We start from the raw sequence: 54,303 nt of genomic DNA on the forward strand, positions 1-54,303 counted from the left end.
ATGTAACATCAGAGAACATCTGATGTGAACCTGTGAAGAACAATAACAATATAGGTTACACAATCAACACCCCTCCCCTACCACTTAAAGTTTAGAATTACCTGAAGAAGTAGGTATTGTAAATAAATCAGCATTTGTCACAATGCTGGTAATGGATACAACCCCATCAAAAAGAGGTGTCCACTGTCCATAGCCCAACACAAAAGTGATTTGATCATGGAGAGGACATGGACAGGACAGGATATGCATAAACAGCTAGCCAACTGTCTTCAATCTGCAAACCCGAGCCAAAAAGAGCATGATAGACCTGTAATAACTGTAACACAGTGAAGGTGGGGAGAGTACTGTTAGCGAAAGGATGGTGGTCATTCTTTCCAAGCCAGGCTGAGTGTAAACCAAGTAGGCTATAAAACGAAGTTTTAGTTGTTGTTTTTTAAAAATTAAACCTTTATTTAACCAGGTGAAACCCGTTGAGATTACAAGATCTCTTTTTCAAGTGAGCCCTGGCCAAGATAGCAGCAATGCAGTGTTTCAAACAACATACAAAAAGACAATTAAAACACACAAAACAAAACATACAGTAGCAACTCATAGAATCATAGGCCTAAAAAGACTGACAGGAGGAAACGGATCTAGATAAGGAAGCAAATACAAATTCCAATTGAATTTGCCTTTTAACCCTTCACTACATTTTTAAATGCCCTAATCAGGATCAGCTCATCTGGCTGTAACTCTGTCTGCAAGTGGTTCCAGGCTGCAGGTGCTTGTTAACTGTACTTAGGCCAATACTAAGAAGCACTAAATTGGTAACGTAATGTCAATTCGTATTGCCTAAGGGACTGCAGATGAAAATTAGCTATAAGCTAACTCTGGTACAGTACATCAAATGGTAACATTTACTTTTAACACTGTACATGGTCCCAATAAATACAATACAACAACATGCTTTCAAAACATCATATATATATATATATATATATATAAAAGATTGTTGATATGCTTGTATGTAAGATACACAGATATATATTATATATTATAAAAAGACAATGAAAAACAAACATCATTAAATGTGGAACCTGTAAATGCAACTAAGAATAATGTGTGCTATCATAATATTTACAGGGTAGCACATAGTATGTTATACAAATGTGTTACACAAGCAACACAAAATGCACACACACACAAACAATGGCAGGTGAGCCTGCCACTGGAAGTGCCGCTGCTAAATGCCGATGCCACTATTTGAGCTTGCTGTCTCCCGTCTCCTGCTCATGCTGGTGTTTAGCACGACTTCTATCCCAGTCTGTTTCCACAGCCTCATCGTCCCAGATAGTTGACGTCTCTGTGTCACTGAAGTAGCCGGGCTCGCCGGTGTAGTGTGTGGGGAAGAGCAGCAGAGGCTCCACTGAAAATGCTCTCAGGTTCCTCTGCTCGAAATACTGCATGTAGTCGTCTCTGAAGGGACAGGCAGGTTATCAGAAAATAATGAACAGCAACAAGAGTTTAGACAATTGAGACTTAGTACAAAGGGCATAACATGTATATGCAGTAAGTGAGCCAAACTAAGCATTTAAAACTGTTTTAGTAGCACCCAGTCCATCTGACAACACAAGTAAGTTTGCTGCTGGGACTCACTTGGGGTGCTTGTCGAACATGATGGGTAGGAACTCATCAACAGGCAGCATTTTGTTGAGGGGTTTCGCATGCAGGAGCTTCTTGGCCCCCTGCAGGGACAGCACATAACCCAAAGTCCAGTAGGAGTAGCCTGGGTGCACGAGGTCACTGACTCCCTTCACCCAGTGCTCTGGCTCCTTCACCTGCAGCCGCTTACGGCCAACATAACTTCAGGGACACAGATATATGAGTAACAAATCTGAGATACTTAGAGTAAAAACCAAACTTTCGGTCCAAAATCCAAAATGAGCAAAATTTTCAAATTCACTTACATAAGGTCCCAGTCAAGTCCCACTCTCTGCACATTTTCCATGATGGCCACTAGCCGGCTGCAAAATCTGGGCTCAAATCTCACATCATCCTCCAGCACAAGCACCTGCTGCAGTTCCTGCTGCACCACCTAGAGGGCGATACATAACAGCCATGACCTCTCCGTACTGCCACACATGCATCATTGCACTGTTGCACAGATAAAGGCTGTACCTGTTTCCAGATGTTGTAGTGGCTGAGAAAGCAGCCAATCTCCCCTCTAGTCAGCACACGGTCTGAATAGGGGTCTTTGTAACCAGGCAGCATGTCGATACCCATGGCCTGCAGCTGAGAGGAGTTCAAGGCTCTGCAAGCAAAATATATTTGCTCATAATTACAGTCAGCTGCAAGACATTCAAACTGACTGTAAAGGCCTTGTTTCTCATTTCCTAAGCAGTAATGCAAAACACCCCATTAAAAATGTTTCTCAATACAGGCTATTAATAAATCCTTGCATCCAGATTGGTAATAACAGGTATTTTATCACATAGGTGGGGCATAATGAGAGTGATGGAAAGAAACTAAGAAAATATAGTCATGTATAATTTTGATGTCCTTGTACTCTACCTGGGTATTTCCACTTTATGCTACTTTAAATGTTTACTCACTCCATCTAAATCATATCTAATGCACATGTCTATAGTTATTAGTTTATAGTTTATAGTATTATAGTAACAGCTATAACACTGATTATATATTAATCAATTATACATATGTATCAGTAATGATATAATCTAATAACATAATACAGATAAGACAGTCTTATATGGATCATTCTGAATAATATGACTACTTTTGATACTTTTTGCTGGTAACTCTTTAATACTTTTACTTTTCACAGGAGTTTTACTTGTAATGAACTATTGAAACACAGTGGTATTAGTGCTTTCACTTCTGAATGCTTGAGAACTGTTACTGTTATGTCATACTTGCCATCCACCGCCTCTGTCAGTGTGATGTTGATGCCGAGGATGGCCAGAGAGCTCAGCATCCTCTCTCTTCGGTCTGCTCTTCGCTTCAGATTGATCAGAAAGATCTAGAAGTGGAGGAAATGTCTGTTGAATCAAATCTAATTCTCATAAACAGCACTAACAAGCTGGAAAATATTTTCTCAGTTATTAAAAAGGCATCAGTACCTCATCAAATCCTATCTTTCCTGGTTCTTTAGGTGTAATGTGCACATACTGTGAAGGCTCCATGGTGTAGAAAACTGCAAAGAAAGTTCACATGAAGTACAGTAAATCTACCTTTTCGAGCACACTCTTTTAATTTCAACAGAATTTCTTAGATCAGTTCAGCATCTACAGTAACCTGTGTGTAAATTTTGAAATAAGAAGGGGAGCAAGTGAAATGAGAGGCAGTGGGCTTTAACAGAGGAGTGAGACATCTGTCAGGACTGTGAGAGCGAAAGAAACCAAATATGCTCACACAGACAAGCGGAGGAAATCATGAGCAAAGATTGAAGATAGAGAGCCGGAAAATCACCCTGTTGTGTAGTGCTTACTCAGTGCCTCAGTCAGTGTGTGGGCAAAACTCTCCTCTTCTTCCTCCAGGGTCTGATGCTGTTTGAGCGGCACTGGTAAATATCCATAATGGTCCCTGTTGCACACGTACATCTGAACCCCTGCAGATGAATCAGATCTCAGTGCTCATTCTTTTATACCATATGGAATCACATGAAAATGACACACACAGCATAGTCTACTTGTTATACAGTGAATTTACTATGACATTAATAAGGGGATCAGTGATAATAAAATAATAAAAAGTTCATCTTTATATGTGCATTCACTCTGAGGATTAAGTGGATATATTGCCCACTATGTTCTATAGTGATGTTTTTAAAAGAAAACTTAACCACACCACATTTGATATAGTTTAGAAACCATTACTTATCTTGAAGATGTGTGACGTATTTGTATACTTGTTACAAATTGAAATGCTTTATGAGTGTGTTTGAGTTTAATCCTAACATTAATAACTTACCTGCACATGAGGATAAGAAAAGGATTGTGTGGGTTGCCACTTAAAAAAACACATAGCTGTAGTGTGTCTGACCTGCTTGCTGTGCAGAGAAAGCAAAGGCCATGATGTCATCGATATCGTAGGGGTATTGGGTGTGGGGAGGATGACAGGCCAAATCCTGGCTCGTTGTGCGCCTCAGGTCCAGCAGGTAGGTAGAGTGCACCATGGGAACTGCAAAGCAACCCTTCAACTTCCATTTGCGAATGGGAATATATTCTGGTGTTCGTCTGTAGTAGCCCTGTGTGGGTGTTGGAAGAGCAAGAACAATCAGTTTCCCACAGTTTCCACTGAATACTCTGCTCATGCACTCCACTGTGTTCTGTTTCAAGTGGTACCTGAGGAGTTACGCCACACCAGAAGTTGGAATAGAGGCTTCTTGATTCCAACATGGGCGCCACAATCGTCAGATTCTCTGCTATCATGTCAGTCAGCACCTGACGGTTTGTCAGCAAGTTGTCACTGTCTACAAACTGAAGGACAAAGACGAGACATAAACATCAAATTCATCATGTTTCCTATAGAAGCATGTCATATAATGCACTAGGATTGTGGATGCTTATAGATATCTCACCAATATATAGTCAGCCCAAAGTCGTCTGGCAGCTCTGAGTGCTGCCTGCTTTAACTTCATCACATGAATGACCCGAGACTCAGGCCAGTGCTTCGGACCCTCCTCATCTGCATAGGAACTGAAAGAAAGAGGGACAAACAGAATCAGTTTTTACTTTTTTATCAGATTAACTACCACTCAATTAAGTCTAGTCTTAAACAGTGTCAGGATGGTGGATGTTAAATGAAGCTGTTGTGGATATTTTGAGCGATGGTCAGCACCTCAGTGGAGAAAAGTGGACACGAGCCTTTGATGTCTTAAAGCTGAAAAAGTTTATTGAAGTACTTGATCAAGGAGAACTGAAATAGTGAACATCGAAGTCATCTGCAACTCAGATGCTGTCTCTTTCTGTTCTGCCCCTGAAGGTCTGAGTCTTAGTCTTAAACTCAGCAGATCGGCCTACAATATGAAAAATTAGTCTAATTAGTTCACTAGTTTCTAAACAAGGAACTGCATTTTACCCGTGTTCAGGTCACTGTCAGCACATTTTGGTTTGAATGTCTGACTGTGTCAATAGAATCTAAAAATCCACCTATCTGTGTTGTCTAGGAAAGCCTCCTCCGACCTTGGTGACCATGGCAATGCTGATTTACCCTTTATCAGAGAGGCCTCTGCTTCCCCAAAACATCACAGACAGCTGGAGTCTCAAGGAGAAGAGAGAACGCCTCCTTCCTGCTTAAGAATTACAGTGTGACCTCAAGGCCCAGGCTTGACCCAATGTAACCCAATTTGTAACCCCTAAAGATGGAAAATTCCTGTATCAATTTATTTTAAAGCAGTGGTTCACCTTGGTTGCTCCATGGGTCTCCACTCCACCGAGTGGTACAAGTGCTGAACTCCTCTGAGCCACTCCTGAAGCATGGCTGTGCTGTTGTCCTCACTGTGGTCAGAGGCTGCCCTGAGATCACAAGGAGCATTACTTAACACATAAGACCCAATTCTTTCTTTCTTTCTGTCTTTCTTTCTTTCTTTCTTTCTTTCTTTCTTTCTTTCTTTCTTCTGGTGTAGCCTAGTTTTCTCACTTGTCTGAGAATGGCTTGTTTGCTAATGAATAGTGTGCAGAATGTAAAGAATGACATTTGACCCAGTGCTGTTAAAAACATTTGTTCATATTTTAATCCTATTAATCAATACTTTTCTTAGTTTAGTGTTGGATCTATAAATGAAATCAGCAGCATATACTCACAGAAAATTAGTTTCTATAGTTTATAACTTGAGTATATATATTCCCAGAAATATTAACACATCTAAATAAATTATCAATTTATTGAATAAATTAGATGTTACCAGATGGAAATTCGGTCTTTTGGATAGTCCAGTCTGTCAATGCATCCCAAGAAGTATGGCAGGCTGTGTTGCACGTTGCGTGCAAGGATGGTGATGAGCACGGTGGGCTTGAGCAGAGAAGACTTGTGCTTGGCTGGATGGTGCAGATGATCAGCTGGTGGCTCCTCTGTGCTGGTGTGCAGGAAGAGCTCTCCTGCTAAAATCACAACTGTTAATCTGAATCCCACAAATCCAAGAGACATATTTCCAGCAGGGAACCTTGATGTCTCTGTAACCTCACACCAGTGCAACTGAGAGAGGAGAGAGAGAGAGAGAGAGAGAGACAGAGAGAGGTAGACTCACACACACACGCTAACACACACACACACACACACACAGTCACACACAGACTGACTGACTCAGTACCTTGTACAGATATTTGAAAAGTTCACACATTAATGCCTATTGTTGACTTACCTATCTGACCTCAAGGTGACCTCATTTAGTTGCTATTCTGGATCTTTCACTCAGATCACATGGTCGTCGTCAGCAGATGAAATTTGCCCAGTTGTCATGAAAATGTAGATGTTCATATTAGGATTTTTTAAGTGCTTTAAGGACTTCCTGCCCATGTTGACTTGATAAAAGTTGAACTTCAAAGTATAATATTGTATAAAATTTTTCATGTATTTATAAATAACCATGACTAATTACGCTTAATTAATATATATTTTCCAGTTTGCTTTTGACGTGTTTATACAGTCATTAGATGTAGGTATCACTAATTATAGGAATGGAATAAAATAAGTATGAATGACTAAAACGAATTATTTTCATTAATTGTGTGGATTTTGGGCTTTACCCCCTGAGTGCAGTCTTTAAGGCGTCTCATGGGCCTGCCTGACAGGCTTCACGGAACACAAGAACCACTACCAATTTTCCACCCGGACAATTTACATTGTAGCACGCCGGCAAACCTGAAAACACAGCCCTCGCATGCCGTGACAGCAGCAGGATGTCCAGAGTCGAGACTGTGCTGAATGAGTCTGTATTTATCCTGCTGACACGTTGAATAATTGAAATGTATGAAGCGTCGGACAGAGCGGATCTGTCAGAGAAACCTGCACCTCCAAACTGGATCCTGCAGCATCCGGCGGTCAGTGATAGAGGAGCTCGGTTATGCAGTCTTGAGGTCTGCTGATGCATCAAACTGTAACTAGTGTTTTTCTTTTGTTTTAGTATCAGCAAATGAAGAATCTGGAGGTTGGGGACAGTGCTCAAGTCCATGCAGCTTTCCTTGTGTACATGGATCTGACTGAGGGTGAGTTTGACAAGATCATGTTATTCACATTTATTTTCATTCATTCGTTCAACTCAAAAGTTGTATTTTCTATAAAATGATATATCCCAGCATAATGATTCAAATGCTACTTTGAAGCCTTCACCGCTCTTAATAAATTCTGCAGAGAAATGCTGCTTTAGTAAATTCATTTATTTTATATGATCATGTGGATAAAAAGTGATACAAACCAGCCTTTAAAGCCCAACATGTGTAAATTGTGTGTAATTAAATTCCTCCTTTGGTCATTAAAACTCCTTAATGCCCAGAAAATTCAAAAAGTGATGAAATCTGCTGTTTGAGACATAAAAGTGACATCTCATCTACTCCTTCAAATTCACACGATGAGTCAGTACAAGTGACAAAATGTATAAAAAAAACTGAAGCTCTTTAGTCACACTATGAAAATCCAAATTCTAATTAAGAGATAACAACATTGATACCTTTTTATAAATACACAAATGTAAAATTTGATTTTTTGACAGATTATCACAGATGGTATTTAACCCTTTAAAATTCAACTAATAAGTATTTAAGATTATGACTTATCAATAACATAAATTACATACTATACTTACCAGTAATCCCTTGATTTGTGTCAAGCACTGGGGAGAATTGTGCAATAATAAGCCAATCAGAAAAAAGTCAACAAAGCATCACATTCCTGCTATAATCTTTGGAGGATCCACTACAGCTTTAAAGTAGATCTACGCTGCTGTAGACTGACTGCCACTGACACACTTACACTGTGTTTCTTGTTCTCCGCAGTGCGACGGTGGAAAGATGTCTCTTGTGTCAAGAGTTCTGAACTTGAGGTTGTTTTGCTGGAGGGGAGGGAGAAGGAAGGATCGCCCATCCACACAGTTCTCCCACTGCCTGCTCACCAATCTCTGAGCCACAGAAGGTGATAAGACACAGGACCGACTCACACACTTACCTCTTTTTTTCACCATCACAAGTAATTTTCCTGCATATCTCCATCTTACCGCTGTTGCCCTCCTCTCTGCTGTGCAGTATACGACATGTGCTAGACAGAGGATGTCCTATGCTGTTGTGCGCGGTGGCGTCAGACTCCACTCTGGTCTACCAGAGGATGACTGATGGGTTGGTGACACCGGACCCACCTGCAGGCCCCTTCCAAGATGTGGGACGCCGGCAGCACAGGAAGAGACGACAGCAGCACTGAGCGTCTGGCAGAAGAAGGAACCTCGGTGCAGTTGGTGAACTATCGAGGGGAAGAAAAGGATGAGCTGTAGCCGGTCTGTCTGTCTTTCACTCTGTGCAAGCTGCTGCTAAAATAAGAGGTGTGCTGATGACATGGCAGCAGGTGCAAATGGACCTATCCACGGTGCCCTTCTGGGATCCTGTATGTGGTTGTGAGGCCCAGCCTGCCTGTGATTCCCTCTCAGTCAGAAACAACGGGCTACATCCAACCAGTGAGGTGTCGCTGACTGGTTTCAAACCTTTCTGGCTTGTGACTACTTAAAATGAAGCATTGTCTACCTGTGACCCATCATCACTGGTTGTATTTGTCTATGGTTAGCAGACCAAACAAGGAGTTATTTATATAAGACTATTTTTACATTAGGTGAAGAGGTCAAATGATCCAATAATTCACAAGAAAAAGTCTAGATTATAGAGAGTTATGGAAATCAACATCATTTTGTGTTGTGTTGTTATTTTTTTGCAGCCCCTTTAGAAGGTTTGACCACAGGCAGGGAAACATTAATTTAGTTCATTTTCAGAGAAACCACTTGGTAACTTTGACAGAACATGTGCTGCCAAAACCCTTGTGTTTGGGAGATTTGTTGTATTGTATCCACACTACAATGTTGACTAGCTGCTCCTTCAATATAATTAGGGATGTGTTCACTCCATCCTTCACCATATGTGGTCACATGACTCCCCAGTAACCTTCAAATAGGACCTGATTACTTCCACAAAACATTAACATTACATGTAGAGCCTGTCCAATACTGGATGTTTTAGGCTGATACAGATATTGATTGTTAATGATTAAAAAATATATATTAATTGTAAGCGGATATTTGTTTTTATCATAAACACATAACACAAACATTTTGATGTAAATTACTGCCATACACATAAATTACTCTGAGTTATTTTGCCAAATAAAGGTAAATTTTGTGTTCTTAATCATATTTTGTGAATTGCCTTTTATTTCTTTATTTCTTAACAGTTTCAAAAGGAAAAGGCAGCACAGGACTCCTGAAAAGTAAACAGTGCGGTAACTCACAGAGATTAGCAATAGCTTTACAAGGTTGAACAGGGAGAGAATAGTTTGAGTTTATCTTCGGTCAAAAGTGGCAACAAGGTACATTTAATGAATTTGTGTGTTCATATGTATGTGTTAAGTTAGCTAACTTTGTGTTGCTATTGACTAAGCTAGTAGTAGCTACTAGCTGGGTTTTGAGTTTGTTTAATTTTTGGTTTAGCTTGTACACAAAACTTCATTAGGCCATCAATACTTATTTATTTTAATAAAGTCCTTGTTCAGCTGGGATGCTATGTGACCAGTTAGCTACGTATTGAGCGGGACATTTAACGTAACAATTGGAAAGTAAACTCACCAGTGATGTCTGGTGGACAAACTATGTAATGGTGACACTCTAAATGACCTCAAATCTTTGTGTCTTTGGCATTTCTGTTCTGCAACTTCTTCATATTTATCACTAACCTATAAGTCAGTACTAATATCTCTGATGAGCTTAAACTGCTTGATATAAGAATGTATCATTGGTCTCTAGGTCTCAATTAGGGCTGCAACTACAGATTATTTTCATTAGCGATTAATCTGTTGAATATTTCCTCGATTAATTGATTAGTTCTTTGGTCCATAAAATGTTGAAAAATGTCAATCACTGTTTCCCAAAGCCCAAGGTGACAATTTCAAATGTTTAGTTTTGTCCTGACCAACAGTCCAAAACTCAGTTTACTGTCACAGAAGATTAAAGAAACCAAAAAATATTCACATTTGAAAATTTGGAAATGTTCTTTTTAAGAAATGACTCAAAACGATGAATCGATTATCAAAATAGCTGGCGATTCATTTAATAGTTGGCAACTAATCGATTAATCGACTAATTGTTGCAGCTCTAATCCTGACTGCATTTAAAGCTCACCACTAATCATCTTATCACCCACATGTGCAACACTTCAGTGTTTTGTCCAGTGCATTGTGGGGATGTATGTTTGTATTATATGTTGCACCATGTTTAGACTATGACCATTTCTTAACACAGTGATGTGGTATTTATCTACAACAAGTACATTGTTGACAAAATGATTCATCTGGCAGGTTGTTTTGTTGACTGCCAGCTTTATTTAAACCAACACACTACTGCCAGCTGTGGGGATAAATTACCGAAAACACTTTTTATTTTTCTAGAAAAACAAAAATTCAACATAGAAACTGAACACGACAAAACATAACACTGGTGAGCGAAATACTGAATCAGACTAATAATGTGACTTTGCAGTGTCTCCCCCGTGGGGTTAACAAGGAACAGATACTGCAGGGGGCTTCAGTGACCCTGCTGTGTGAGTGTGTGTATGTGACTTTATAATGGTGCAATAGTGTCTTAATGAGAGGAAGGACTTGACTACATGAGACAAAGATTACAACACTTCAACCCTGAGCCTTATTTAACATAAATACTCTACATCATAACAGAAACAGACATGGACAGACGAACACACCGTACTGGCCAACATATTGTAGAAAAGAGGTTCATACTGTGTCTTGGAATGCAGGAAGTTTCCAACCTGTTGACTTTTCAGGGAGGCATTCAAGGACGAAATATTCAAAATGATGCAGATAGAGAGATTATTTTCACTATGAGTCAGTGTCCACAAGAGCACTGGTTGCTTCCGCTGCTGGAAATGTACATTTGCAACAGCCTGAGTGTTTCAAATGTCTACAGGAAGTCTCAGTGACAGCTGTGTATATATTGACCTTTCAGGAGTTATCCAAGCAGGGAAAGAAAAGTTCCTCAAAATCTCTGTCATCGTGTAATGGCTTCATCAGGTATGTAAACCTAAATATTGTTCTCTCCCCCTGGAGAACCATGAAAACTGAACCATCATTGATTTTGGTTGTCATCGTTCCTCAGGGGTTGATCAGACAAGCAGGAATTGAGTTGTGGGCAGGAGGGCAAAAAGGTGCTTGATTCAAGTTGGTAATCCATTCTTGTCGGGTGTGTTTCATACACGGGACGGTCAAAAACAAGACAGGGTCCCCTTTAGATATGGTATAACATGGTACGGTCCATCCATAACACTGCAGTGACAGTTCCTCTCATACTGGGACTGATGGATACACGACCACAGTGCTATGTCAGATCTTCCTCCTCTGAGCAGTAGTCTCGGCCCTGTGTACAAAACAGTGACATGTTAATGTGCGTTACATTTATGTTTACTATTAGTTGACGGTGCATTTTTTCCTAGTTACCCTGGATTAACTCACTGGATAATAGGGATAGACGATATTTTTGAAACCAATAAAATTATGTATGTATTTTTCTGACACTGTTGTGTGTGTGTATATATATATATATATATATATATATACACATATCACAATATGAAATTACAAGTAAAATGATCATATTAATGTGCAGCCCAATTATCTGTGTTCCTTGTTATGCTTTACATAAGAAATACATTTTAAATGTGTAAAACAAAACCTTCAGTAACTAATTTTGTTTGTTTTTGCCTCATTAACATATATGAGGGGGGCAAAATATTAGAAACACTTCAATATAATGCACTCCAGGTCACCACCCACTATGACGTCAATAATAAACATAAAGTAGAATTATCACCTTTCTGGCAACAAAAACTGAAAATGTATAAGCTTCGTAAAAGTAGAATTTATGGCAGAGCTGTTGTATTGGATTGCATTAGATTGTATAGGTGTATAATAATAATGATAATAATAACAATAAAGTGCTCAGGGAATGTATAGTGAAAATGTCACAATTTCCCAGAGACTAAAGTGAACTCTTTAGCTTAAGTTTTCAAATCGCAACAACAGGCCAAAACCCAAAAGTTATTCAATTTACAAAGACATAAAACAGAGAAAAGCAGCCAATTATCAAATTTAAAGGGGTTGTCAATTAAGGCTAAACAAGGATAAACAACAATCACTTGCACACAAGAATGAAACGCTGCACTGTGAACTGTTGTAAGGGAGAGCAGCACTGTCGCACAAGCAGGCTGAGGAGGACAAAACACAGTAGATGAAAGAACTGGCATTTGATCTGCTCTATTTTTGCCAATACTGATCCTGTAAATATGCTCTGATCCGCCTGGATACCGATCCTTACCGATCTTTGTTTTTCACCTTCAGTAGCCTCAAAAGACTAGATTGCGATGCAGCTACAAGATATGTTGAAACTGTTCAGTTAATTTTAAATTTGATTTAATTTTTAAAAATGTTTTCTTTGACTAGATCTAGTCACACTGCACCACTACTGAAACATGTTTTCATCAAATAACCACACTGGTGAAATGCACTGGACGTGACAGATTGAGGCTGTTTTTATGGTATTTTGATGTCATCTGCTGTGTCCCCACTTGCTGCAGATTTGCTGCAGTGATAGGATTAACTTCCATTATGTCATTTAGTGTGGGCTTTTTACAAAAAAAACACAAAATGTGATGTCCCCGTTGAAGGGCTGTCACTCTCTACCTTTTCAATCTTCTCATCCAACATCCTGAAGAATTCTTGCTGACTCTCTGATGAGTGGATGCTCCTGAAAACAGAACAGTACATCAGGTTAGAGATCTACAGTACAAAAGAAAATGAATCATTTATGATGTTGCGAGGGTCTAGCTGGGGACATGAAATAGAGTTTCAATGAAGACCGAAAAGAACAGACTACTGATACATGACAAATAAAACAAACATGTTCGTAATAGCAAAAAGAGACACTTACAGTATCTTTCCGTTTCCATTTGATCCTGTTTCATCCATGTGTTGACCTTTACCAAGTAGAGCACTTTTCTCCTGTGGGACATCCAACAAAACATACAAATATATACACAATCAACCATCTGATCAAATAGTTTGCTTATGTTCCATTATACAGCAGAATGGAAAACACAGCATGAGATACACAAGTAAATAAGAGGTGCTGGTGGTGTCTTATCATTTTAAACCCATGATATATTGAGCATAGCTTTCTATATTAATTTATTACACTTGTCATGACTTCTTTTGTTTAAAAAATTGCTATTAACAGACAAATACATAGACATAACATTCAGTAAACTGCTCCATTAGAGACAAAAAAAGTAGAATATAGTGAATAAGATCACGCACGGTGCTGTCCTGGCCATCCACTCCTCCCTCATCTCCGCTGATGTACTTGACTTTCTCCACTCCTTTCATCTTGTACTCATCTGTGACAGAGTGGGGAGACAGAGAGGCAGAAAGGAGCACATCTCCCCTTATTAATACTCAACAGCAGAGCCCCGGTGGCAAGCACACAGAGGATGACCCACTCACAGCCGCTCTGATCGGCACAATCCTCCGGGTTAATAGTTCTCACAGTTCAGTACTTGGCAAAGTAATTATGTGCTTGAATTCTCACGCTCCAGACTAGATCCTCTCTTAACAATGGTTGGCAAGCGGCAAAACACATGAGCTGTCAGCTTGATTCTCCTCTCCTCTCTGCCTCTCCATCTTTTCTCTTACACATGCACAGACCCCCTCCTCTAACTCACTCCAACGCATTTATAAAGGATGAAATTAAAAATACAGATATGACGCATAGCAATGATGGTCTATTGGTCACAATTGTAACAAATCAGATTAATACTGTGTGGTGTATACCTATAATATCTCATATAATAGATATAAGATTAGTGTTGTAATAAACAATATTGGTCTTATAGATGGTGACATCCTCTAAAGATATAATAGTTTGACCTTTCATACACAGCTGCCTTTAATAAAACACTAATTAAAGTTCTATCAGCATCTGAGAGCTTTATGAAAAACTTTAAAACAAAACACATTATTTTTATATTTCAAAATTGCTTGAAAATATGTGTCAATGTCTCAGCAGTGACTCATGCTCGCTCGTAGAAGAGTTGTGCTTTTTTGTTTATATACTATATTTAAATATGAAAGTATTTGCATGAACAGCTGAACTGATTTTGGTCGATAAATCGACTGATTGATTAGACAAACACACAATAACAGACAGAAAATTAATTAGCAACAATTTTGAGTCACATTTCAAGCAATGAAAAAAAATCAAACATTTACTGGTTTCATCTTCTCAAGGGTGAGAATTTGTTGCTTTTCTCTGTTTTATATTAATGTATTATAATATTATTTTATGTTCAATCACTTTAGGTTTTGGACTGTTGGTTAGACAAAACAAGAAATGTGAAGATGTCACCCTGGGCTCATTTAATAAACCAAATCATTAATCAATTCATAACAAAAATTATCTGCAAAATAATAATGACATTGAATATAATGGTAAAACTTTACTTTAAGCCCCCCTATTTAGCATAGGAATGTTTAATAAATGCTTTATGACATACTATAATGTAGTTATAAGCAGATTAATAACTTCTCCTCTTAATATATTTTATATATGTAACATATATTACAACTATGTTTTATTGTCATTCATTATCTGTTTTTACAGCAGCCTTCACTTAAGGGTGCCTGCAGGAGGAGTTACAGTTGTTGACAAATACATTAACTTATATCTGCAGTGTGTTATAAACCATTTATTAAATGTTTGCATATTACTTATAAATGCTAAATAGAGGCATTTAAAATAAACTGTTACCAAAGTAATTGTTAGTTGCAGCCCGAGACAAATGGTGATAGCTCACAGCTGTAACTGTTTGACCTTTCATGCACACCTGCTGTTAATAAAGCACTAATTAAGAGCTCCATCAGGATCAGAGAGCTTCAAGGCTCAAGTCTTCAAAGGTTCATCCCAGCACTTTTCATTACTGATGACAAATTTCAAACCTCTTTAACAAATTAAGGCTATATGTATATAGCTATATATGGCTGATTGTCAGTATCTAATACATTAAAAGGCCAGTTTAACCCTACATTTGAAGCAAAGATAATAGAAAAGTAGCTACATTTCCACTTGAGCAAAGAGATGCACGAGAAAAAGAGTTAATACTAATCAGTGTATGTGAACAGACTGACCAGAGAGGAGGTCCCCGTTGCTGTAGGCTTTGCTCTGGCCCTCCTCACTGTTGGGCACAGCAGACACCTGCTTGGCAGAGGTGCAGCCCATCTCCTCCTCCTCAGCTGCTCTCCTCCTCACCCCTGAGCATTACAGGCGCACCTGATGATGGGAGCAGAGGGCAGGTGTATGAGACTCAGTGACAAAAGCCTCAGTACACAGACAAGCCTCGTGATTAAGGTTTTATCAGGGAAACCATCTGAAGAGCATGACTGTTCCTCTAATAATCATTTCCAGAGGGGCTCAGCCTCTTGAAGGAAAGGATATTTGGAAAGGGACTCCCTGGACACAGTGGAGGAAATCCCCTGGACTCCAGCTTGAGAACCACTAATTCTTCATTATCAATTAGTCGTGAAGCACCCCGCCCTCGATTTAAAACACACAATCTACTCTTGGAAAGACAATAAAAACGTCTGCGAAAATCAGAAACGTGAGCGCGGCAGTGCCAGCTGCACCGCAACAATGAGGCCTTTCAGTCTGTCAGGATGCCACTGTGCCAAGCCGCCGGGTCGTTTTATTAGTGAATGGGGGTTTTCTGTGGCGCTCAGAGGATTAAACTGTGTTGCTCCCATCCCCGCCGTTACATCGGCCTGTAAGACCCGCAGCAACACTGATAACACAACAGTATGTTAGACCAAAATGACTCGAGTGTTTCGCATTAGGCTGATTGATCTCCATATGTTTGATCCTAAAGGCACTGATCGCTCAGCTGAGTCCAGCTGCAGAGTCAGCTGCTCCTCCTCCTCATCACTAGCTTTTCATTTGTACGTTTCTGCAGCCCATAAACGCAGCATCACTAAGATATTCCGTGCAATTATGTGCAAGCATATAAGAAACAGGAGAGAAGAAAATGCATTCCCGCTAAAGCTGCAAAATTTCACCCATCGTCTCATTTCATCGGAGGGAGGGAGTAATGATCAAGGTGCCTTATACAAATAATAACAAAAGATGCGAAAAGAGCAGCCATTCCGCGGCCAGCGGGCAACGCCGAGACGATATCACCAAAAAAATACTAGACTGCAGAATAAATGCTACAGCCATGGGGCAACATTACCTTTCTGGTTTATCCATGGTTCAGGACTCCTTCCTCCGGTTCAGAGAGGTTTTACTCCAGACACAGCACCCAGACAGACCGCATCTGCACCTCTCAGCTCATACAGGCATCAGCAGTGATGCAGTCAGTCCGTCTGCCAGCTGGATCTCATGGCCTCATAGACTCTGTTAAAGTGATCAAATTGCGCCGATTAATTAGAAAATAAAGAAGCGAGTCAAGCAGTAGGAATACGTTTTTCGAAAATTGAAAAAAGTCCAGAAATTACGTTTATTTTCAGTTCAAAACAAACACACAGAAAAAAATCCCCACTTCTTTTTCCATACGATTTTTCAGAGGCATCCTCTCCTTTTATGTGACGGAAAATTCACTGCGAACGAAGTTGCATTTTTACCAGTTGCCACTCGGAACTAATTCACCGACGCACCGAGAACTTCCGTCCAGCTCATTTACTTCTGCATCATCAAAGTTGACAGGAAAACATCCAGTGTTTGAAGCTCAGTTTCTCCGCAGCTGAATATTGACCTGATCAGTATGATTTTACTGACGATGATCGCTCGTGTAGCGGACGGACTTCCGCTCGCGGCCTCCATACAGGAGGATGACCAGGTAAATGAATGAAAGCTGGGTTACCTTCATATCATTAACGACGTCACGCCAAACTCCATTCAATTATTGTGACGTTTAATTACAGCTAGTTTATCCGCAAACATATAGGACTCATAAAACATTAGGTTGATTATTTGTGTTACACTAGTGAACTCGGCATATGACTTCATGATCCATGAAGCATTTCATTTATTATTATTATTATTATACACGAAAAGATTAAAAGCAGTGGTGGAAAGTAACTAAGTACATTCACATAAGTTCTGTACTTAAGTAGAATTCTGAGGTTCTTGTACTTTACTTGAGTATTTCCATTTGATGCTACTTTATACTTCCCCTCCACTACATTTCAGATGGAAATATTGTACTTCCTACTCCACTACATTTATTTGACAGCTTTAGTTACTTTTCAGATGAAGATTTGACACAATGGACAATAGAACAAGCTTTTAAAATACAACACATTGTTTAAGATGAAACCAGTGGTTTCCAACGTTTTTGGCTTTTGACGTCTTACTAAAAGCAGTGTGTAGTTGGGTCACATTTCAGATGTTTATGCGTTGTTAACAGCTCCACCAAATAATGATTTTTCCCTCTAAACTTCTCACATGGTTTCATTTCAATAAATGTTCAAATGATCCAATATTTCACCAAAATCAAAGATTAGAGAAAAACTCCAAAAACTGAAAACAGATTTGTGTATCAGAACTTTGTTTTTTCTTCTTTTCTCTCCCATTAATCATCTCACAACCCCTCAGATTTATCTGGTGACCCTTTGGAGGGGCGCGACCCCTAGGTTTGGAACCACTGGACTAAACTAGCTAACTGTACATAAAGTAGTTTTAACTAGCTCCACCTCCAGGAGCTACAACAGTAACATGCTGCTCTAACACTGATGCTTCAGTATTAATAATCTAATGATGTCATACATAATAACATATCAGTTATTGCAGAACCAGTACTTTTACTTTAACACTTTAAGCACATTTTACTGCTAATACTTATGTACTTTTACTTAAGTAGAATCTTTCATGCAGGACTTTTACTTGTAATGGAGTATTTTTACATTACTGTATGGGTACTTTTACTTCAGTAAAGGCTCTGAATACTTCTTCCACCTCTGATTAAAAGTAACATTACAGATGTTAAAATGTGTTACATTTAAACTGGTCTGACTCAGTTAAAACTGGTTTACAGCAGGTTCCTGTTCTGCAGCAAATAGAAGACAGAAACACATCACACAATAGAGACAGAAACAAAACAACAAAAAAACATAAACAGCTACACAGACACTACAGAGGAGAGGACTTAAGTGGAGGGAATAAAGATGGTGTATGTGAGTTGGATCAGTGGTTGCAAGTAGAGATGAATGATGAACAAAAACAATCATACTGTGATTATTTTGACAGATATTGTGATATGAGTCACGATTTTCGTGGGAACGATCATTTTTGCATTTCATTTTCACTGAAAAAAATATGAAAATGAGAATGATGTGATTTTTTTTTTTTTTTTTGCTGGGGTCTATACTAAACAAGCATGTACCCTTACATCTGGAGAATATGATTTGTAGGCTGGGACATCTTTGTAGCACCACAGTGCTTCATTTATAATGGTATGTTGTGACACATTTTTACATTTGTAAAAAAAATTGCAGCTCCTGCAATTTAGATATTGCACTTGGCCATATTGCAATTTTGATAATATTTCGATTAATTGTTCGGCCCTGGTTGCAAGTGTGTCCTTCCATCAGATAGTGTTTATATGCCTGTTTGAAGTGTGTAATAGAGGTTATTGCTCTAATGTAATATGGGATCTCATTCTAGTGTGTGTGTGTGAAAAAATGATCTCTGCCCATAGTTGTTTTTGTAATATGATACTGGAATAAGTCCCTGTGAAATTGATCTGGTGATGCGTTCCTGTCTTGTGTTGTGTCTTTGAAGTAGGACGGGAGTTATTATTCTGGATCTGAAAGTAAAATTTAATGGCTATACTATTCTGTTCTGAAAAGTCAGGGCATTAGATTGTGAAAGTGCAGTGCAGTGGTGAGTCCAAGGGGGAAGGTTGCCATGGACTCTATAAGCTCTATTGTATAATCTTGCTATTGGTTCAATGGTTTGCCTTGTGGTGAGAGACCAAACTGGGAGACAGTAGGATATTGTTGAAAGACTGATTGTGTGTAGACATGTGTCTGAGACAGTATGGGTGAGTTACGGCCTGATCTTGTTATAAACATACAATTTGTGATTGAGCTTCGTCATTAAATTATGAATGTGGTTTCAGTAAGTGAAATGTCAATGGAGGAATACTCCCAGATATCTGTAGGTTTCTGTGATGGTTTGTGTTTGACTTGCAAAATGAATGTGGTCAGAAGCAACTGTTTGTTTAAATAAAGCCAGTTTTTCTAACATCGCTGCTGTGTATCACAGTTTGTATTTTGTACTGAAAAAGAGATGTTGGAATAAAAAAATGTTGGAATAAAAAAAGGAGTTAGCTACTCAAAGTTATAGCTCGATACAAATAAATAGTTGGGTAATGTGTGGTTTGTACAGTATGTCAACTATTTGTAAAGTTTTTAGGCTTTGCAATGCTTCTGTAAGAGCCAAAGTCATCATAACATACTTTATTATTGTTGATATATGATAATTGTTGACTAATTGTACATGTTTTGCTGTTATTTGCTGATGTTTAGTAAACTGTGGGTCTATTACCAGGTCTTAAGTGGTAAAGTGCACCTCCTAGTGTCTTGGAAACATTATTAATAGCCTATAAATATCGCCTGTCACTTCTATGCTGATGATTCACAGCTGTACCTCCCACTAAAATCTAGTCTCTCCTGGTCTGTTTCGAGGACCTTAAAGGCTGGATAGCAAATAATTTACTTTCAGGTAAACAGTAACAAAACAGAAGTGATTATCTTTGGTCCCTCTAAGTCCTGAAGCCATCTCACCAGTAAACTAGGCCACCTCGCCCATATGAGATACCACATGCAAAAAAAACCTAAGCGTTATCTTTTATTCTGAGCTCTGTCTTGACAAACAAATCAATTCTGTTGTTAAGAAAGTTACTATCAGTTAAGAACCATTTCCAAACTCAAGCCAAGTCTGTCTTTCCATGATATGGAAAAAGTAATTCATTACTTCATTACATCATGACTGGACTATTGCAATTCTTTATATTTAGGCCTTCCCCAGTTTTCATTTACTCACCTATCAATGGTCCAAAATGCAGCTGCAAGGATGCTGACTGGTATTAAAAAGTGTGAGCACATCACCTCAGTCCCAGCCTCTCGTCACTGGCTCCATGTTCATGTTAGAATTCAATTTAAGACTTGCTGATTGCTTTCAAGGCTCTTAATGGTCAGGCCCCATTTTTCACTGGCACTCAGCTCGTAGGTCTCTTAGATCTGATGGCAAATCTCTCTTTTATGTCCCACAGTCAAAATCTAAAGGATGACAGAGCATTTGCAGTTGCTGATCCATGACAGTGGATCCAGTTGCTGTTAAATATCAGATGTGCTCCCTTCATCTCTGTTTTTAAATCCAGGCTAAAGACACTTTTTATTCACTGGCCTTTTGGCCCACTAATCTTTCAATCTGTTGTCATGTTTATAAATCTGTATTTGTCCCTTGTTGTTTATTGTTGTCGTTGGTATGTTTCCCTCTTTACTTTTCCCTTTGTTTTTTGACATGACATTTTGACGTCCTTTTGTACAGCACTTTGGTCAGCTTTAGCTGTGTTTTAAATGTACGCTAGAAATAAACTTTACGTACTTTACTGTAATCTAGAAGTCAGCTGATTAATCAGCAGTTAGTGGAAGGATGTTTTCTTACTGTTAGTTTGGCTCGATACAGCTTTTTGGCTGTTAATTTGGATTATTTTGGATTACCTTCCTGTGGATTACATAATTTTGTTCTACAAAAGGATTTTACTAAGTGAAACACATTCTTGTAAAAGGAGGATTATTCAGAGACAAGTTATATCAAATATTCTCCTGACTGTGTGGATCTGTGAGTAACCCTTAAATTTGAGATGGATGCACAGTGGGAATGTGGGAAGAAATAGAAAAGTGTCAAAACAACAGAGAAACTAAATACAAATCTCTACTACAGCTTCATAAGCATGAATTTTACATTAAAGTGTCAACAAGAATTGTGCAGATTGACTATTTGTCATTTTGATATTAATCTTGATAACGTCATTTTATTAACTGTCATTGCTTATCTTTGTCAGTCAGGAAGAGACCTCCAGCAGTACCAGAGCCAAGCCAAACAGCTGTGCCGGAAACTGAATGCTCAGAGTCCTGACCGCTGCACCCTGGAGGCCGGGGTAATGAACTTTCAGTAAGTTAACGCCAGTACACAAAGTGTTTACTGAAATATTTACAGTATGTGGATCCAAAGTGTTGTTTTGGGTTTATGGGTTGCAGTCTCCTGGAAACTCAAATATGGCAATATGGGGAGAGACATCTGTAGTTATCCAAAGTATATTTGAGATAGTATCAAAGTAGTTCTGCCAAAAGCAAGATAATAATAGAACATGTGGGTTAGGTTGTAGGATGAAGTATGTGGGTGATATTAGGATAAATTTGTGACAATTCTTGTACCTTGAAGTGTTTGAGTGTGAGATGAGCACAAGTTGAGTCTGTGTTAATTTGTGAAGAGCAACGTCCCACCAGTTCAAAGTGTTTTCTTAAAGGGAAAATATCACAACGTTTGATACACGCTGCACATTACCAAGCACCTCAGCGATTTTACTGATTTTAATTTCAGTTTCTTGTTTTTAGCTATTTAATAGCGCAGGGTGTTTGCTACCTGTCCCTCTGTGAGGCTTCATTTCCCAAAAAGATGGCGTTTGCGTACCTTGAAGACCTCCACAACGAGTTCTATGAGCAATATGGAAGGAGAGTCCCTACAGTGACAAGGCCATACTCTTTCATCGAGTTTGGTAAGACAGAGCTTTTTGTAGTACATTCAAGAAACATTATGAACCCCCTACACAAAGAATGAAAACCTTGATCAAGTCTATATATACATACATTGTTTTAGACACATACATCCAGAAGACAAAGAAGTCGTACATCGATAGCAGGGCCAGGAGGAACTTGGGGAGTATTAACACGGAGCTGCAGGACGTCCAGAGAATCATGGTGGCCAATATTGAGGAAGTTCTGCAACGAGGAGAAGCCCTTTCTGGTGAGTACAGCCGTGTTTTGAAAAATACCAGCACAAAATTGGTTCATTATGTTTTTGTTCTTCTTATGGTTATGAGGTAGTTTGTGGTGATGTTATGCATTGCATTGTATTGTAAGGTGTCCCTGTTACTTTTATCTCCCTTGTAAATCTCTTGCTTCCACTTTTTAGTCAGTGTTGTTAGCACAAATTTTCAAAAACTAAATGTACTTTTTCCCTTCAGCTTTAGACACCAAAGCCAGCAATCTGTCCTCTCTGTCGAAGAAATACCGCAGCGATGCCAAGTACCTCAACACCCGCTCTACATATGCCAAGGTGGCTGCCGTGGCAGTCTTCTTCATCACACTCATCATCTATGTGCGCTTCTGGTGGCTCTGATGGAGTCTGACACAAGGACTTTGGGGGGGAAGGTGTTTCTCTTTGAAAACTAAGCATTTACTTTTTTCATCATATACCACGGTGCCTTAAAGGGGTCGTATACAATCTGTCCATGTTGAAGTTAACAGATACAGCTTAGAGTCATGCTACGTATATTCAGTATAAACTGAGCCATAGGTCTGTAATGGGATGTCTGTTATGGAAGCAAATGCTTCATGATGAGTTCAAATAATTCTGTTTACTGGAACATTAAGAGCAGGGTTTACAGATGAATATGTTTACACAGTGGAACAGGGGTTTCTTTCAGAGTTTCAGCATTAAGGAGAAACTTTATATACATATGCAGAAGTTCTGATGAAAGTCTTAATACTGTGAGTAAAAAAAATGTTTATTGTTCACAAAGTTTACAGAATTGTAAGAAAGTCTTATTGAAAAGATTAAATATTTATCAAATTGTCATCTATTTTACAAAAGTATGCATGCAAAACATAACATGTTAATGTCACTGATGACAGTCTCTCTCTTTACATATACCAACACTTCTCTGGTCTTACACACACACATAATAATCCAAGGAAGCCAGTTATGTTCATTCAACAAACATGTTATCCAGAGTGAACAACATGGAGCTACTTGAGAAAGAACAGTCACACCTACACAACACTGTTCAGCTCAGCCATGTGTGTAATGATGATGGTGATGATACCACTGTTTGAGTTATTCTGTCAGCCATTGTTGCCCAGTATTGTTCACTTGCTGCAGTATCATTAGATTTTGTTTTATTATATTGAATTAACAGTAGTCAGTAGATCCCAGTTGCACATTCTGTTTGCATCAGAGAGGCGCTTTGATTTTAACTTGAACTTAGCCAGCGAAGGATTATCTATTGAGTTATTTGTTAAAACTTAACAAATAAAAATCTTAACTGCTGACTTGCTGCAATTTAAACTGATTGATGGAGAATCTGGACGTAGAGTCTTTCCCTCCTTACTCCACTGAAACTTCAGTTTTTGATGGTGGTGAGAACATTTATTTTCTTGCAACTATTTCCAAGTTCGTAGGAGATTCAAACTGGTGACTCTTGGGTTGTAGAATCCTTCCTTTTCTTTATATTGATGTTATAGTGAAAAGATCAGAGTCTTTGTTCCTGTCCTGTCCTCCAGAGTGATGGATGGACATCAGGACACAGATTTATGCCACCAGATCAAAGTCGTCTCTCTGCAAAAGAGACACAAAAGAGTGAAAAAAGACGCTCAACTCAATGACACCAAGGTTTTATGGGGTTGATTCAAATACCAGATGGTCATTTGCAATTACTGCATTTTTACAACAGTATGATAATACATGTAAGCAGAACTTAAAATATTACTCACCTCATCATTATAATTCATGACATGCTGTTTGATCTTCGAGGAATCCACCCAAGTAACAAAATCTTCCATATTTCTGAAAAAAGGACAGATTAAATATGCATTTCCATTATTAATTAATCTGTTGATTATTTTCTCTATCAGTCGTTTCATATATAAAATGATGATCACGGTTTCCAACCAAGGTCACGCCCTCAAATGTCTTGTTTTGTCCACAACACAAAGATACTCAGTTTATTATTATAGAAGACTAAAGAAACCAGAAAATATTCACATCTGAGAAGCTGGAACCAGAGAATTGACAAATTCTTAAAAAATGACTAAAAAGAGTAATCAATTATCAAAATAGTTTGATTAATTTTCAGTCAATCGACGAATCAGTTAATCGACTAATGGTTGTAGCTCTAATATTTACTGTAAATTTATTGTCCTGTATTATAGAACCTACAGTGTGTGTGTGACTGGGCCTGATCCACATGAAGTGGTTTAAATGAAAGACATAAAATGTTTGATACAAACCTTGTGACTAGAAATGCTGGATCTGTGACAATCTCAGGGCCCACACGCACATCTGAGACTAAGTCAAGGACACTACTGCAAAACAAACTGTGTCCTTAGACACAAACACATTACAAGAAGGTCTGTGGTCATAATCAAACATAGACATGAATGCATTAATGAAGGATACGTCCTTGTTCGATGAAGGTGATGGCTGTCTTCAGGTTCTGAGCCATACGAAGGTTCAGCATGATGCTGGGCAGCCTCCTCCTGCAGGAGTCACACAGGTGATGTATGTGAGCATCCACTGACTTAATGAAGAGTTCATGTGTATGACGTTCACACATGTTGTATGACATGTTTGTGGGATAAATTACCTGCAGAACGAAGACGCTGTGACTTTCTCTGTGAGGGACAGATTCTGTTTGGTTGGGACGAGTCCAATGCTGTAACTAATGTGAAGAAACAATAAAAATATCAGTGTGATATAAATGGAGGTTTAGCAGTGTTTCCATTATATACATAAAATTTTTGCAGCCGCTGTTTCAGAACTTTATGAAATGTCATGAAGTCGCTATTACACGACTCTGCAGAGCTGTCCGCTCCACTGAACTCAAACAAACGGTCGCCTGCTCTCTCTACACTTTAAGGATGAGCAACTGCAACAGTGACAGGATGTCAATCACCGGTAAAGTCATGACAACCAAATAAACAACAGCGTGAGTAAAGCATCTTCTGCGGATTTAATGAGGACAGCTCTATCCTTACCTGCGCCAGCTGGCGGCCATTGCCTTCACAGTGCCCATCTCCAGTGTGAACTGTGAGACAGACTTCTCAACTGTGAACAGTGTACGACATTTAATAAGTAATATCTGAAATCAGAGATTGTTTGGTTTCTCTCAGTTTCCCACACTACACTCATTCTTGTTATTTGTAGGTGTAGACAGACCTGAGAAACAGGCTGAAGGGGGACCATCTGGCCTCGTGCATGCTACTGAGCATGAACAGGCCACCTCATGACAGAGTCTTAGAGCTCCTCTTTCAAAAAACAAGAAAAATTAAGTGCTCTCAGCCAGGCTGCAAACTTTACCACTGAAGTTAATTTACAATGCCATCTGTAAGGAGTGGGTCAAAGAGGCATTATGTATGAATAAATAGATGTCAATAAATATGTTCTAAAGTTTGTTTTGTAGTCAAGTGTCATTTTATTTCATATTTTTAAATGACCTGAAACACTGTTTAGAATGAGTTGTGATTTTAAAACAAGATCAACCAGGGCCCCCAGTTAAAAACTACAATACCACAGAAGTAAACAAATACAACATGAATGTTGCCAAACAGGATCACACCGTCACACTCACAGTTTTTCCAGTAGTTGGTGTGAACTTTGAGCTCTGAAGCCGTCTTTCTCGTCCAGGTCTCTGATTTTCTGGGCCAGATCTCTGATGTTACGACTCAGCTTGTTGTATCTGGGAAATTGGAGAAAGAAAACACTATTGGCACAAACACTATCCAAATATCTGTCTCTATACTATCCACTGGTCTACTATACCTTCTTTAAAATAAGTAGAACTTGACAAAAGCAAATATCACACCATGATCAGTCAATATTTTGGGTATGACTCATAGCTCGTACTATACAACGGCATTTTAGGCTCCAATATCCAGCTTATAAATAACTAGCTAAGAATCAGCAGAGAGGTTTTTTTTTTAACTGTAATGTCTACATTTAATTTATCTAACACAGTATGTATATATATACACACACACACAATTCTTCTGTTTGTAATTTTAAGCTAATTTTACCTACTCTTATTGATACATTAGACTATAATGTGGCAATGTGACACATTCTGTATTCTAGTACAGTGGTTCTCAAAGTGAAGTCTGGAGACCCCCAGGGGTCCTTGAGAGGGTCCCAGGGGGTCCCCAGCGAAAAGGGGAATAATCTATTTCACTATAATTCCTTCCATAAGTAATACAATGACATAATGTTTGACTGTTTTGGTGAGTTTCATACACTTTCTGTAATAAAACATCTAAAAGTAGAAATTTATCAGATGGGGGACCCTGGGACAAAATTATGGAGGCACCTGTCTGATATCAGTCCCGATACCTTGGCTTTGAGTATCAGCTGATACTGAGTACTGATACTAGTGTTTAATCAATGAGCTTTATGTCTCACTGTGTTGAAAAGACTGGCATCATTCTTTTATGTGTACGGAAACATCAGGCTTGACTTAAACATTGCTTTCCTAACTTTCTAAAACAAAATATATAGATATAAATTTATTGAATTGTTATTTATTAAAATAATGGTATCTGATACCAGCTATCTGACTCAGTATTGGGCTAATATCCAATATCAATATCAGTATCAGTATCAACATCGGTGCATCTCTACACAAAATCCTTTCAAATGGGGATCTAACTGGTCTAATTTGTGTCAGTTTAGGGGTCCAGCACCACTGGTCTAGTAGATCTTTTACTTATAGTATGAATATTTTTTGTCATTTCACACTTACTTTGGCAATGTAAACATATGTTTCCTGCCTTTAAAGCTCTCTTGAATTGTGTTGAAATTGAACATTTTCCCTGTTTCAACGTCATTTTTTAAACTCACCGACACTTTCAACGTGTTTTTCAATCTGACTCTATGTGTCTAAAACACAGCTAAAGCACAAACTGACAGTAACAGCCAACATTAGCAGCATAGATGCTCACTTGGTGTAGTCCTCCCTCTTCTCGATGTGAAACCTCCGCAGCACTTTGACCTCGTGTAGGTTGTTGTCCACCTCCCAGTTGATGAAGTCCACCTTCTTCAACAACTTCTGCTCATGGTGCTTTAATTTACGAACCATTTTTATACCCTTCGCTGGTTAAGTTCAATTTATTTACAAAACTGACTCCACTTTGATATCACACATGCAGGTTGAGGGAAACACCGGAAACACGTGTTCTTCTTGCTGAATATCAGATCAGAGTTCACCACAGCGCCTCCTATCGCACTCCAACACTACATATGACCCACTGTTTCTAAAGAGAGCAAGTTTGAGTAAATAAATGGAAACTGGAAAACTGGAAAAATGCTGTAATTAATCATTAATTAGCCAAATAAAAATATATTATCAAAATAGTTAAAGAATACAGGTATAGTACAATTTCTCAGACGAGTACAATTGATATTTGCAGGCATATCATCACGATATTGTGCCAGACAGGAAGTATTTTACGGCATTCATGTTGTTATTCAGTGCAGGAATAATAATTATTAAAATGCCCATAGAATTAAAAGAAATAGTTTATTTTCTAAGACACTATATCACAATTTTACATCAATATTCTACACTATGAAAAACACTTTTCTGTATCTGCAACAGTATGTTTGTTGATGTACGTCAAGGTCCTCCTGTACCAGCATATTTCACATGGTTTTTCGCCCTTTTTTCACCACCTTAATATGTTTTGGATGCATCATGGTTCTGAATTATGATGAGAAATATCAATAGACGTACAGTAAGAAATAACATAAGAAATAGCAAAAACAAATACTGTAATGTCAGACTATACATATACACACACACACACACACACACACACACACACACACACACATACATACATATATGTATATATCTACAGGAAAAGCAAAACTGAAAAATAATTCTTGAACAAAACCAGCTGGACAAGGTTTGCACAGTTGTAAGGACTAAACTGGAGAAAGTATTAACTTTCTCCCTCCTCATTCACCCACGACCTCAACTCATTGTATTCTATTGCAACACTAAAGTATATCTCCCTGCTTTGCTTTCCTAATTCTAATTTTATGCAGCCTATTCACACTCCCTGAGGTTCAGTTTCACCATCACTGATGCCCTCAAATGGTTGAAGTGTGTCATACAACCAGTCTGGCTCAGTGATGCAGCATCCTGTATGTTGCTTCATGTTTCAGGGACACATTCTGCTGTTTGACTTGTATCCTTTCAGATAATGCAGGACTCCATCTGCTGGTGGAATGCTGTAACATTCAGTAAAGTCATCAATGTTTGTTCATAATAATTTACAAATTGTTAGAAACACATTCATATTAAACATTTATTTGAATATCTGCCTTGAAAATGACCACTGTTCATGTGTTAAATGTAATAGAGCTGTACGATCAGTGAGAGATTTCTGTGTGTGTGTATGTGTGTGTGTGCAGTGAGTGATGCAATAATGAAAAAAAGTTAAAGAAACAGCTAATTTCATTTAAAAAATGGACAAAATCCTCAACAGATTTTGATGTGATTCTTTCTTCTACAAAGAGTAAAAATAAAGACTGGTGGATCTGAAGACTGAAAAATGAATGATCCTTTTTATTTTTTTATGTTTCAGAGAAACCAGCTTATCCACAAGGAACCTAACTGACATCTTGTTTCTCTCCACCTGCACTGTGACTTCCTGTGAAGATATGTGAAGGTATCTGTGAAGGTATCAAGCACTCATCCTCCTCCGTTGACCTCTGTTGACTGTGTCTGTGACACCGACTCAGGGTCTTGTTGGCAAAAACAAAAGACGCCCTCCTTAACTACTCTAGTTCCTCACACTTTGACCATGAGGCAGTCATAGCTCTCACTGCAAAGGTCAGGCATTCTCAAGACCAGCTTGACGTATGTAACGTATGACCAGGCTGGAAAGGGTTACAAAACCATTTCTAAACAGTTTGGACTCAGTCGACTGTCAGGCAGATCATGTACAAATGGAAGACATCCAACACTATTGTTACCCTCCCAAGGAGCGGTTGACCAAAAAAATCACACCAAGAGCAGGCATGTAATAGTCTGGGAGGCCACAAGGGACCCTAAGGTAACGTCTAGGAAACTAGAGGCCTCTCATGCAGTAAGACAATGACCCTAAACACACAACTCGATCTACCAAAGAATGGTCAGAGCAGAGGAAAGATAATGTTTTGGAATGGCCGAGTCAAAGTCCTGACCTTAAACCTACAGAAATACTGTGGGAGGACCTGAAGCAGGCAGTTCATCCAACATTCCTGAGTTGAAACTATTCTGTAATCAGGAATGGGCTAAACTTCCTCCAAGCTGATGTTCAGGGCTGATAAACAGTTACAGGAAATGTTTGGTTGAATTTATTGCTGCTAAAGGGGGTCACAACACTTACTGAAAGCAAGGGCTCACATACTTTTGCCTCACACAAATATGTAAGATTGGATAATTTTCCTAAATAAATAAATGAATAAGTTTAATGTTTTTGTCTCATTTGTTTAATTGGGTTCCCTTTATCTAGTTTGAGGACTTGTGTAAAAATCTGAAAACAGAGAAAATTCTGAAGGATAAATAATGTACAAACTCATTTGTGGAGGAGCAATAATACACTCGGTATGGTAACAACCTTTCAGATGACTGTATAATTGTAGCATGGCTAGGCTGATAAATTAAAGCTGCCTGTAAGTTACATGTACACCATCTTCTGCCTCTAACAGGTACTTCTATGTGTTGTGTGGAGGAAAAGAACACAGCCATCAACGTGAACCTACATTATCCAGAAAACAGGACTAAACTTCATAACCAGAAACAGCTCTTCTTCCTCCCACAAGGCTTTGCACAGGTAGGAGTCAACGTGATACACAACAGGATGAGATATTCGGTTGTTTCTCAGTGTCTATCCGAGGGTTCTGAATCCATTTTCCTAATTATGATGAGTGTTGGGTAAAATTTGACTTTATTTTAATTGTTTATTTTAATCACTTCTTTACTTGTTTAATCAGTCGTAGGCTTGAGGGCACATTAATGTTTCTATTAACTCTTTCCGCCTGCAGGAAACTATATTCAGAGCTCAAGAAGAATTAAGTATGTGGCTGTTTAAAGTGTCTTCACTCTGAACAGCAGCAGTGACTCCTCATGACCTCATTCCTCCATGTTCAACACCAACTGCTGCTCCTCCATACTGGAGGCTTCTCCGTTCTCTGTCGTCACCTGAGAAGTAGCACGTCAGCGAGCCGAGCCTTTAATTGTACCTTGTCTTCCACACCTGGAGGAAGCCTCTCTTTTTTTTTTAATGGAAATTGAGTTTCTTCTCAAGAAGATTAGTGGCGGTCTGAAGGATGCACAGATGCTGGGACTACATTGCTTTACCTCCATCCTCGCTCCCCTAAAAGATACCAAAGATGTTTAAACTTATAAGGACTAATATTCTTTGACATAAATACAGTTTTTTGTCATAAGAAATATAAATTCTCAGTATTTAAAGTAAACCTTTCAGTAGTCACAATAAGTCAAGCCAGTCCTCAGGCCTAAGTCTTCACAACATAAAACTTCAGCTGTGATTCAGTGTTAACGTATTTCTTAGCTGTGGAACAATTTCAGAACTTAAACTGAATATTAAACTCATTAAATCAAGTTGATTTAGGAAACTCTAACCCTCTTGAAGAACAACATCCCTCCTCCAGTTGTTTAGCATCTTATAGTTTTAAAACCTGGTTTCTCCTGTTTGTTTTCTTGGTTGTTTTTTTTTTGGCAGCAATTCTTAAAACCACTTTTATAACACAGATTTCAGTGAAATTTGTTTGTTTGTTTGTTTGTTTGTTTTAACTTTTTATGTGTAAAAACCGTCTAAATTCTAATTTCTAATTTAGCCTGTCCATTGACATTACTGCAACGTGTCGGAAATAGTGCAAAATTAATTTCTCCAGCAGGTGTCACCAAACATCTGGAGTGTGTGTTCAGAACAGGGCGACTCATTCATTCAGGACAGAGGAGGAGAGACTCCGTCCCGAGTGAGGACTCAAATCATACCGCAACATACAGATTACAACCTACAGCTGTGAAAGACTTCTCTGTGTCTCAGCCACAGTTTACCTTTTATTTTTTACACTCGGATTAACTTTATGAGTGTCTGAAGTAGCGAGAAGAGCTAAAGGGAGAAGACTCTTTAGCGAATGAGTGAAACTATCTTCCACATCTGCAGATACAGGTAAGTTACTGTATGATGGAGAGAAAGTGACTCATTGAGGCACAGAGGGGAGAAGTTAGACTATCAGTGAGTTTATAAGAAGTAGATCAGATGCTAAAAAATCATGAATTATGCTGTCTGCTGTATGTCAAATCAGTAACTTCTGCTACTTTTTTCAATCTGTAATCTTCTCTTCAGTTATCATCTGTTGACAGCATCTAACAAGCCTCAGAGGAGCCTTAATGTGGGCTGAGACCAACTTAATTTACTTTCATTCACTCACTCATCTCCCTGTTGTCGGATCCACATCCTGATGAAGTTGTAAAGTTCAATATTTGCTCGAGTCAACTCCCATTAAAACAAATTAATAAAGCCTTTCCATGTGATGGCAGGACAATAAGTTCTGCTTTTACTTCACAGATCCACGTCACCAGCAAAAGGTGTAGGACTCAGGTTTTGATGCCTTCTTAGAAACTACACTGCAGTTTCAGTGTAGATCTGGGGCACCTTTGCTGTCTGACCTGTTTATCTCACTAGTGTTGTGTTACCTTGTGCACTACGCTGAGCTCTCAGAGTTAGTGGAGCAGTTTTGGAGACCCCACCCTCAGCAGGGCCACAGAAACCCCTCTCTTTGACCTGAGCCGGCCACATCTCTGTATTCTTCGTAATCTAATACTACATCTGCTTTGTCAATGGTAAAGATCTTTCTAGCTCTTTGTCCTGCTGTGTTTGCACCGTCCTTACAGGGAACATCTTGATCTGGTTTTTTGTCACCAAGCCTGAGAGAATAGATAGTCTAACAGGGAAGCTGGTTGGTGAGATGCAAAGAAACCAGTTTTAATATTTAGATCAGAAATGGAAACCTCCGCTCTCTATACCAGGAATAATATGTAGTCTTTTAGTGCATCCTCTATCACAGAGGTTGGACATGGTGGTGATGGAGTAGGGATGCAGCTACTTTACATCACAAGGAAATGAAATGTGATTCTTGTGATTAAGAGGGTTAATTACTTCAATTAATTACATACCTTAGTTTCAGACAAGAATATTGCCTGGCCTTCGTGGTTACGGAAGCATGAAGTTAAAAAACAACAAAGGCCTAGAAATATTGGTATATTTTAATGATTTTGTCGACTGGTCTGGTGCATCAAACAACTGATTAAAACTCAAATGGTTTCAAACTCAAACATTTTTAAAAGAAACACACTTTCCCTCTCTTTCTTTTAAAGTCCTTCATTCATAACTTCAAAATGTTCAGCATCATTTTGTCAGTTTTCTTTTCTGAGGCACTCGATGAAGACATTTGCTGCTAGGCAGGTACTCCAGTGGTGGTGGTGGAGGAGCCAGGTGAGTTTGACACAAGCAGAAAGAAAACTCTGTATGGAAATGTCACACATATCATCTGTGACAGGTTGAAGGGTGTTGAGCTTGACTGGGTTTTCTGAACATATTCCTCCCCGAGAAGCTGCTGGTAGATTGGACAGATTCTAGTGTTGCGGACTTGTGTCGCTGTTGCACACAAGAGAAAGGATTTGCTTTGGACTCAAATACATCGCAAGGAAGGGATCGCTCCATGTGTTTAGAAAATTGCTGTCTGGACTGTCTAAGACCTCAATATAGCAGACAGGTGTGTTAAGTGTCAGGGGTCAGCTGTTGGTACCTCATGTGTGAAGTACTCAGTGGTAGAGGTGGAAGAAGTATTCAGATCCTTTACTTAAGTTAGAGTAGCAATACCACAATGTAAAACCTCTTTGTAACAGGTCATGTATTCAAAGTTTTTTCTAAAGTAAAAGTACAGAAGTATTGGTGAAATGTAATTTAAGTATCAAAAGTCAAAGTATTCACAATGCAGAGTAGCCCTTGTTAGTATATTATTATTACACCTCCAAACAGTGTAAATGTACTTAGTTGCTCACTGGAGTCTTTTTGAGCAGCTTTTGTTAATTTGAGCTCTATTCAACCACACTTCTTGATTCTGACAGCTTCCTGTTTTAAGTTTCTAACTTCTTTTTACTTCATTTAATGAGTCTCTTGCTTTAACACTTTTATGTGCTGTCCAGAAATCAAGAAAAACAAACAAACAAACAAAAAAAAAAAACATTGGTGCAGCATTAATTTCAATTGCAGGTCTCAGAAAAAGCCACATAATCCTATCTGAAGGATCCATCAACCAATAAGTAAATGTTGTACACAGTAGTTTTTAAAATGAAAAACTACATTAACACTTTAATACTCCCACTAAGTGAATTTCACTACTCTTTGGTTATATTTGAGTGACAGAGGAAATAGTTTCTCTTTACTATTCCTTTGATGTGTCACATTTGAGAGGTTGTGTTGGATTTGCTGTCCTTTAAAACGTTCATTATTCAATAATTAATTAACTTTTCCCACTTTTTATTCCCCTTTAACCATCAAGTGGAAATATTGTAGTTGTCTTGTGCATCACTTCCTGTTTAGCTAGACAGCATGAATGTGTAAAGACTGAGGCTGCTGCTGGATTCTACATTTTCACTTCTGTCTCAAGTAAATTTTAGCAAAAGTTTTTATACACAAGTGTAAAGATCCTTGCAAAGCTGGGAACTGAAAATCAAAGCCAATAGTGTTCCTAATATGTGCTAAAAGAGAGAGAGAGAGAGAGAGGGGAGAGTTTGTTGTGTGTGTGTGAGAGGACACGCAGGCATTTACACACACAAACAGAGGAGGATTGTGCAGCAGTCCCCCTCTGCTAAGCAGAGCAGCTGCATAAGGAGGCCAGTGTGTTGAACACACCACACCCCTCGTTCTGTCAACACTTCTTTGGCCGTTATAGCTTGTTGTACATCCTCTTTTTACCCAGGCAGGATGCTTACCTTATAGGAAATTATACAACCATTTTATGATAAGGCTCAGTGGACTTTGTCTCTAAGTGTGTCAGTAATAGCGAAAACACATTTACAGACTCTCCAACACGTTATTTTCACTAAGTAACTAGACAATTATGCTTTAACAGCAAGGAAATTCACACTGAAAAAGGCTGTATTATAGTCAGTCAGATCCAGCAGGGGTCATTTAATAACCGTACATTGCATACAATCCTCCTGAGCCAATCCCACTCTGGAGTTCTACTTCGTAAAAACCAGGAAACGTCTCTCTCGTCCCATCACATGAAAGGGGGCAATAGCAGACTCTGTTTCACAAGCTGGAAGTGACATTACTGCAGGAGTTTAATATGGTTTGCCCCTTAGACTATCTTGCCTTCTGAGCAGAAGGATTTTAAACATTTTGGAGCATGTGTCATTGAGGTTGAAGTGACGAAGAGAAGTGAAAGTAACGGCTCAGAGATAAGATGCTTCAGTCAGGAAATGTGACACCAGAAAGGGAAGAATGTCTGTTACCAAATCCTCAGGACAGCGGAGATATGAGACCGGTAATAACGCAACACATGACAATGCGCTTTCTTCTTGGTGTTTTGCTAAGGGGCTAGAAGATTAGATTTACAAGTTTTGTGAAAATTGCCACAAACTTGTTGACTACTGATGGTTAAATATGTCCAAGGTGAGCCTTGACATCTTATGGCACGTGTGTGTTTGTGTGTGTGCTTCAGGACATGCATTTTTTCATTAGTGATAGTCATAATCAAATGTTACAAATACAGAAAATACACGTTTAAATCTAATCTACAGTTTTGTCATTCAGATTTTACACATTTTCATTTTGCTATTCTTGTCTTTTCTGCACACACATCTACTGCAGTTTTGTATGTTTTACAGATTTTAAAGCGCCTTGAAGTGAATTTATGATATTTTTAGTGCATCTGAAGCTCATATGAGGCATCAGTCATCCAAGTTAGACAAATCAAGTGGATATCTTCCAAAGTTACTGTGTCACCATCCTTCCACTGCAGCTCAACAGGGAAACGCAAAAAGTGAATTTTACACTAAAAAGACAGAAACTAACTCAGACTGCTGAAGCTTCATATCAGCTTCAGGTAAACATAACAAGGAATTTTCTTATCATAAATTCAAAATCGACTTTTGTTTAAATCTAAAGTGAAGGTGTGGCTGATAAACTATTAGCTGCTGTTTGTGCTTCACTAATGATTCACCAGTGCCTGCCCCTGAATTGCTTCTGTTGGTGCAGGACATATTTTCATACTAAGCAAGTATAGAATAACATTAACTTTGAGTTGTACTGTAAAATACATGCTCTGTTCCCAATCTTTACACCTAATTCTTACTGCTAATCCGATGCTCATGCTTTATGCTCCAAGACTGCAGTAAAGATGACAGGAATGCCCTACATTGCCTCAGGCTGGACTCTCAGCTCTAACTTTAACTACCCTTTAACTACTGACCGGCATTCCTGATCATTCTTCACTCTCTCTACATAGATTTGCCACTCTCTTCCTGTCAACTTTACCTCACTAACTATTCCTGTATTCTCAGCTGCACAACAGCAACCTTGGCAATGTTAGCAGGCTGGTGTCTTGATTAAGGACACTTTAGCAGCCTTGTTTTTATCTGGTAGGGATTTATGATTAGAGTTGTTTCTCCTTTCTCAGACTAAACCAGATATTCATTCCGTCTGCCTCTCTAACCATGTGTCTCTTTTTCTTTATGTCCATCCTAAAGGATCTCTCGTTGTCCTCTGACTCCCAGGAAGAGTCCTCCACGATGGTCTTGTCGTCCACACACTCCTTGAGGCTGAAGTATATGTCTCTGGGGGTGCTGGTGTTGCAGACCACTTCACTGGTGCTCACCATGCGCTACTCCCGTACCCTGAAGGAAGATGGCCCCCGCTACCTGGCTTCCTCCGCTGTGGTGTCAGCCGAGGTGCTAAAGATCCTTGCCTGCACCCTCCTCGTCTTATCGGAGAACAGTGAGTAGAGAATCTGGTAGCACGTGTTGAGACTTGAGGTCTTTTTCTCAGTTTTTCTCTTTCTTCTCAGTTGATTTATTTGTCAGTTGTAGATTAGGCACTAGTAGGCACAACATGTTCCCTCATCTTCCTCATACCTGACTCTTCAGATGTCTGTGTCTTTGTCTCTTCACTCCATTGGTGGTCCCCACGTTCCCTGTCTGACAACACACTCTCTGTCTCCACCAGATTTCAGTTTGCGGGCAATGAACCAGCTGCTGAAGGAGGAGATTGTGAACAAGTCTGTGGAGACCATGAAGTTGGCCATTCCTGCAGGGATCTACACACTGCAGAACAATCTGCTCTATGTTGCCTTATCCAACCTGGACGCAGCCACCTATCAGGTTACACATGAATGTGCTGGTTCAAGTTCGCTGCATCTGTCTGTGTGTGTGTGTGTCTGCTCGTGTGCCTGCATTTTTGTTACCTCACTGGGACCTTTTCCGGTATAAACACCAATCTTCTCAAGGCCAGTAGTCCTCGTGGGGACCAAAGCCTGGACCTAATGAGGCGAAACCTATTTCTGAGGTCGCTGCGCAAATTCCATGAAAGCCATGGAAATTCACAAAGAAAGCAATGAACTCATGTACAATTCAGAAAATGGAACCTTTTGTTTGATAAGGTATGTTTGTGGATTTCTCAGTGTGTGTGTAACTGAACTGAGTTGAATTTAGTTTGGCTGTAACCTCACTGTGTAAATTCACACAATTTAGTGACATACTGTATTTACAACTGGAGAATGGTATCAAATTTAACTCTCTAAGCAAATAAGCATATTTCCCAAAACGTTGTACTTTTCCTTTAAAATGTCGGAGCCTATGGTTACCAAGTTGCTCTTTTGTTTAACAAAATAACTGCATAAATTATTGCGGTTATCTACCCTGCTCTAGTTCCTAGCATGAGACTGAAATGCAACAAAAACAAAACCATTCATTTTTGAAAAAACGAAAATAAAACAAGGGCCACGCCACTTCCATTTTTATTGTCAGTCACATGAAGCGTTCTCACAACTTAAAACCAAGATTATTGAGCTCTCACCTTTTTAAAAACACCTCATAAATTTATTTTGAAAGCAGCGAAACTTCTCAAGTTCTGCCACCCTTCCTAGCTAACCATAAAACTAAGTGTTTTTCCCATAGACTAAGGTTTTCTGTCCATACTATAAGCCAAATTGGTATCTACTACTGAGCACTGCATGATTTTAACCAAGATAAAATGATGATAATATTTAGCATTCAACAACTGAAGCTATCCTTAAGTGTTGACAAAGTACGGCTAAGATCGATGGGCTGCTGAATGCTAACAAAATAATGCTGTTTTTTCTTGGGTAAGATGAGGAGGTATCAACATTTTACTAACTAGTACATAAGTAGGTGCTCATTTATCTTCCAGCACAGAAAAGTACATACAGTGTCATGTTTCAGATTTTCAGAAAGAAATGAGAAGTGAGTGTGACAGGAGCTAACTAGGCGAGGGGCAGGACTTTGGCTCCGTATATTGACCTTTCCGCGTCTGTATTGGATCATATTTGATGTGGCTGATGTTCTGTCATATTTACGTACCTGTCAACCTCTTTGTGTTTTTATGTGCAGTGAATGAATCATCTACTCTCTTTCTTGGTGGTGGTGTTTTTTCTGCGTTTCATGCAGGTCACGTACCAGTTAAAGATCCTCACCACAGCGCTTTTCTCCGTCTCCATGCTGGGGAAGAAGCTGGGTCTCTACCAGTGGCTCTCCCTGCTCTTTCTTATGGCTGGAGTCACTCTAGTGCAGGTACCAGCAAATATATATTGAATGTGCTGTTTGCAAATACACAGGTTTAGCTGCTTTGTGGTTTCTAGTGTTGATTAGTGTATGACTTCATTCAAACATCAGACATTTAAGTCACAGATTAATAATACTACTCTAATTGACCGGACAGGTTTTAAGTATTCTCCCTGTGTTTTAACCTCCACAGTGGCCCACAGAGTCTGAAGTTGACTCGGAGCAGAAAGTCCTGTCTGCAGGCTCTCAGTTTGTGGGACTGATGGCTGTGCTGATGGCCTGTGTGTCCAGCGGCTTCGCTGGTGTTTACTTTGAGAAAATCCTCAAGGAGACAAAACAGAGCGTGTGGGTTCGTAACATACAGCTGGGTGAGTGACTGTGGCCTCTCTTTGTGTAGCAGAGTGAGTGGTGAGTGAATAATGATGTGTTTGTGTGTGTGTGTGTGCTCACAACTTTTTGTCGACAGGTGCCCTGCCTATTTTCATGACTCCAACCCCTCCACGTCTTACTTATACGTTTAGTTGTAGTTCATTGACTCAGCAAAATAGTTTCTTAAATGTCATGCATAAAAAACACATTGAATGGAGAAGTTAAAGGGATCTTTTGTAATTTTTGTGTCTTATCAATGGGTTGTTACAGACCTACGTATTAAGCATTAGTGAATGATTTATTAACACTAGTAAAGCTGTTAGTCACAACTTATATGTATTTATAAACCATGCTTCATTAGAAAGTTGTGCCAGAAAGAATAAATAATCACTCTAATACTAAAATTGGAGTAGTGTGTTGTGTTAAAGGAGGACTCCACATATTTTATACATAAAATTCAGTTTACTTGTCATGCGAAGCACTGCTCAGCCTGTGAAAACAGTTGTATAGTGTCTTCTATGGCTCTGGAGGGAACTTTCCAAAGTTTGAAATAATATCCCTGATGACATCCATGACACCAGTGTAATCTAGTAACAAAGAAGATAAACTTCAATTTAACAGACCACACTGTTTTATTGAGAAACCTAATGCTGATATATGTGAAGAGTTTGATATGTCCAGCCTGAAAAACAGAAGCACTCCCTTGAAACAGCCTTAAAATCCATAACTGGGTTTCTTTTGCAACAAGGTTCGTCTTATCTCTAGCTGCAGGCCTCTGTTGTACGTTTCTTCTTTAGTCATGTCACTTGATTGCATCATCACCTCAAGTAGCTTCACACTCCCATCCACTTGTAATTAACACTGAACAACTCGTACTTGTGAAGATGCAAATTTATATTGTTTATGATATAACACATTGTCAACTCAAGTGGAAATAAGGCTTCTTTCCCTGAGTGGAGATTATAGTATTTATGCTGAATTAGCATTCATTATTCAGTCATAAACACTTCAGATGTTGTTCAGAGTGTAACTGCTTCATGTTCTTTACATCAGTATTGCAGGAGAGTTATAGAGGATATCAAACAGTAACTGAGAAAAAACAAAACTCTCCACTGAACAAATTAATATTCAAGTGGCCAACATGCTGTATTTCTCATGAATACCAACGATCTGTTGGCAACTGCTGCTGCCCTGTGATAAAACACATCATGCCGCATTGAGACATAAACCAGAAATAATGTTGTGCATGAACTGAAGGATAGAAATAAATTGGCATAACTTAATAAAAGTATGTTTTCACTGTGTTCAGATATACCTGTGGTTGTTTGTCATTAGGGTTGGACAGCACACTGTAGTTTGAGCTGCTGGTGCGACAAACTTACTACTTGATAAAAGAATGGGTGTTAACTATGACTTTATTGTTTGAAATGGTCGGCTCATAGCTGATAAAATGATTGTGAAATAATTTATCAGCTTTTTAGTTTAGTGTCCCTTCCTTACTTTGGAGAATAAGGAGACAAGAGGAGCCATGTTACCAAAGTGACCCAATTGCACTTTTTCGGTTATATCAAAATTCAAAAGTGTAATATATCATCTGCCCACCCAACACTATATTTTAAAAGAAAACTGTGTGGTTTGGTTTGACAAACCTCACTCACTCATTAAGGTTTGTCTTAATGAGATTTTGTTTTATTTTATGAGACAGAGCAGAGGGCAGGGGGTCAAAACGTTACAGAACGACACTTTTTCTTCTTCTCTCCCTCAATTGAAACTTTTAAGTAGAATAAGCTTTCAAAGCCTCAAAAATTCACAGACAAATCAATCAACTGATGTATAATTGAGAAAATGAAACCTTGTGTTTCGCAGGGTGTGTTTGTGGATTTCTCACTGTGAGTGTGTGTGTTTGAATGTGCACACATACAGCTCCAATTCATCCATTCATTTCACTTTGAAGTAAGAAAAGAGATGAAGGCAGCTAGTCGTTCCAGCATAAATGCTGCTGGGCAAGGGGGGGGGGGGGATTAAAGGCAGGGCACCTCTCAAACGTGACGAAACTATCGTGTGTGTTTGTGTGTGTCTGTGTGTGCGCTAAAATGATATAAAACCTTATACTAGTTTACACGCTCACACCATATGTGCAGCAGGTTTGGCTTAAACTTTGGTTACAGTGTTTTCTTGTGGCAGCTAAGAGTAGTTACAAAGCCTCTGAAGACAGCAATCGGATTTAAAATGTGAGACTTAACCATTTGCTCCTGACAAAACTAGTCTAAACTCATTCTAAACTAAAGCTGTTTTCCTTTGTTTCGCCTCCAGGTTTGTTCGGCTTTGTGTTTGGCTTCTTAGGAATGATAATATATGACGGTCAGAGAGTGAGGGAGTCGGGAATGTTTCAAGGCTACAACACAATCACCTGCACAGTCGTTGTCTTACAGGTTTGACCGTTATGTTTCTTATTTTTTCATTTGGGTCCCCTGATTGCTTATTTACAGCCGTATTTGTGATGCTGTGTGTTTGGTGCACAGACACACACACACATGTTCTTGGTATCTCCACATCACACGAGTGCTCACAAGGTGGTTTCAAACACTGTTTTCTCTGCCTGCAGGCTTTGGGCGGTTTGGTCATAGCAGTGGTCATTAAATATGCGGACAACATCCTCAAAGGATTTGCTACCTCTCTGTCCATCATCTTGTCTACACTCATTTCATATTTTCTGTTGGAGGACTTTAACCCCACTAGGTAAACGAACGCTTGCTTGTGCACACTCCCACAAGGCTGGACTCTGATTTGTAAATTATTACTCAAGAAAAATACATTTCTGCCTGTCTTTTTTTAACATGACATGAATGTTTGATTATTTTTTTTTTATATATTTAACTCATTTTACATCATCACCTCTTTTTCTCCTGCTCCTGCCTGTCTCTCAGCATGTTTTTCTTAGGGGCAATGCTGGTTATTGCTGCCACATTTCTTTACGGTTACAAGGGCAAACCCACCAGCGGCAGCGCCATCAAAGTATAGACAGGAGACGTCTGTGGACTGTACTGCCTGACAGAGGAGACGACAGACGGAGCAGGACTCTATGAAGTGTGACAGCGAGTTTGGCATGCTTACATTAAGAATGCGGGAAATGTGGAAGTGATAGTCACAACAAACCTGCCATGACTCTGATGAATGTTTCCCATCGCTACTCTGGTAAAATGCTGCTTTGCACAAAAGGTGTGGGTCAATAATGAAATACATTTGCTTTGTAAATGTATGTTTTTCTTATAAAATACAAACAGGAGAACAGTGGAGCTTGTACAGTGTTGCATTAACACAAGTATACACCGTATGACCAAATTGTCTGCAAGTGCAATTTAGAGGGACTAAGAGGAGATGGAAACCATGACCTCACTGAAATGTGGAAACTGATATTTTAAAGGTCTATATTTCAGTCATTTATTTATGTATTGTGGGATATGGGGAAAGGGATGTATTTACAAAACAAAAAGGGTGTTAATGGTGCTGAGAGCACCCGCCTCAAAGAGAGGAAAATCCTTGACAGAGCTTCCATCTAGTGGTGGAATGAAGAGCAAACTTGCTGCAAAGAGGAGGGGTTACCTCTGTTCAAAGATGCTGAATGTCCTTTTTTATATGTGATGAGATAAGATGGGATGTGACTGCTTCGACCTTGCTGCTCACAGTCTGAGGATTTATATCAAAAGCACACATTCTACTGTTATTTAAATGCAAAATAAAGGTCTTTGTGCAGGAACAAATGAATAAATTACGGCATCTTTTATGCTGGAACAACTAGCTCTGCCTTCATCTTTTTTTTTTACTTCAAAGTGAAATGAATGGACACACACACACACACACACTAATGCATACACACAGAGCTTGGCACACCCATGAATATTTTGAACCTTTTTTTTTTTTTTTTTCAGTTCCAGTTGCAGTGCACTCAGAAAAACCAAACCAGTCTCTATAGCAACAGATGGCTGAATGAGCTGCGGTGCAGCAACAAATGTAGACACACTGAATTAATAAAACCTATTTTAACCTCATTGAGTAATTACATGGTAGTAACAGCCATTTTATTCAACAAAGACCCTGACAAATAAATGAAGATAAAAACAGAATTGAGACATTTAAAAGAAATCTCTCTTATTTTGCCAGTTTTTCTCCCTCTGTTTTTTTTTTTGTTTGTTTGTTTTGTTATACAGTCACAGACAATCTTTGCATAGTTGTGGATTTAAGAGCAAAATGAGCATTCTGGGATGGAGGTAGTGTATGTGATGAGGTGGACAGACAGGGCAGATAGAGGCAGATGGTAAGGTGAGGTGTGAACCTGGAGAGAAGCACAGATGGAGGATGAGTCATGTGACTCGTGTTTGGAGTGGCAGGCAGGGACTTGGACAGAGCCCAGGACCATAACCATGACACAGGAATACCTTCATCTGTGATTATCTGCAGAAACCTACTACTAAATAGTACATATTCATGAAATGAGGAGATGCTGTGATGTGACCTCATACAACCAGTGTTAAAAAATGGCACTTATCCAAATCAATTCTTTTTCAAAATGTGGTCTGGTTAAAGTCCACGCTAGAGAAACTGTTAAGGGTACATTTAGAATCCCTGATTGTCAGAAAATGTATGAAACTTTGTCACGATATTACAAGATGGCCTGATTACTGCCACATTAAATCTACCCTTGGTCTGAGTTCAGTTCGGCCCCATTCCAGCTATGATATATGTGGCTCTGACTGCTATCACCCTCTTGATTTCAATTTGTTGTATGGCACCATTCCAAGTCATTTCACCGCACTTATTGAAAGCATAGCTGACATTATTTATTACAATGTGGTAACAGGTCGAGCTCATCTCTCTGATGGTTTGTCACCCGTCTGAATACAGTATCAGCTGCACTACTGAGGCTACGGAGTTGAAAAATGTGAGTGAATTAGCAAAACTCCAGTGAAAACTACAGCAGATTTGTTTTTCTTCCAGACTTTTATGCTGAGTGGGTGCTCTTAATACAATCTGACTGATGCATGAGTTTAATCTTAACCTAAAAAGATTCATATAATACTTTTTTGTCTCTTTTAAATTATCTGAATACATCCTTTAACTCTGGTACTGAGTGTGCTGAAGGCCTTTATTGGCACATACGAGGTTTAACCAGCCCGCAGGGTTTTTTGTTGTTGGTTTTTTTTTTTTTTTTTGGCTGATGCGACTTCTCAATCACAATGTCTTCAGGTATCAAGTTATACAAAACAAATGCTATTCTTATTCTTCTCAAAGGACAGTTTTTGTCTCTTTCACTCTCATCTCATGCAATAAGATCTACATAAGGATGCAGGATGCAGTTCTTGTTGTGGTCTAATACCTCTGTGGTACATCTAAAAACAGTGTTCCTTCTTTACTAAAAGGCAGGCAGAACTCTCGAATGCAGTCCAAAACTTGTCGAGGGCCAAAAAAGCCGTGATGCATCTCCGGGCCATTGACACTAGTTCGTTGTAGACTCCCATTCTGACATCGAACTGTGTCAGATCCAAGATGTAACATCCTCTCTGGCTTGTTATAATGGTCCGCTTAAATCTTTCAAGAATAATGAGCTATTGGCATCTTCAGCGCAGGGAAACCATCAGTCCTCTAATCTCTGATGGGCTTCACAACTTCACCAATTGCATCCCCCACTCTTCTGCAAGAGGGAACGATTATACTTTTGTCTGTGGAACCATCCAAGCCTCCTATTTTGGCGGTATGACCACTAGTGGTGCCCCTCTCCGTGGCCTCCACATTAGCACTTGGGCGTCGTTGGCGTTCGGCCTCCCCAGCGCATTGGGAGGAATGGGCTCCTGGTAGTTGAGGATGTGCGGTTGCTCCTGGTAGGGACGACCCACCAATGAGGCCCGTGAGCCCAGAGGCATGTCTGGGTCCACGGCGATGTCCACCCGCATCCGCCACCGCACCGTCTGCAACACGATACGCTCCTGGAAGAAGAGAGAGGCATAAAGTTAATATAGTCAATACTGTATATGTGATACTGTACTGTGTGTATGAACGATGCCGTCTATTTTAAGTGCATGAGGAGTTAATTGTGCATTATATTGTTCACTATTAAAAGATGCTTAGTTAATGTGCATCATAATAAATCGTTATATATTATATTTTTCACAGACAAATGTTTTAATGCCATTTTTACTTCACTAAAATATGAATTTCTACATTTTCTAAAAAAAACAAAGACAGGTGTGCTCTGCTTCTATTCTTAACTGGTGAACCACCAATGTGTAAAAGTACTTTCTCTATGATAGCCTGGAGGGAAGGAAGGAATATAACTCTTTTACAGAGACAATGAATAAATACTGTGTGCATTTTGATACACAGTTTAAGCTAGACTGACTTTTTTTATTCAGGAGAGTTGAAGGCAATGACGTGATACTTTGCAACTTTACACCAGAAAGGAAAGTGAAGGAAGAGCAAATTACATCACAGTCAGTCTGTGTGTAATGCAAGTTTTTAAAGATGTAAAGCTGATGTTTTTCACTCAAACCGAACAGCATATATCAGCATGAATGTGTCTTTAGGGTGTAAAAACCTCTCAACAGTTTTATGCATAAGGGAACAAACAGCTTCATCTAAATGAGTGGCAGGTCTGCTGTTGCTCTGCGTTTTTGTCCTACCTTGGTGATAGAGTTCATGGCCACCAGCCAGGTGATGAAGCTCTGGTCCCTGGTGATGTGGGTCAGCATGGGGGTGTTGCTGTTGCTGATGGGCACAGCCCACGTCACGCTGGGGTAAAAGTTGTCGTTCATGCTGACCGTCAGGCGGGACGGTTTGGATGTTGGGCCAGTCAGGGTGACCGTCTCAGTGGTGTTGCCGTACCAGGGGTAGCTGACTCCATCTGAGTCGCTGATGGCCTTGACCCGACCCTCTCTCAGCTCTGGTAACTCCCAGCTGGACCTGCGGCAGTGGACGGAGGAGGACAGAGAGAAAGAGAGGGGATGAGGGGGTTATTTTTGGCAGCGCCAGGTGCAGGATTGTGGTCTAGATGTTCTGAGTATGTGACAGGGTGAAAGAAAAAGAAAGAGGTGTGCATATCCAAACACCTTCCCAGACACACACATACTGAGCTCAGTGAGGGCCGAAAAGGCTAAGTCCTGATGATATCTTCCAAACACTTACATGCCAATATCACCATAGGTGTTGTAGAACTCCATCTGGGTGCAAGCTTGGATCCAGCCCACCACCCAGGTTTCGTTTCGGGGCACTGGCGGCATCACTACTCCTGCTGAGGCCCTGAAGTAAGGCGTCTTGTAACGGAGCACAATTGGTGAGTTCTCCTCAATGATGGTGGGACACTGGTCGATAGAGGCTGACACCTCATACACCACAATGTTCTCCCGTCTGATGCGGGGCTTGCATGCGATGCTCTGAATACAGCCCATAGTGCAGGCGACAAGCAAAATGAGCAAAACCAGAGAAGAAGGGAGCAAATGATACCTGGCCAGTATGCACATCAGTCCCCTCCGGGTTCCACCCTTGCCTGAAGAGCAGATCAATCTTTTAATATCCCATCATCACTGCTTGTTTGGGAGGAAAAAGGAGGACAAAATGATGGGAAGTAACACAGTCACCAATCATCAAACATAAAAGCGTCCACCAGCATATTTTCGGGATGATATGGAGGTGAGAGCGCAGTGGGGGACTGGAGGCGAAGTATCACAGATCTCTGCAGCCTCCTCCCCCCGGTCTGCCTGCTGACTGCCGCACTGCCCTTGGCGCTCGTCCCCAGAAACTGCAATCCGGCCTCCCCTGGGCTGCTGCTGCTTCTCCGCCGCGCGTCCGGAGGCTCCTCTGTTCCTTGTCGAGTCCACACGTCCGGCTGCACGTCGGTGCCCCTTGATCCTGCTGCTCTGCTCCCGGCTCTGAGCTGTCATGTCAAGTGGCGACAGGGCAGCCAGGTGCGTCAGAGGAGGGGGGCTGGATGCCTTTTGTTCGCTTGGCTTTCCTGCGTTAGCCCTACATTCGCGCGGCGCCCTCAAAAGATAAAACCAGGCTCTTCATCACTTTGACCTACATGAGAAGAAGATTCATCAAACGAGCGAGAAAAGTGTCTTGTGGAGGAGCGACAACAGGGCTGTAGCGGGCTATTTTAATGTGTGCTTCCATTCTCGGGGATGCATGAATGGTGCATCATGAATGGAGGCAGCGGAGCGGCATAAACAGTGCAGAAAACAGTGACTATACCCCGCCGTCTCTCCGGTTAGCCGTCTCATCGTCTTGACTCGTCGAGCTTTGGGGCATCACGGACCGGAGAGCATCCTCTTCCAGCCGCGGTTCGCCTCGCTCGGCTTGGGGGTGCTGATGCTGGTGATGGAGAGGCAGGGGAGGGGCGTCACCCGACCTCTGCACTGTAAAAAATAACAAGTGCATGGCAGGCGTGGCTAGAGGCTACGTCACGACCGTGCGACGCTCCTATTGGTCAGTGAAGTCGATAGCGGATGTAGTGTCGCTGAGCTCACTGACTTCCTACCACTGACACTGACACGCATCCACCGGCCAGCTCTGCTCGTTGCTTTCTGTCCCGCCGCCGCCGCCTGTTCACGTCTGTAGGGAGGCGCCGCTGGTTTATGATCGGCCGTGTGTTCGGCACCGTGTCTCAGAGGGTGTGCAGCTTGTATAACCAGGTGTCGCTGATGATGAAGCCGCAGGTTGTGTTCGTGTTGGGCGGGCCGGGCGCCGGCAAAGGCACCCAGTGCGCCAGGATCGTGGAGGTAAGCAGCGAGAGAAAGGACAATGAAAAACAGCCGTCTTTGAAAGCGTGTAGTATCATATACACAGTATTTGGTGGATTTCAGGATGCTTGTTCTTTTTATTAGCCTTCTTTTTTATGAGGTAATATCTAAATGTCGTTAGCTTCCGGTTGTCCTCTAAAAATGAACATAGCCAGCGAGCTAGTTAGTTAGCCACACAGGGTAACATAGTGCATATACTAGCCTGTGTTGGCATGTAGAGGCTACAAAGCACAATTTAAATGTTTTTCATCAGAATAATGAGAAATCTTAGTGTCTGAAAATGTTCATCTACCGTTAAATTTTGTCTGAATGAGCGTAATGTCCTGCCTGTGAGCTACACAGAGTGAAAACAGCCAGCAGGAGATATCCTATTGACATCTGCTCCATGTTGTAACCTTATCATTGACTTATCTATGCTATGAGTTATGTAATGGTCAGTGTAAGTCTGGACAAATAGAACAAGCGGAAACAGTTGGTGATGAAGACCTTTATTCACTGATGAACTTCTACCCTGATCATCCCATACAAGTGTTACAGGATTAAGGGTCAACACACTTCCACTGATATTATTCACCTCAACTTAGACTGTAAAATTAAGAAATAAATACTTATAAACCTATAAACTTTTCATTACTGACATGCCATCAAGGCTCTGTGAATGACTGCAGTAACATCTGTTATGATGTTATTGATAATTAAACTTAAATCAAAGGTGAATCAGTCCAGCAGTTAAGATGTCTTGTATGTTGTATGGTGAGCTTTCTCTAATGTATAATTAATTTGTTCACTGACTTGTGCACCATCTTGGAAAAGCAGCAAGTCTTTGACTCAGAGAGTTTCTGTAAGGGAGACTTTATGACTACTTCTGTTCATGGGTGTTGGCTGCTGTGCTTCAAGTGTGGTGGTTAGGCTTGAATGGCACCTATGTATAGACACTCCTTTCATTCAGTACACAAGGACGGACTTCTTCCTGGACTGTGAGTGAGAAGGATTTAGCCTGTCTGCAAAGTTTTAGTAGAAAACTACAAACTTTCTTTAAATAACTGTCACTCTCTTCTCAGCAGTAATTGACTCTTGATGAGTAGGTAGACTCATCACATTCAAAAAAAAAAAAAAAGTCCTTTCATTTGTCTCTCAGAACTACAACTACACCCATCTGTCAGCGGGGGACTTGCTGAGGGCAGAGCGAGCTAGAGAGGGCTCAGAGTTTGGACAGCTCATTGCCAACTACATCAAGGAAGGCAAAATTGTCCCTGTGGAGATCACCATCAACTTACTCAAAAAGGTATTTACCAAATATGGGCTGTGAATCAGGTTTTTGGTTGCCTAGCGAGAGGCAACTCCTGATTCGTCTGTCAGGAGTCAGACTATTTACTCAGGACCTGTGTGCAACTCCAGTTTCATTTCCAGGACCTGAGAAGATCATTTTATGCTGGAACTAACTTGAAAAATTTTCACAAAAATGTATTGAATTTTATTCTGCTCTCAGGCAGAACCTCTTTTGTTTAGTGCAGAAACAACAAAGTCAATTTACAGCATATTTAATAGTGACGATCAACACATTTTTTAAGTAATTTTTAAGGTAAACAAAACATTTGCTTCTCCTAGCGTCACAAATGTGAGGATTTTCTTTTTTTTTTCTTTTACATTTAGATGAAAATGTTTTGGATTTTGGTCAGATGACTCTGGTAACTTGTGATTGATTTTTGGCATGTTGATCTTTTTATAATGATTATAAAAGAGACAAATCATTATTTTCTGCTCCACTTTTTGTTTTTGACAAAACAATTGATATAATCAGTCACAGTTCAAAACCATGTGCAACATGGATCAATGCAAATGTTTGAATTTCGATATGACGTCAATGTGTTTTGAAATAGTTTTCTATTTGTTTATGTTTGTCAGCATGATAAGAGAGCTTGATTTCATGCAGACACGTAGGAAGCATTTTGAATAAGGTTTGCGTGTCACTGCTCCTTTAATTGGTTTGTCTAAATATCTGAAAACAGGTCCTTGTTTGTCATTCGAATAAACAGCTTTGGCAGTAAAATCACATCAAAAGACACATTTTTTTCCAATTTTGTTTTTGTTCCTGCTCTTTAAGGCAATGGAGGAGACCATGCAGCAAGATGAGAAAAAGTTCCGTTTCCTCATAGACGGTTTCCCCCGCAACGAGGACAACCTTCAGGGCTGGAACACTGTTATGGATGAGAAAGCAGATGTCAAATTTGTGCTTTTCTTTGATTGTGGCAATGAGGTACGTCATGGAAACCCTTTGAGCTTTTATTAGATACATGCAGCGTACTGAGCTGATCTCCTGGGAGCTGTTTTACACTGAGGACATGATCTCTGTCTTCCCTGTCCACAGGTTTGCATCAACAGATGTCTAGAAAGAGGGAAGAGCAGTGGACGCACAGATGACAACAGGGAAAGCCTGGAGAAAAGGTACAGTCCTGAACCAAAGCCAAAACACTCGATTTTAACAGTATTGATTTTAGAACACACTTTGCTTTTGAACAAGTAGTATCTGCAAAAATGTACTGCTGCTTTTGACCATTTAATGATTTCGTATACTGATTTTCTTCTCATAACAAAGTACAACAAGCCTATCTGATCAGTATAGATTTCTGCGACCCATTTAGCTGACTGTTGGATGCCTTCATGTGTGTTTTTGACCTAATTTATGAGTCCTTTGAGTCCCCTGTGTCATCTGACCCCAATAACCAGGCATCTCTTTCTTTGATGCAGAATCCAAACCTACCTGCAGTCTACACGACCAATCATTGAGCTGTACGAAAAACTCGGCAAGGTGCGCACTGTAGACGCCTCTCGTTCTGTGGATGAGGTGAGTAAATGTCATGACATGACATGAACAGCTATAAATATCACTCATAGATCTCTGAAGGGACATTTTGGGTGGAGGTGAAATAAGAAAGTGACAACTACCACAGCTGAGTTTGATAGGTCGAAAAACGGGTCAATCAAGGCCAAAAAAAAAAAAAACTCTTAAACACAGCCCTCTTAAAGTATGATGTTAACAAATGAAATAATTGAAACCCAAATGTCATGAAGAAATAGTTTGACTTGAAGGGTGATGTGAGTGGCTTCCCGCCAATTTACACAGTCTGATCATCGTTTTTTGACACCAGCTTCTAGTAGCAGTTGGAAGAAGTAGAGCTTAACCCCGTGTCTAGACAGCAAACATAGCATGAGCAGCACGTCAGCAGAGCAGTAGCGGCAGCGAGTGCTCCGTCTGTGTATCTACACTGGAGGCGTTCAGGTGCAGTGTTGAGCGTAGGTCGCCTGTGTTGGAAGCGCTCAGATCCCAAAACATATGACTGTAGTGATGCGCATAAATCGGAGGAAAATAGACTTGATTTGTAAATGAACACTTCAGGTCGGGGTTACACCCGTGAGATGTGGCATGCCTGCACGGAGCCAATGCAGACAGTTCAATAGATTAAAATGAGAGCGTATCTGTTGTGTCTGACATGCGTGTAAAAAAACGCGTCTGACACACTGGCTGTCTAGACATGGGGTAAGGCAGTTCCACATTGGCTTGAAGACTTGAGTCATGGTGTGAGAGATTTCAGTGAAAACAGCCCAAATAATCAAAAAACACAAAAACGGAGGATTAGTTTATCAGATTGCAATTTGTCCAGTCCTATATTAGAGGAGGAAACTGAGTCACTGTCACATGACTGAATGTGGAAATCCTTCACTTGGGCAGAGGGGAAAACCTCCCCAGATGGAGTTAGAGGCACAGTTCACCTGATGGCCACTAGATGCTGTCTTTAAAACAGTAACTCAAACTTTATAGAGGTGGACTGGAAAACTGGAGTCAGTAAAGTTTTCAGCAGAAAAATATGCCTCAATTTGAAGTGCCAGCCAAACTGCTTTAAAATTCTGATATTGTGGCGCTACCAAAAAAGTAATCCATCACCTCAGAAACAAGGATGGCATCAAAGACGCTACGTTGTTGTGCCGTCACAGAGCACAGACGACAGCTGGCTGACAGACCAGTTTTGTTTTTGTTTTTTACAATCTGGGTGTGATTTAGAGGTTTTGCTCGTCATTCCTACCATTAATTGCTGGCATTGCTGAGATCTGGGGACAATGTGACTCTGTGCTTTAGGAAAAGCAGCAACACGTCAGGTTTCTCCGTTCTTTCCTTCATTCTTTCCTTCCCTCCCTTCTTTTTGTTTCTTCCCTTGGATGTTGGACTTGGACTTTCACTGTGCAGAATGATTTATATGCAGAGTTTCACACTAGAAGGTTGTTTTCACATTCATCTGCTGAATGAGGAAAGTTTCTCTGTGCTCACATTAAATCTGAGTTTAAGTCGTGCACCTATGAGCATGATTTGTGACATCACAACTAATTTGGAAGCTAATCATGGTCCAATATACAACTTCACAAGTGTGTGATGTAAAATCTTGAAGCCTCCAGTGCACATAAACTGAGAATTGACTTTCCGGTGAAGTAGGAGGCATCTTGTCTCTAGATTTTTCAATATTTTTATAGTTTAAAACATGCCTGATGGGAATTTTTAAGCAAATACACATTTTAATTTTACTGGAAGTGAAAACTGAGGCAGATACTAAAATTATTACCCAAACTCATAGTTGTAAAGATCCATTAGATTTTGAGAAACTTCCTAGTTTAACATTCACCTCACATAGTTTTCAGTCTTGTATGCGCATTCACACATTTAATTGGATGATCATGATCATTTTCAGTATTTCCATTTATTTTTTCACTTCCAGATGGGTACTTTAAATTATATCCTTGAACTGGGAATTCAATTAAAACCTGTGATTATCTCATCACTGGCGTTTTTTACCCTGTTGGAGTCCGTTGTGTGCCAGCTGTTTGTAGCATCACCACCGTCTTAGATCTCAGCAATGAAGCTAATGAGTAAAATATTATAACCAGTATGAGTGATACTATGAGATATAAATATGTGCTGCACCTCAAGTACTTAGAGTTGTGAAATTACTCAGCTGGAAATGAAATGTAGACTCAGTTTCTTTGAGTCACGACAAGCCAAAGTACACTCGCCTGTTTTTCTCTTCCAGGTGTTTGCTGATGTGAAAGCCATCCTAGACAAAGAGGGTTGAGTTTCTCCAGCTGCCAACAACATTCATTTTACCTTTTAGTTTTTCTTTTTATCAACTGCAAGTACACTATAATAAGTTTATATGTCCATCCATATGACTTTTTACTTTTGGTTACTTTTTTTGTTGTTGTTTTCCATCTCTTTTGTAAATGCTGTTTGTTTGTGAGTGTGTGTACAATATGTATTGGTGTGAATGAGAAGTAGAGATGCCTAGCAGCTACTTGTGATTAACTAGTTTATGTTCTGAAGAGCTCACAGCTCATGTACACAGTTATTCATCATAGTTTGAGGCCTTTGAGTAGGAACATCATTTTGTTAGCTTTAGAGAGACACTTTGTTGGTAAATCAAAGACACCCGTAATACTGGAAGTCTGTACAAAAATGGTATATATCACTAATGTCTTCAGAGTATCATGTCATTGGAAGCAGACATACTGTAACGCTTCAGACCAAATAGTTGTTTGACCTGATGACAACAGACTGGGATCCATGTCAGACTTCAACAGCCAATAGCCTGTCTGGCATTCAAATAAAATGCATAAAACAACAGCCTCATATTTAATGGACAGTGACCAGACCAACCAGTCCAAGTTGCTTTTGTGCCGTTTAGAGTCATCAGGTTTACACTGTTTCTGTGGCTCATTCTTCGATTATTTTAATCTGTATCAGAACACCTCCATGTGCTTCATCACAGCTATGACACCAGGGACTAGTCATAGAGAAAACACAGAGAGGTCAAAATGAACGTTTTGTTAAATCTGTACTGTATCTGCTTGAAGGAAGAGGATAAAACTGAAAAGTAAACGCACTGATTTTTGTTTTGCTCAATGTTCTTTCAATGTCTTTCTTTAATAGTATTTGGGAAGATTTTTTTCTTGTAGTTATTTGCTTCTGTTTATCTTATTATATGTATAATACAGTAGTATATTACTTAACAAGACTTTGATAAATTTACTGCTGAAGATTTTTCAAATTCACAAAACCTCGTGGATCAGCCAGAAGAGGGCGCCTGACATCACAGAAGTTGAGTTCCAGTTTCATTCATTCATGCTGAGTTGGGATTTATGTAGGATGAAAAATAAATAAATGCTACAACAAGTATATTTTAATCAATAAATCAAATAGTAAATATATAAATAAAAGCTGAAATGAAAACCAAAATACCAACATGTAATAAAATGAAGGAACAAATAAATGTTGATAATTAGCAGCAACTTGGGATCAACTAGTTGTTCAGAACTAATTTGAAGAATTAATCCATACAAGTGAACATCAGTGTAGTTGAACTACACAGCGAGATCTTATTCATACCATCTATAACTACTTGAATTTTAAAAAATACCTGTGTAATGGTTTCTGTCCTACAGATAACCGATACCCCCTGCCGGTGTGGATAAGGCACCGACAGACGGCTGTCCTCTACCTCTGACCTAGGTATGGAACGTAGTTCCCAAAATCTACACACACGACCATCCTAGCCTTGCTTAGGGAACCAGAATTCAGCCTGTCTATTTCTGCTGAGAAGCGCCGCAGCAGACACGCTTCCAGTGTGGACGCTGCAAGCGTGAGAGACGCAGCAGTTCAGCGACACACACGCACACGCGCTGCTCACGCATCCACTGTGTCCCAGGCGTAACAGTTAGTCAATTAGACTCCTAATTATAAACCCTCAACCCAATATTGTACTGGAATCCTACCTCTAACACATGTACAACTGTATATTAGCATTAGTCACTGAACCTGAACCATTATTACACTATCATTTAATACACAGCACTAATTTTTAACTTAACAGGAGTCAATAATTTTTTAATCTAATCAATTTCAAAAACTACTGTCAGCC

General features: G+C 39.7%; 8 protein-coding genes across 13 annotated transcripts; 4 read left to right on the forward strand and 4 right to left on the reverse strand.

Annotated features, from left to right (window-relative positions):
- Positions 1 to 1,005: 1,005 nt before the first annotated feature.
- colgalt2a (collagen beta(1-O)galactosyltransferase 2a) lies at positions 1,006 to 6,168 on the reverse strand. 4 transcript variants are annotated; one of them, XM_042429171.1, is made up of 12 exons: positions 5,906 to 6,168; positions 5,406 to 5,516; positions 4,580 to 4,697; positions 4,344 to 4,478; positions 4,042 to 4,246; positions 3,488 to 3,607; positions 3,120 to 3,193; positions 2,913 to 3,019; positions 2,158 to 2,290; positions 1,947 to 2,074; positions 1,636 to 1,842; positions 1,006 to 1,455 (listed from the first exon to the last, which is right to left on the reverse strand). In XM_042429171.1, the coding sequence occupies exons 1-12, from the start codon at positions 6,145 to 6,147 to the stop codon at positions 1,239 to 1,241; spliced, it is 1,797 nt and encodes a 598-aa protein (XP_042285105.1). In that variant the 5' UTR covers positions 6,148 to 6,168; the 3' UTR covers positions 1,006 to 1,238. The 4 variants fall into 4 exon arrangements, with proteins under 4 accessions (XP_042285105.1, XP_042285107.1, XP_042285106.1 ...); XM_042429173.1 differs by having other exon boundaries at positions 5,406 to 5,511; positions 5,906 to 5,950; XM_042429172.1 differs by lacking the exon at positions 5,406 to 5,516.
- Positions 6,169 to 6,829: 661 nt separating this feature from the next.
- On the forward strand, positions 6,830 to 9,380 carry tsen15 (TSEN15 tRNA splicing endonuclease subunit). Its single transcript, XM_042429070.1, has 4 exons — positions 6,830 to 7,040; positions 7,124 to 7,205; positions 7,992 to 8,127; positions 8,238 to 9,380. Exons 1-4 carry the CDS (start codon positions 6,966 to 6,968, stop codon positions 8,407 to 8,409), a joined length of 465 nt encoding a protein of 154 aa, XP_042285004.1. The 5' UTR covers positions 6,830 to 6,965; the 3' UTR covers positions 8,410 to 9,380.
- A 1,220-nt stretch (positions 9,381 to 10,600) lies between these two features.
- On the reverse strand, positions 10,601 to 16,927 carry zgc:55943 (uncharacterized protein LOC406337 homolog). 2 transcript variants are annotated; one of them, XM_042429335.1, is made up of 7 exons: positions 16,839 to 16,927; positions 16,530 to 16,691; positions 15,436 to 15,577; positions 13,570 to 13,649; positions 13,184 to 13,254; positions 12,937 to 13,000; positions 10,601 to 11,614 (listed from the first exon to the last, which is right to left on the reverse strand). In XM_042429335.1, exons 3-7 carry the CDS (start codon positions 15,524 to 15,526, stop codon positions 11,576 to 11,578), a joined length of 345 nt encoding a protein of 114 aa, XP_042285269.1. In that variant the 5' UTR covers positions 15,527 to 15,577; positions 16,530 to 16,691; positions 16,839 to 16,927; the 3' UTR covers positions 10,601 to 11,575. The 2 variants fall into 2 exon arrangements, with proteins under 2 accessions (XP_042285269.1, XP_042285268.1); XM_042429334.1 differs by having other exon boundaries at positions 16,530 to 16,693; positions 16,795 to 16,909.
- An 11-nt stretch (positions 16,928 to 16,938) lies between these two features.
- sec22ba (SEC22 homolog B, vesicle trafficking protein a) lies at positions 16,939 to 23,164 on the forward strand. The gene is made up of 5 exons (XM_042429332.1): positions 16,939 to 17,135; positions 21,369 to 21,478; positions 21,922 to 22,082; positions 22,184 to 22,330; positions 22,551 to 23,164. Exons 1-5 carry the CDS (start codon positions 17,061 to 17,063, stop codon positions 22,703 to 22,705), a joined length of 648 nt encoding a protein of 215 aa, XP_042285266.1. The 5' UTR covers positions 16,939 to 17,060; the 3' UTR covers positions 22,706 to 23,164.
- On the reverse strand, positions 23,073 to 27,527 carry imp3 (IMP U3 small nucleolar ribonucleoprotein 3). The gene is made up of 7 exons (XM_042429333.1): positions 27,298 to 27,527; positions 25,935 to 26,042; positions 24,951 to 25,025; positions 24,764 to 24,843; positions 24,595 to 24,646; positions 24,079 to 24,151; positions 23,073 to 23,923 (listed from the first exon to the last, which is right to left on the reverse strand). Exons 1-7 carry the CDS (start codon positions 27,432 to 27,434, stop codon positions 23,897 to 23,899), a joined length of 552 nt encoding a protein of 183 aa, XP_042285267.1. The 5' UTR covers positions 27,435 to 27,527; the 3' UTR covers positions 23,073 to 23,896.
- A 3,798-nt stretch (positions 27,528 to 31,325) lies between these two features.
- slc35a3b (solute carrier family 35 member A3b) lies at positions 31,326 to 42,339 on the forward strand. 2 transcript variants are annotated; one of them, XM_042427574.1, is made up of 8 exons: positions 31,326 to 31,545; positions 36,135 to 36,381; positions 36,610 to 36,764; positions 38,070 to 38,192; positions 38,377 to 38,551; positions 40,866 to 40,984; positions 41,158 to 41,291; positions 41,480 to 42,339. In XM_042427574.1, the coding sequence occupies exons 2-8, from the start codon at positions 36,177 to 36,179 to the stop codon at positions 41,571 to 41,573; spliced, it is 1,005 nt and encodes a 334-aa protein (XP_042283508.1). In that variant the 5' UTR covers positions 31,326 to 31,545; positions 36,135 to 36,176; the 3' UTR covers positions 41,574 to 42,339. The 2 variants fall into 2 exon arrangements, with proteins under 2 accessions (XP_042283508.1, XP_042283507.1); XM_042427573.1 differs by lacking the exon at positions 31,326 to 31,545 and adding an exon at positions 34,440 to 34,930.
- Positions 42,340 to 42,614: 275 nt separating this feature from the next.
- Positions 42,615 to 46,968, reverse strand: fam78ba (family with sequence similarity 78 member Ba). The gene is made up of 4 exons (XM_042429609.1): positions 46,794 to 46,968; positions 45,729 to 46,619; positions 45,227 to 45,506; positions 42,615 to 44,533 (listed from the first exon to the last, which is right to left on the reverse strand). Exons 2-4 carry the CDS (start codon positions 46,061 to 46,063, stop codon positions 44,291 to 44,293), a joined length of 858 nt encoding a protein of 285 aa, XP_042285543.1. The 5' UTR covers positions 46,064 to 46,619; positions 46,794 to 46,968; the 3' UTR covers positions 42,615 to 44,290.
- Positions 46,969 to 47,071: 103 nt separating this feature from the next.
- On the forward strand, positions 47,072 to 53,288 carry cmpk (cytidylate kinase). Its single transcript, XM_042429610.1, has 6 exons — positions 47,072 to 47,320; positions 48,480 to 48,626; positions 49,446 to 49,598; positions 49,710 to 49,786; positions 50,090 to 50,186; positions 52,420 to 53,288. The coding sequence occupies exons 1-6, from the start codon at positions 47,177 to 47,179 to the stop codon at positions 52,459 to 52,461; spliced, it is 660 nt and encodes a 219-aa protein (XP_042285544.1). The 5' UTR covers positions 47,072 to 47,176; the 3' UTR covers positions 52,462 to 53,288.
- The last annotated feature ends 1,015 nt before the right edge of the window (positions 53,289 to 54,303 follow it).

The sequence above is a fragment of the Thunnus maccoyii genome, chromosome 12 (genome assembly GCF_910596095.1).
Source record: "Thunnus maccoyii chromosome 12, fThuMac1.1, whole genome shotgun sequence".
NCBI classification, from domain to species: Eukaryota; Metazoa; Chordata; class Actinopteri; order Scombriformes; family Scombridae; genus Thunnus; species Thunnus maccoyii.

Coding starts and splice junctions, on each gene's coding strand:
- zgc:55943 (XM_042429335.1), bottom strand. CDS start 15,526: ATGGGCTGCACCTCTGCCAAGCAGGTGTCTGCTGTGCCCAACAGTGAG. Junction 13,650..15,435: donor CAACGGGGACCTCCTCTCTG/GTCAGTCTGTTC, acceptor ACTCTGTCACAG/ATGAGTACAAGATGAAAGGA. Junction 11,615..12,936: donor TGGATGAGAAGATTGAAAAG/GTAGAGAGTGAC, acceptor TTTTGTACACAG/GGCCGAGACTACTGCTCAGA.
- fam78ba (XM_042429609.1), bottom strand. CDS start 46,063: ATGTGCATACTGGCCAGGTATCATTTGCTCCCTTCTTCTCTGGTTTTG. Junction 45,507..45,728: donor ACCTATGGTGATATTGGCAT/GTAAGTGTTTGG, acceptor CCACTGCCGCAG/GTCCAGCTGGGAGTTACCAG. Junction 44,534..45,226: donor CCATGAACTCTATCACCAAG/GTAGGACAAAAA, acceptor CTCTTCTTCCAG/GAGCGTATCGTGTTGCAGAC.
- tsen15 (XM_042429070.1), top strand. CDS start 6,966: ATGTATGAAGCGTCGGACAGAGCGGATCTGTCAGAGAAACCTGCACCT. Junction 7,206..7,991: donor GTACATGGATCTGACTGAGG/GTGAGTTTGACA, acceptor TGTTCTCCGCAG/TGCGACGGTGGAAAGATGTC. Junction 8,128..8,237: donor CAATCTCTGAGCCACAGAAG/GTGATAAGACAC, acceptor TCTGCTGTGCAG/TATACGACATGTGCTAGACA.
- imp3 (XM_042429333.1), bottom strand. CDS start 27,434: ATGGTTCGTAAATTAAAGCACCATGAGCAGAAGTTGTTGAAGAAGGTG. Junction 26,043..27,297: donor AAGAGGGAGGACTACACCAA/GTGAGCATCTAT, acceptor CCAATTTCCCAG/ATACAACAAGCTGAGTCGTA. Junction 25,026..25,934: donor CACCAACTACTGGAAAAACT/GTGAGTGTGACG, acceptor TCTTCACATTAG/TTACAGCATTGGACTCGTCC.
- cmpk (XM_042429610.1), top strand. CDS start 47,177: ATGATCGGCCGTGTGTTCGGCACCGTGTCTCAGAGGGTGTGCAGCTTG. Junction 49,787..50,089: donor AGGGAAAGCCTGGAGAAAAG/GTACAGTCCTGA, acceptor TCTTTGATGCAG/AATCCAAACCTACCTGCAGT. Junction 50,187..52,419: donor CCTCTCGTTCTGTGGATGAG/GTGAGTAAATGT, acceptor TTTCTCTTCCAG/GTGTTTGCTGATGTGAAAGC.
- slc35a3b (XM_042427573.1), top strand. CDS start 34,850: ATGCTTCAGTCAGGAAATGTGACACCAGAAAGGGAAGAATGTCTGTTA. Junction 34,931..36,134: donor ACAGCGGAGATATGAGACCG/GTAATAACGCAA, acceptor TCCATCCTAAAG/GATCTCTCGTTGTCCTCTGA. Junction 41,292..41,479: donor GAGGACTTTAACCCCACTAG/GTAAACGAACGC, acceptor CCTGTCTCTCAG/CATGTTTTTCTTAGGGGCAA.
- colgalt2a (XM_042429171.1), bottom strand. CDS start 6,147: ATGTCTCTTGGATTTGTGGGATTCAGATTAACAGTTGTGATTTTAGCA. Junction 5,517..5,905: donor AAAGACCGAATTTCCATCTG/GTAACATCTAAT, acceptor TTGTGATCTCAG/GGCAGCCTCTGACCACAGTG. Junction 4,698..5,405: donor AGACCCATGGAGCAACCAAG/GTGAACCACTGC, acceptor TCTTTCTTTCAG/TTCCTATGCAGATGAGGAGG.
- sec22ba (XM_042429332.1), top strand. CDS start 17,061: ATGATTTTACTGACGATGATCGCTCGTGTAGCGGACGGACTTCCGCTC. Junction 17,136..21,368: donor CCATACAGGAGGATGACCAG/GTAAATGAATGA, acceptor TATCTTTGTCAG/TCAGGAAGAGACCTCCAGCA. Junction 22,083..22,183: donor ATACTCTTTCATCGAGTTTG/GTAAGACAGAGC, acceptor ACATTGTTTTAG/ACACATACATCCAGAAGACA.